The sequence below is a fragment of the Salvia hispanica genome, chromosome 5 (assembly GCF_023119035.1).
Source record: "Salvia hispanica cultivar TCC Black 2014 chromosome 5, UniMelb_Shisp_WGS_1.0, whole genome shotgun sequence".
Lineage (NCBI taxonomy): Eukaryota > Viridiplantae > Streptophyta > Magnoliopsida > Lamiales > Lamiaceae > Salvia > Salvia hispanica.
The window spans coordinates 39,091,614-39,160,925 of record NC_062969.1 but is presented as its reverse complement, the minus strand read 5'-3'; the positions used below and the strand labels follow the sequence as shown (position 1 = coordinate 39,160,925).

At 37.0% G+C, this 69,312-nt stretch overlaps 11 protein-coding genes across 11 annotated transcripts in view; 4 read left to right on the top strand and 7 right to left on the bottom strand.

Annotated features, from left to right (window-relative positions):
* LOC125188276 (serine/threonine-protein phosphatase BSL3-like) overlaps positions 1–2,075 on the bottom strand; it is a 7,233-nt gene extending 5,158 nt beyond the window's left edge. The window contains exons 1-6 of the mRNA XM_048085050.1: positions 1,429–2,075; positions 872–932; positions 699–777; positions 530–609; positions 311–405; positions 132–231 (exon numbers count right to left, since the gene is read on the bottom strand). Of these exons, the coding sequence (XP_047941007.1) occupies positions 132–231; positions 311–405; positions 530–609; positions 699–777; positions 872–932; positions 1,429–1,828 (815 nt within the window). The 5' untranslated portion in view covers positions 1,829–2,075. The remainder of the gene's footprint in view (positions 1–131; positions 232–310; positions 406–529; positions 610–698; positions 778–871; positions 933–1,428) is intronic.
* Positions 2,076–5,219: 3,144 nt separating this feature from the next.
* On the top strand, positions 5,220–7,240 carry LOC125186200 (methyl-CpG-binding domain-containing protein 10-like). Its single transcript, XM_048082546.1, has 3 exons — positions 5,220–5,369; positions 6,194–6,344; positions 6,478–7,240. The coding sequence occupies exons 1-3, from the start codon at positions 5,292–5,294 to the stop codon at positions 7,002–7,004; spliced, it is 756 nt and encodes a 251-aa protein (XP_047938503.1). The 5' UTR covers positions 5,220–5,291; the 3' UTR covers positions 7,005–7,240.
* A 397-nt stretch (positions 7,241–7,637) lies between these two features.
* On the top strand, positions 7,638–9,881 carry LOC125187699 (probable receptor-like protein kinase At1g49730). Its single transcript, XM_048084328.1, has 6 exons — positions 7,638–7,874; positions 8,579–8,834; positions 8,983–9,035; positions 9,102–9,169; positions 9,257–9,401; positions 9,465–9,881. Exons 1-6 carry the CDS (start codon positions 7,802–7,804, stop codon positions 9,743–9,745), a joined length of 876 nt encoding a protein of 291 aa, XP_047940285.1. The 5' UTR covers positions 7,638–7,801; the 3' UTR covers positions 9,746–9,881.
* A 1,893-nt stretch (positions 9,882–11,774) lies between these two features.
* Positions 11,775–14,026, bottom strand: LOC125190202 (glycosyltransferase BC10). Its single transcript, XM_048087427.1, has 2 exons — positions 12,722–14,026; positions 11,775–12,114 (listed from the first exon to the last, which is right to left on the bottom strand). The coding sequence occupies exon 1, from the start codon at positions 13,807–13,809 to the stop codon at positions 12,736–12,738; it is 1,074 nt and encodes a 357-aa protein (XP_047943384.1). The 5' UTR covers positions 13,810–14,026; the 3' UTR covers positions 11,775–12,114; positions 12,722–12,735.
* A 317-nt stretch (positions 14,027–14,343) lies between these two features.
* Positions 14,344–17,519, bottom strand: LOC125190905 (protein IQ-DOMAIN 2-like). The gene is made up of 8 exons (XM_048088326.1): positions 17,391–17,519; positions 16,856–16,946; positions 16,125–16,673; positions 15,935–16,018; positions 15,624–15,851; positions 15,417–15,548; positions 14,817–15,327; positions 14,344–14,734 (listed from the first exon to the last, which is right to left on the bottom strand). The coding sequence occupies exons 2-8, from the start codon at positions 16,934–16,936 to the stop codon at positions 14,604–14,606; spliced, it is 1,716 nt and encodes a 571-aa protein (XP_047944283.1). The 5' UTR covers positions 16,937–16,946; positions 17,391–17,519; the 3' UTR covers positions 14,344–14,603.
* Positions 17,520–18,554: 1,035 nt separating this feature from the next.
* On the top strand, positions 18,555–21,175 carry LOC125187930 (dnaJ protein homolog). The gene is made up of 6 exons (XM_048084605.1): positions 18,555–18,831; positions 19,568–19,733; positions 19,812–19,953; positions 20,057–20,333; positions 20,424–20,622; positions 20,718–21,175. The coding sequence occupies exons 1-6, from the start codon at positions 18,679–18,681 to the stop codon at positions 21,041–21,043; spliced, it is 1,263 nt and encodes a 420-aa protein (XP_047940562.1). The 5' UTR covers positions 18,555–18,678; the 3' UTR covers positions 21,044–21,175.
* Positions 21,176–30,539: 9,364 nt separating this feature from the next.
* Positions 30,540–31,755, top strand: LOC125190032. The gene is made up of 3 exons (XM_048087233.1): positions 30,540–30,964; positions 31,023–31,144; positions 31,457–31,755. The coding sequence occupies exons 1-3, from the start codon at positions 30,540–30,542 to the stop codon at positions 31,753–31,755; spliced, it is 846 nt and encodes a 281-aa protein (XP_047943190.1).
* A 3,511-nt stretch (positions 31,756–35,266) lies between these two features.
* Positions 35,267–39,131, bottom strand: LOC125190031. The gene is made up of 4 exons (XM_048087232.1): positions 38,966–39,131; positions 37,777–38,681; positions 35,854–37,689; positions 35,267–35,758 (listed from the first exon to the last, which is right to left on the bottom strand). The coding sequence occupies exons 1-4, from the start codon at positions 39,129–39,131 to the stop codon at positions 35,267–35,269; spliced, it is 3,399 nt and encodes a 1,132-aa protein (XP_047943189.1).
* A 12,089-nt stretch (positions 39,132–51,220) lies between these two features.
* On the bottom strand, positions 51,221–52,273 carry LOC125190030 (putative F-box protein At3g16210). Its single transcript, XM_048087231.1, has 2 exons — positions 51,804–52,273; positions 51,221–51,740 (listed from the first exon to the last, which is right to left on the bottom strand). The coding sequence occupies exons 1-2, from the start codon at positions 52,271–52,273 to the stop codon at positions 51,221–51,223; spliced, it is 990 nt and encodes a 329-aa protein (XP_047943188.1).
* A 3,256-nt stretch (positions 52,274–55,529) lies between these two features.
* On the bottom strand, positions 55,530–56,559 carry LOC125190029 (F-box/kelch-repeat protein At3g06240-like). Its single transcript, XM_048087230.1, has 2 exons — positions 56,323–56,559; positions 55,530–56,249 (listed from the first exon to the last, which is right to left on the bottom strand). The coding sequence occupies exons 1-2, from the start codon at positions 56,557–56,559 to the stop codon at positions 55,530–55,532; spliced, it is 957 nt and encodes a 318-aa protein (XP_047943187.1).
* Positions 56,560–66,307: 9,748 nt separating this feature from the next.
* On the bottom strand, positions 66,308–66,952 carry LOC125190028 (F-box protein At1g11270-like). Its single transcript, XM_048087229.1, has one exon. It carries the CDS (start codon positions 66,950–66,952, stop codon positions 66,308–66,310), a length of 645 nt encoding a protein of 214 aa, XP_047943186.1.
* Between the last annotated feature and the right edge of the window lie 2,360 nt (positions 66,953–69,312).

Here is a 69,312-nt window from a genome sequence, read left to right as displayed (position 1 = left end):
AAATATTGAATACGAAAGTAAACTCCAAAATAAATTATGGTTTCTCAGTTGAAGAGAACAAAGTAAATATTTTTGGCCAAAGTGAGTCATCCAAAAATAATAAGATTATGAAGAAAGTTTCACAAACTCACATGCATGGAGGGGGACCTTCACCCTCCGGCTCTAGTTTCCTCCATTCATATGGCTTTGCAGCAGTGTCCAATGCCCATACATCAGCTAAAGGCCGTTTCCCTAGAAAAAAGAATGATCAATTTGTTTACCAACAGCCATCACATAATATAAAGAGGGATGCATAATTTAAGAAACAAACCATCATTTCCTCCAATTGCCATCAAATACCGCTGTCCCACCAAAGCCATTACATGCCCATACCGTGGGCCGGGGCCAGGACCATGCACCACAACCCTAATGAAATTCAGATGCTAGCTCAGTGATTATATACAATGAAGTAAATGGGTTGTATAGAGCATGATCACTACAGATGTTATGGAGCAAACAATACAAAGATGCATTTAACATAAAAACTTACCTATGCCATCTTGGCCGTTGCTGTGTAAGGTCCAGAACATGAAGATCTTCAGCCGATAAACCAGCCGGACCAATCCCACCCTATGACAGATAAGAGCCACAACTTGTTATCCAAACTTAAAAGGATAGATATGTAACTTCTATAGCGATAATTCCATCTGTCAACAAACCTGAATAACAACCATGGTGCCTACAGCAGTTGCAACATGAGCCGCCCTAGGTGTGGGTGGTTCCCCAATCGGGGTTACACTGAAAATATATAAAAGTCCCCAGCTTGATTAACAAAAGTACAAACTGAATGAACCAACAACCAGACCAGAACAAAGAGATCATCTTAGCTTACCATGACCACTTATTTGCCAATACATCATAGCAATGCACATCTGCAGTAGCCCCAGCCAACCCTGCAATAACATGTTTCCGAAATTAGAATCTTTGATATGATCAGCTAGTGATATAAATCCCATTTTCAGTATGACTATCTATCATTAACAGAAACAAGCAGTTAAGCACTGAATACAAACGTTATAAATTTCCTTGAACGACTCCATGTCACCTTATACTATCGAACACTTGTTTTAAATCTTAATTACCAAATTCTTCTAGAATCTCTAACAAAATTCATCACAGCTGCACAAGATAAATCAGTCTCCACAGAACCCTCTTAATCACCAAGCAGGTTAGTGTAACCTCATCTTTTGAGTATTTCAGATTCCAATATTAATAGCACCAAAAATCATTCTCATTTCAATCTATACCACAAATTTACTCAAGAAAATCAAGACATAGTTCCCATGCTTCAAATCATTATTGTAATCAACTTAAGGTGACTAAATCATCAAGAGAGGAGAAATCAACTTTTGACGCATTACAAGCATCTAGAGATGTATGAGAACATACGGATTCCTGCGCTTCCCGCAGAAGAAGGAGTTCCCGATGCAGCGGAATTGCCCTCGAGCGCCGTCGCCCCTCCAAACAGAATCAATCTCGGCCCAATGTATCCAGGACTCCCCTCCTCCCCAACCGCCGGCACCGCAGTCAGCGTGTGGCCACATCGCGGACCAGGACCATCCTCCTTCTTCTCAATTATCGCGTTCACCACAGTATACATCGGCGCGCAGCGTGGCCCGCCCACCGCCCCTCCGCTATTACTATTATTGATATTGCTCTGCTCCTGCTGCAGCTGCGGCGACGAGGATTGAGATTCGCCGGACAGCAGCGCGACCGAATTCGCGGCCGCGGCGGAGTCCGGGGACGGATCTCGATCGGTCTCGGCGGCCATAGCGGAATCAACGTCCATTAATTCGAAAAAGCCCTAATTTCGCAATAGCACCGGAGCTGGAATCCTCAAAAATGGGCATTTCGCATCTTCATTTTGGAGAAAGCCCTAGCTCCGATCGATTGAGATACCTTTTGACAAACACAAACAGCAACGAATTCCCCTTTTTGTTCAAAGCTTCGCTTTATTTTCGTCGCTTTATCTTTGAAGAGGTGACGAGGAATACAAACGGGACGGCTAATCCAAACACGCTCTCTCTCTCTCTCTTTCTCTCTCTACAAATAAACAGAGAGATTGAAGAATTAACGCTTTTTAAGATTCCGTTAATTACCGCAGTAAATATTTGGGAAAAGGAAATCTTCGAATTTTGGAAAGGTGACGGCTGTTCCCATTTTAACGGAGGTGAAATGTTGGGGATTGCGTGACAGGGACGTGACAGTGAGGCGCGTGCGGACGAGCGAACTGACGTGGCCTGACATAGCCACAAGGGAGGGAGCTGGCTTCACCTTTTATTGTCTCTCTCTTAATATTATTACCAACTTTCTAATTATATTATGAAACTAAAACATTCAAATACAAGTATACTATACTCTCCACCAATTCCTCAAATAATATATGGGGTGTGATTGCCATGAATATTAGATTAATCTTGACTCAATTATACTCTTTCAGTCTCTTAAAAGAATGAAAACCCTTATCTTTCCGATGACATGTGATTATTATTTGCTATCTTTCTCTTACTTTATCAATTATGCATTAAAATTCATATTAAACTAATTATTCATACTTTTTATAGACGAACTGACGAAGGAAGTGTAGGATGGGTACTAGATTAGATTGGTATATGGTGATTTGCGTTTACTTGCTCGTTCAGGTTTGACGTGTGTCTATAGTAGTCATATTTATTGTTACGTTGTGCTTATTAATCTCACAAGATATGTCTATTATTGGTGCTCTTCTTAGCAAACAACAATAGAACTCCCTCTCCCCCTTTCGGCCAACGAGCTGCAACAAAGCCATTAGCACCCTTCACCACCTTAGTATCCCGACCGCCTGCTCCGACCCACTCTCTTGTCCTCCCATCTCTCTACCTTCGATGGCCGATGCTCAAGCATGTTTGATTTTATTGTTGTTGGATTTTGTTTTTTTGGGGGATTAGAGTTGTGTTTGAGACTTTGGTGAAATAGAAGGCGAATAAACTCTGTTTGGTTTACTGAGAAGTCATGTGATCTCCAATCAGGAGAACAAGAACTTTTGTTACTCCAATTTTCATTCATATTCGCCTATTAAGATAGTAAGGACATGTTTGATAAGATGGTAATACCAAGATAGAGAATTATATGTAGACATTTTTAATTGTTTAATATCATATTTAGGCTTAACTCTAAGCCCAATATAAGACAAGGGTCCTATAACTTTAACCATGTTTATGTAACCCACCAATTTTTGTCAAGTTAAGCCACTATTATTTAATAGTACTATACAAATTTAGATAATTTCGTTTCTATTAAACAATTACAAAAAAAAAAATTATCTCTACATATCTTGACATGAACCTCATATTTTTTATCTTGTTTTATATATCTTCTCATATCACACATTTCTTATTAAACAGGTTCTAAGAGTGTGATCTCCAATTAGGGGAACAAGTACTTTTGTTACTCAAATCATCATTCGTATTAAGCCTATTAAGATAGTATGAGCTCATTCGCGTTTGAAATGGAGTAGGAAGTTTTGAAAAATCTTAGGTGAAGAATGCTACACAGATTAAAAAGTTAACTTATCACAGAAAGGAAAAAAGGTATCTTGGCGTGCTTATGAACGTTTAAGTAGGAGTACTATATCATTCCCTAACAAGGCTATACTTTATAAATAAACAATTTTCCAAAAATTAATACTTCTAAAAATAGAGTATCCAACAACTGAACAGTTTAATAGAGTAAAAGAAAACGGTCCAAACAAACATCACCTAATAATAGATCACATACAGACAAAACTAGCAACAGCAGCAGTCTTCATTGAAGGAATAATGTGTTGCATTTATGATTGAAAGTATGGTTTCACAACAAAAAAAAAAGGCAGTAAGTGACCTTCATAACCCAAACAACATCTCTTGTTTGAGGCCCGCCGTGCATGTCCTCTTCATACTCGTCGTACGCCTCCTGGTGCTGGGCCACGGCCCTCCTCCGGGCTTCGTCCTCGATGTTGACATCGTGGAGAGTCGTCTCCTCGCACTCATCAACCTCCATGTCGGTCAGCTGGGACTGCAGTCTTGCAGGGAGGAGCTGTATAAACTGAAACCATATTGGGCTTATGTGGGGAAAGATAGATTGGGTTTAATAAATTGATCATTTGTTGGGCTAATAAATCTATGGAAGGGCCCAAATAGTTTACTTACTTACTAAATAGAAAGTATAAGTAATTTATTAAATTGGAGACACTTTTCTAACATATATTATGTTAATAAAGAATATGGAATGTACATTTTTTTTCTAATTATATTTTAATTGGATATACTATATTTAGAAAAGTATACTCAATTATACATAGATTTATTAAAAATGAATAGTAATGCTCAGATGGGGTGTGATCAATTGCTAACTTTTTTAAGTTGTTAACTTACTAACTCATCAACGCAGTATATTAAAAATATCACCACAATGACATTAAAATGTCAACATATTATTTTGTTGAACTTCAATATAATGTGTTGATATTATGTGTTGACATTTTTAATACACTATATTGATGAGTTAACATAGTTAGCAATTTAAATAGTTAGCGCACCCCTACCTCAGATTATATCTTCAATCCAATTGTACTGAACATATTACTTACTCATATCTTTTATTAATATCTTAACTATATATTTTTTTTATTAATTTTTTAAATATACTTTGGCCTTTGATATTCATAGTATAATTTTGTGACATCAAGAAAAGTTTATTCTTCAAATATTTATAATAAAAGAATTTTAAAATATTTTTAAGATATGGGTACTCGTAGAAATTAATTTAGTGGAGTGATACTTGAATATTAATATACTCTCTCCATCCAATAAATATGAAATATTTGAATTTCGTGATTTTATGTAGTGCTTTTTTAGTTAATGAATAGAGAGTAAAGTAAAAGAAATGACGTTTCATTTTTCACGAGAACAGAAAGTATTATTTTTCTATTAAAATATATATTAAACTTTTATATATTATTAATAAATTCCGCTGAAGTTTTTTTAAGAGTTTTTTTGAGTGTTGATTTATGCATGAACTTGGAAGAAATAAGAAAAATGAAAATAAAAAATGGAACATGGCGCGAAAGAAGGCGGATGCGAAAGGGGTTAGTTAATGGCAGTTAATAGCGGGCGTGAAGTCCAGACCCACACCTGTCACGCTCTTCACCTCACCTATCAATTAATCTTTTAAATGCCCAAATTGAATTTCTTGCCCCAATTTTGCCGAATTTTATTTTCGACGACCAAGGAGAAATGGCGACTGAAGAAGCTAATCACCACAACGACGTCGTTCCTGCCGACCTCCCCGCTCCCTCCGGCTGGTCAAAGAAGGTCCTCTCTTGCTCAATTTCGTTATCCATTTATTTATTTATTTTGTTTCGTCTGTAAATTTCTTAGCTGCGTTTCTAATTTGTGTGAATTTGTGGAGCTGTCGAGGGTTTGTTTCCGTGATTAGTTCGAGAAACGGATTCTTCGGTTTTTCTCGTTGAATTTGCGTTGAATTTATTTATGGAAGGTTTCTAGGTTTTTGTTTGTTAATAGTAATTTGTTTTGATTGAATTTCGGAATGCCGTTTCGAGTTTTCTGTAATTAAGTGCTGATTTGCGAATTTACGGCGGATTAGGTTTTCGATTGTTTGAAATTAGTAATCTTTAGATGAGTGAGTAATTAATTGACTTCTTATTGCTTGGATTTCAGAGCTTCTGCATTATTGTGAGCATTTTAAGGTGAATTATTATGCGTATTCATTTTCTGCTATTGTTCTTTTCCATCTGGTTTTGGTGTTGGGCTGAATATTCCTTTTGCAATTCAATTCGTTAGACTGAGATTCGATCTTAATTAGCTGATTGGTATGAGTTATCTATACATTTAGCTAATGTTTCAACAATCATAAAAAATAAAATAAATCTACGTTAATGGCCTTCATTCAGGGCTTGCTGTTTTTTTGTGTGTGTTTTCAGTGTTTTGGTGTGTCAATTTCCCATCCCTCTTTGTTGGTTATGAACCTTGATTACCATTTCGTTGTGTTTATTCCGTGTTTTGGTTTGTCATTTACCTATTCAGTGCTGGCTGTTTTTTGTGTTTTCTGTGTTTTCTTTGTTGGTTATGAACTTTGATTTTCTACTGTTCTCATTATTGTTATGGAAAATTATCAGTTTGCTCCAAAGAAAAGCGGCACCCCTCAAAGGAATGACGTTGTTTTTGTATCCCCGACTGGTGAGGAGATCAAGAGTAAGAGACAGCTGGAGCAGTACCTCAAGTCTCATCCAGGAGGACCGTCTGCCTCTGAATTCGTCTGGAGTAAAGGTATACTTTCTCTCTCTCAAACAATCGATTGGAAATGTCTGACGTTGATGGTTGTGCTAGAACCGATACATAATCTCCTGTATGTCTATTTGGTGACAAATGTGATGAACCATCTTTGTTATGTGTTGCACAGGTGATACTCCTAGGCGTTCTGCGAGATTGAGTGAGAAATCTAAGGAAGTCGCTGCCGCCCCAACAAGTCAATCTCCCAAGAAAAAGCAAAAGAGATCCGCCACAAAGGCGGCCGTGGAGAAGAGCAATGCTGACGCAGAAGAGGACGAAGCCACTGGCGAGAAAGATGCTACTGCTGAAGAAGCTAAAGACCCTCTAGAGGAAGACACCATTCCAGGAAGCGAAGATGCACAGAAGAAACCAGACACGGAGGAATCTCCAGCCGGTGTTGAGGATCCCAACAACACATCTAATACCGTCGTGCAGGAGCCAAAGGCAGACGAATCTAAGGAGGCGCCCGATGCTAAGAACAACGGAGCTGAAGACGCAGCAAGTGGTGGAAAGGACACTCTGGATGCCGTTCTGGATACAGCGCCTGATGCTGAAGTGGCAAAGGTGGATACGGAGGTGGGTCTTTCGGATACGAAGGAGAAAGAAGCAGACGAGAAGGAGGAGGTGGTGTTGAAAGAGCCCACAACAGGTAGCTGAGGCATGGGGTTGAAATACTTTTTTTGGGGTTTAGAGGTGTTGATTCTGTGCCTGAGCTAGAGAATGCTAACCGGTGTAGACCTGCTCTAGGAAATAACTCTTAGGAATTCTTGTACCAAATGACTATTATGAATGCTTTTGTAACATCATCTTCATATACCTTTGGATGATGGTCTGTGACTGTGTGGGTATTAATGATTATGAGATTCTTAATTCAGGTTCAGATTTTATCTTAATTGTTTTGAACACAAAAATGAAATTGTTTGGTGAATGAAAATTGTGTCCTAAATTTTAGTGTTTGGACAAAATATTTATCCCGGCTATTAAAAATCACATTTGTCTTTTTCCATACTGAAAAGTCGATTGATTACACACATTTTAATTAAATTTTTATGCTAAGATTTATGAGGCACTGACTTGGATTGTCCATTGTGGGGGAGTGGACAGTGAACTGGCTCTATGAAGTGGTTTAATATTAATTTTTTTTCCCTTTTCGATTTCTATTTAAAATTTGGTAGTAGTAAATAACTTTTCCACATTTTATCCCACTTTATACACAAAAATAGGGTGAAGGGACACAATAGTAACAACGTGAAATTCCCTCTTTTTTAACCGAAGAAACGGAAAAGATGGCTACTAACGACAAAGTGGAAACTTCCATCACTTATTTCACCGCAGCTCCAATTCTCAAAGCTCTGGATCCAATGATCCACTGTCGCAGCACTTAATTACTATTCTTGATTCTTCCCACCTCTCTCACTCCATCGTTCTCCAATTACACGAAATTGAGAAACAAAATGGGCACCGACAATATGATTCTCAAGATCAAGCTGCTGCTTCTTGCTCTGTTTCACCTCCGATCCCAACCCAGTGAGTCCACGTTTACTGCATTTCAATTCTTGGGAATTTCTTGTGTTGCTTCATTTGTGTTCTTTTCATACCGTTTTCGACGGAATTTGGAATTGAGCTTATAAAAAATTTGGAATTTAGCTAGTTTAGGGTCGGAATTAGGAATTGGGCTTATAAAAATTCAATCTTGAAAAGTGTATTGAGCTTAATTCTTGAATTCACTCCACTTTGTGTTCTTTACACAACATTTTCGAAGAAATTGATGTTGATGATTAGTTATGAGTTCAATCTGTCCGGATCAGCAGCAATTTAGCTAGTTTAGGATGGATATTTGGATTTGAGCTAATAAAAATTCAATCTTGAAAAGTGTATTCAGCTTGATTCTTGAATTTACTCCTTTTTTTTGTTGCTTAATGTTGTGTTCTTTACAGACAACTTTTAAGAAATGGATGTTGATGATTAGTTACGAGTTCAACCAGTCCAAATCAGTAGCACTTTGGAATTGAGCTAATAAAAATTCAATCTTGAAAAGTTTATTGAGCTAAGAATGAAGAAGAGCTAGAATCAAAGTTTTAGTTATTATTTGTTAGTTTAGGTGCAAAAATGGTGATTTTAAGGTGGTTTTTTAAGAATGCTTCATTATAGTAAAGAAACGTGTAGCAAGATATGATTTTTTTATCACTGATTTGAGCAATGAGTGATGAATTCATGTAATTTTGTCTAAGGTCCGCCTTTCCTGCTGAAACGCTACTCGTATAGAGATATAAAGAAGGCCACAGATGGATTTAGGAGAGTTTTCGGTAACTCGCCTCATGAGGCGTCTTACAAGGCCAAGTTTCAGAATGGCCGTGTCGGGGTAGTGAGAGAGGTCAAGTTGTTGGATGAAGACGACGATTCTTTCTCAAAGGAAGTCCGCCTCTTGGGGCGTCTGCACCACCGCCACATTGTGGCGCTTTATGGCTTCTCGACTGGACCTAAGCGGTATTGATCTCCGTTACATAATTGCCTTGCATCTTAAGCTCTTATCTGTGTGTGGATGGAATGAGGTCTAGATTGTGAAGGTCTGTATAGCTAAACGCTGGTTTAAACAAAATTCCGAGTCTTTTAGCATTGTCTCGTGTCGTTTCAGGTTCCTAGTGTTCGAAAACATGGAAAGAGGAAGCTTAAAGGAGCATCTTTCTGGTAATTATTTTGCAGCAAATTGTATTAATTGAACAACTCTTCTATTTCATTATGTCAACTCTTCAGATCCATTGAAGACTCCCTTGAACTGGCGAACGAGGCTCAAGATAGCCGTTGGCATCGCTGCTGCACTGGTTAGTCAGCTCTCAAAATCACACACCTCTTTAACCATGGTTAATATCATCAAGAAACTCGTTCAAAATTATGTCGTCGCAATGCAGGAATATCTGCAGTTTTTCTGCGATCCACCAGTTTATCACGTCTCTATAAGCTCAAGCACGATAATGTTGGATGAAAACTTCACCCCAAAGATCTCGGACATTAGCCTCTCTGCTGAAAATCCAACCTCGGCCCATTGTCAAGAAGGTACGAAACCTAGTCGCCCTACACGTTCAAAATCATCGTTTCTTGACATCCTTTCGACTGCAGAGTGCATCTTCCAGCTGGGACTGGTGATCTTGGAGCTGATCACAGGGCAGTCTTCGGACAAGGGTGGTGTCGACTTGGCGCAGTGGGTTCAAGAGCCGCGTTTCTTGAGATCGATACACAAGATGATAGATCCTGATCTTGGCAATAGCTATGATCCAAGAGAGCTCAATGGCCTTCTCAATGTTGCAAGGTTGTGCATAAGATCTGTAGATAAGACTAGAGTATACACACCTCAAATTTTGTGGTATTTGCAGAAAAAAATAGGGATCACAAGAAAATGAAACAAAGTGATTTTAGAATAATATATATATATTTTTTAAAATTGTTAAATTTTTCTTTTCGTCTTTGATTATTGTAGTTATGGAGAATCCCCTTTCTGCCCGACTCTTTGGTCTTAAGAACATCGGTTTTATGTTATTCATTCGCAACGTGCTTTAGAGGGAAGAGATACTGTTTCTTTGATAAAATCACATGTTTTAACATATGATAATTTTTCACACAGTCGTGACGAAATGTATAACTTGTGCAAATCTTCTCATTTTTCACAAGTTGATATGTCACTTGAATACTTGTTGAAGGAGAAACGTCTTACCAATTAAGTTGTGTTTCATCGTCAAAGTTGTTTCATCTAGTAGAGTTTGTGGTCAAAATCCAACTGCCATCTATCTCTACACATTCCTCTTTGATACTCTAATTTTGACTTAGATTTTGCACATGTGAATCACATCTTGATCTAATCAAAGACTCTACTAGGTTGATCATCAATCAAATGGACACATGTTTTGTATCTTGTGATCATCATTTTAATACTACTAGTATTTAAATGATTGTTGTGAGTATGGACTTTTTAAAAATATGGACTTTTTAAAAATAACTTGTTCTATATATATATATATATGTGTAGTATACTCACGAAATGTGTTTTTTATTTGAGGGATGAGATTTGATTCATAGTGCTGTCTTATACAAATAGGAAACCTTATTGATTATCTCCGAATAAATAAATGTATATAGAAGAAAAGTATATTTAAGGGACAATTTGGTAGAAAAACAAATAAACATAAAAACAATTATATTAAATCAGAATCTATACTGTAGCACAAAGCTGATCAACCAAAACGCAATATAAAAATGTTGAAGGATAGTTTTGTAATTAAATCAAACATAAACGGAAAAGGATTAGGTGTTAATTAGTATTCAATTGGGCATTAGCTCACATTCATATAACTTCAAGAATTGGTCTACCAAAATTGATGCAATTTGACTCATTTTTTGGCGTATTAGTTAAATCATTAAATATAATAGTCGTTACCTCACAAATTTAAGAATATTTAAAGATTAGCATAATTGCTGAGGTGATTGACCACCAAATTTAGTTCATCCTTCTAGTATTAAATTATAAATACGTCATCGTTTTCGGTTCGTTATCCATTTAATTCATATACTTTGCTTGTTGTCTTTAAATTGGTTGCCCCAACTTCCCACCCAAAATTAAATAATTTATTTTTGTGATTTCATGGTGATGTATTCGTAATTTTGGCATTTTCTTTTTCTTGGTTTATACGAAATAGTAATGAAAAAGGACGAATTAGTGGATTATATTTTTTCGAATAAATAAATACTTGCAACCCATAATCTTGATTACAAAGATGCTCGTGACATTTAAATTTGTCATCTTCTCCTTATCAGAATGATATAAATTGAGAATCGTTATCTTCGATAAAAAAAAATGAAAAATGTGAAATGTTACTTCCATATCTAGCAATATTTTATTGGAGTATTTTATTTCAACTGCTAAAGTTTGACCAAAAGCAAATGAAACTTAACAAGAAACCAAACCCTCACCGACAGTCTACTCTACGAATATGTTAGGCTATTGGTCTTCATTTCATTCTATAAAATTATCAATATTATCTATCAAGAGATAAATATTCGAGTAACTCCCATTGATTATCAATATTTCTCTATTAAATTCACTTTCAAAGATATCCTTGAAATTAAATTCTCAAGAATGAAGGATGAAAAATAAGACCAAACACCATCCCTTTCAATCACCTACATAGTTATTCATTTTCCATCTTTTTCTTATTTTTTATATTAATTGCAAATCAAGAAATAGGAAATGATGTAAGCTTCAAGAATGCATATGTTAAACATATGCATCCCAATTTCCAAGTAGTTGCACTTTCATACCTGCTTTTTTACAATCTTTATGAGTGTTCATTCAAATCCACATTTCAAATCAAGAATTTGGTAGATGAGATGTCAAAGAAAAACAGTGCAAGATCACTTTTTTTGTAATCAGAGAGGGAAAAGAAATAGGCATTCATATAAGTAATTCATAGTAGTACATATTTACAATATAAACAAAAGGGGCCAAAAATCACAATTCCACCCACTCCATCTTTTGCTGGATGTTTACAAAGCCATATTCAACCACCATTGATAAAAGCATCACACCACCAAATTACACCACAATAAACATAGTTTGCTTTCCTAGACATTAAAATGACACTTAAATCTGCTTGAGATGGAAACCATGGGGTTACTTAGGTTTAGGGCATTTATTTTATCAGCCACTTAAAGAACCTAATCCCACTCCGGTTTCAACGTCCTTCCTTCGAAAAGACTTCCTTCGATGTTCCTTCTTCTGCAACAAGCCAACAACAAACAAAAGAGGTCTGATCAGATTGTGGATTCACATTTCTATCAAGACCAAGCTTAAGAGAACACATCTAACTGTTTCAACAATGGGGTATCTTTTGACAGCTCCAAGTTAAGTATAGTTCAAAAAGCTTGATAGAGCATATCAAAATGGATGAAGGAATCATATAAAGTTCTCCGAAATACTATCAACTAAAGTTTCTATAAACCTCCTCTACATGGAACCGTTCCACGAAAAGAATCTAAATTCCATTCAGTTCAGTTCAGTTCTAAACTTTGGAATGAAACCAAACACATACTTACATTGCATCCTACTTAAAACAAGATCAATATCACCTAATTCAGACTACTTCAATCTGAACTATCACCACATTACATCAAAAACCAACAACGATCGACTAAATAAGGCCGATAAACTATCACAATTCTCAACAATCAACACCAAAAACGACAATCAGAGACAGCTATATACATCAGACCATATTATCAAAATACAGAGTTAAACCATCCAAGAACTAGCCAAATCAAACATGTTGAGATACTAACTCAAAGCAGAAAACGATTTCAGCAAATAGAGAAAGCATCTAACTCACCGAAGGCAAAGTGATTAGTCCTTGAAGAGAACCTCATCCGCCATATCCATCAGAGGCTCCAAGCAATCCGGCGAGAATTTCCTCGCGAACATATGTGAATAGCTCAAATTCGACTCCCTGAGAGTGTGAATTAGATCAGCCGACAACTCGGGAGGGTGATAAGTGTGGGGATGGCCATTGTGGCTATCCGTCCAATTAACCCTCGTCAGTGTATAGTGGCTGCAGCCATTTGGATCCTGCATTGACAAAAGCGTGGGAAAATAATGCTCTTCTGGATAACAACACTCCACATTCAAGCAAGGGAGCTTGAACTTCCGCCACAGCTCCCTGTCCTTGATCACCATCAGCGCGTGCTTTCGCGTGAGCACGAAAAACTGCGATCCGACGCGGAATTGATCGAAATTGACCTCGGGGAGCATCACACTCCGTCCCCTAGCGTTGTACCGATCCCATAGATTCGATTCGTTGTCGAGAATCTCAATGTAGCTCGAGAACTCCAAGTTCCGCGACAACCTGCCCAAATCGAAGAGGAAATTGTAGAGGTAGTTGAACGAGTGGAGCGGGACGCAGTGCTGCGAGATCAGGGCGAAGTAGGCGTTGGACGGATCGTCGAGCATCGCCGTGGCGAGGAGGCGGCGCGCGGCGGAGATGAGAGTCGGCGAGGATCGCTGGGTTCGCTTGGAGGGGATGAGCCTGTCCTTGAATACGCCTTCGAAGGGGGCGATTTTGACCAAGGGGTCGGCGTGGATGTAGATGTTGTAGTGCTTGCGAGTGGCATTGGAGAAGAATCGCTCCCAGAGTAGGGCGAAATGGAGGTCGGAGTTGGTGAGGAAGAGGAAGGCGATTTTAGGGCGGCGGAGGCCGGCGGAGAGGTGCGATCTGGCGGCGGGGAGGCGGCGGGAGAAATTGGCGGAGTCCATGGCGATGGCCTTGTGGAAGAGGGAGAGGTCGTCGAGCTCGTCCGGGGCGGAGATGGAGATTTGGCGCGGCGGCAGGATTCGAGGAGCGAGGAAGAAGAAGAGGACTGGTAGAGAGAGGAGGAGGATTAGGGCGGGGACCAGCGGCGATGAAGTTGTGGAAATCGCCATTTGCTGCCGATGAATTTCCTCTCCTCTTCAGTTTGAGTGTGTGTTTTGGAGGTTTGATTTGAGATTTATGAGGTTTATCGGAGAGATAAGTGAGATTTCATGGCGATGGAGGTGGCGCGCTAGGGTTCCGATGCGGTGGTTTTGGGTGGTTTTGAGATTTGTGAAGCGAACTCAAAGTTTTAGAGAGAGAGAGAAAGAGAGAGAGTGTGAAGGGCTGCGGAAGTCGGATATGACGGAGAGAGTTAACGCCGTTATGTAGATATCGCTTTTTCTTTTACGATTTTCTTTTTCTTTATCGATCACTTTCACTTAATTTATTCCTTTGTTTATATTTGACTAATTGAAGTGGATTCAGAAATGTAGTGGTGTAGATTGAATAATCTTTTGTTTTTTTTCACAACTTTCAAGTGTCAACATTCCATTGTTGCATCTCAACAATTTATATACATATTTACATTTATTTACCTAAACATATTTTTTTATCGAACAATATTCAATACAAGTGACATGCATAAAATCACTTTATATTAATAATTTAGGATCAAGTAAAATCACTTTATATATTGTACAATACAAATAGTGTTGAAATGAAGCATTGGTTACAAATCATGTACTGTACAAAATAGGTGTTGAGTTCAGGCATTTCATTCTTAGCCCTCGCAACTTCAACCATTGGAGGCTTTAGCAGTTTAGCTACGAACGAACCTTTTTCGTGGCGGCTTGCGTTCCAATAATGTGTGTTTTTGTGCCTGATGAAAGTGGATGTAGGAGTTAGGCTGGTTAGTCGACACGGGCTAGTGGCTGAGCTTTGAGGACTTGACATCGTTGCTTCTGGAGCCCCCGGGTTTCTGAGGAGTACGAGGACTTTGAATCCGGGGGCTGTTGACAGCAGTTTGCGCGAGAAGCCTAGCTCCATGCACTGGCCCTGTTTCAGTAGATTGTGGATAAGCAAGTGTGTGACAAGTTCCTATCTCAAATTGGGAAACCAATATGAAGAAGACCTTTACCAGGCAGAGACAATCGCTTCTTGTCTTGAAAATCCGAAAGGCTGGAACGCTCTCTAGGAGTACTGAAAGATCTAGAACCAAGACCTGGTCTCGAGGGAGCTGAGTTTTTTACAGGTGTTCTGGGACTCCTACTTGAAACAAGTGAGATGGGAGTGTCCAGCCCAGCAGCTAACCTCCTCGCTGAAGGACTTTTCGCAATGGTGATGTTGAAACGAGGCATGGATTTTCCGTTGCCAGTACTTGACAATGGCTTTCTCTCTGTCAATGGAGATGTTGGTGCATCCACTAGAGCAAACCGTTCGCTTGTAGGACTCTTCATTCCATTTCTAAGACTAGTGTCATCTAAGAAGTTTGTTTCCCATGGGCGAACAGACATCCACCTCTCCAACCATTTCCAGACCCACTCAGTTTTCACTGTGGGGACACCAGTAGGTGTTGCCTCTTGCTCCTCCTTGTGCTGCTGTTGTTGCTGTTGCTGCGGCTGCGGCTGCTGCCTTATCCCGGCCTGCCACTGCACAATAAAGATTTTTTCCATGTGAAACATATTCATCATCACAAAATTGTTAAGCTGTTTCTCATTCGAGGTAAATAGGCGTTTACCTGACGAGCCAAAGCATATGCTCTTGCTTTTTCGCGCTTAGCAGCAGCCTCCTGCCTTTTCCGCCACCTTGCTCGGATTTCAGCAGGAGAGCCAGCCTTGTCACACCACCCATTCTGGGTGCACGGTAAAGACTAGAGCAGGCGAAAGCACATCATGTAAGATATTGTGTAACTCAGAAGATACAACAACGAAGTAGTAAGGCTTACTCCAGGTTTTTTAGCTGGAGCCTCGACTTCAAGCTGTTGCATTAGCTTCTTTTGTACTGATTGATTCTCTAATGTAGAGCCGGCATGCTTTGCTCGGGAATGGGCCTGAACCTTTACTAAAGCTTGAATACAGCGTAGGGCAATGGAAGTTTGCCTTTTCAGAGTATGACCATTCACTAGAGCTTGAAGCCTCGTCAGTCCTTTTACAGCACGAAAGGCTCGCCTAGTCTGATGTATGACATGGCATGAAAGCATAGTTTATTTTGCCCATTCTTAGTAAACAAACATCAGAAAATGCATCAGTTGTATACCCTGAATCCTCTATAAACAGCTTGGATGCATACGGCAGCCCATTCTTCTTTCATACGCAGTCGAGTTTTAGTTTCGTTTTGCCCCTGAAACGAAGAAGAAAGCAGAACATGTATAACTAAGGATATCTCTCCAAAGGCCTTATGCTGCAATGTACAAAACAGTTTAACAAATTCAATGAAAACTATATACCACATAACCTCTAACGGCGTTTTGGAAACATATGTTTGCCCAGTCCTCCTGCATATTCTGGTCCTCCTCGAAATTAGATGCATCGAGATCTGACATGAAGTTTGCATCTTCCACTTCTGATGAGCTGGAATGTGGACTAACTGGATCAGTATCTGGCTCGAACATGTCTCTCACATCCGGTGTTGCCCATCCTTCTGTTCCATCATCTTCAAGCTGATCAGCTGCAGTTTGGTCCTCGGGTGAGTTTGGTGAATCCGGAGCTGATGTGAAGTTTCCTTCCTTGGCATATGCACCCATCCATTCCTCTCTCCAATCCTCCCGAGGTTGCTGCTGAGCTGCATCTTGCTGCACGCGCCGATCCTCTGAGAGTCGAGCTGCATTTTTCTCCTGATGTGAAGTGGAAGGCCGACCGGAATGCTCCATCTCCCACTGCCAGTTTGCATCTTCAAAATCTGTTTCCACATTCTCTTTCAACTCACTCCCAAATCTGCCTTTCTCAGGCTCAACAGAGGGCTTGCGTTTGTTGATCTTGCTAGCATTTCCAGAAATCTACACACATTGAAATGATTATAAGATCTGTGATCTTCATCTATATTTGGATCAACAACAAATCGAAGACAGTTCATAAGGAAACCTGATCTGAGTATCAAACTTCCAAAGAAAAATAAGAATTGCAATACACAATACACGATACAACACAAGGAGATTAGAAATCAGAAAATGTCACCAACATTTTCCTCCTCGGAAGATGCTATTTTCTCTGATTTCTTCAAACCAAGCAATTTATTGATCCATCTCCTCGGAGCACCCATCTTGCCAGAGCTGCAGCAGAAAAATTAGAAAAAAATAAATCATAATTTGGCACAATATTTCAACAATTCCTCTTCACATATCATTGTAGCAGATTAAATTGAAAGCATTCTATCGATTAAGCATATGCCTCAACACGAAATGAAGGTTTATTCGTGCATAATCACCATCAAATTCGCAGAATTCAACCGCATAATGTGATCGTCGCAGTGAATTTCAGCTCAAATACTCGATCAACGAGACGATTTATGCAATAGTTATGAACACACTACATTAAATACCTATTTTTACCAATGCAGCATGCAATTCCGCAACCAATAACAAAAATTACTGGCGATTCGAGTGTGGATTTCAGCTCAAGTTCAAATTGAAATTACTGATGACATATTTTATTTTTAAATTTCCTTCATACGCGTAAAAACAATGAAATATTACACGATTAAATAATAAAATTACCTGCAGTGAAAATACGTGATTTAATCCATGCAACATCAACTTCGTCAGAAGAATTTCTGGAGATATTGAAAATTTTATGAATTTGATGACAAACGCACACGTTAATTTCCCAGAAACAATGTGAAAAAGGGGAAAGATTGCATGCGTCTGCGATATGAAGAGTGTAAAAGCATAATTCAGCAGTAAAAAAATCCAATATAAAAATGTGGTCAAGAGCATGTGTAGGTGTTTGTACTTTATAAATACCACCAATTTAAATTAGGTTGAAAATTGCCTTGTATTTTCAATATATTAATTCAGATTTATTGCATTAAATTACTTAAAAATTGAGGCTTGGTTTCTTTTTTAGTTCATCTATTTTATGTTATTAAGATATAAAAACTGTTTTTAATAGTTAAATGTGTAAATAAAAAAAAAACATGAACTAAACAATAAAGATCATGAACTTTAACCACCATAACAGATTATGCTATCTACGGACTCCACCTGTTTGTACTGCAAAGGTTTACTAAGTATTGACAACGATGAGGTAAAGGGTGAAGACGATTATTCTAGAAGTTCAAGACGTTTTTTGATTTGGACGTGGAGGACCTTTCCACTAACGAAAAAACTCATTTGAGGATGAGGATTCGTGGTTGAAACTCTCTTACAATACATAGAAGTCGAAACCGATGAAGGAGGAGCTAAAACAAATATTAGACAATATTTTTTTTTTAAAATTTTTTTTGAGTTTTATATATTTAAAATTCGACTAATCTAAACGACGGCGTCTAAGATACATCAATTGAATTAATATTCACAAATCAAAAATTAAAATACCGTCATATAGTATATATCATCGAAAGATAGTCATCTTTTAAATCTTTACATATGTTTCGAATTTTATATTACACGAACACGTTTTTATTGTTAGAAGTTAATATAAAAAGCGCGTTTTCATCAATATGCAGAGAACAATCTAGAAGAGAAATCTGGACCCTCCTTCCATAATCAACGGCCAATAATTAATCCAACAAAAATTGAAAAAAGAAAAGAACAAGGTAGAGAATTCGAGATTCTTCACCCATCGAAGGAAACTAACTTTGCCTAGTCCAACGGCCAGGATCGCTCGATCGCTCCATCGCCACCGTCAGTGAATTCCCTATTAAATTCGGCCATTGTTTCCCCCACAATCGCAAGACTGCTGTTTCTCTCGCTTCCTCTCTCTCTCAAAGCTCTCGATCGCTTGTGAAAGTTTGTAAATTAGTGATCGACTCTCGATTGAGGAGTTAATTCCGAGTAATTGAATATGTTTGGGAGAGGCGCGCCGAAAAAGAGCGACAATTCGAGGTATTATGAGGTTCTCGGGGTGCCTAAGACGGTGTCGCCGGAGGATTTGAAGAAGGCGTATAAGAAAGCTGCGATTAAGAACCATCCTGATAAGGGCGGTGATCCTGAGAAGGTATTGTTGATTGATTGTTTGTGTTTTTGGAGTGTGCGAGGATTTACACCCAGTGTTGTTTAGCTCGATCTGTGCTGATTCCTTTGTCTGAGTGATTTATGTTATTGGCAATTATTGATTGATATGGTTTATTGGTGATCATGAGAAAGTATTGTTGATTTATTTTGTGTGTTTTGGAGTGGGCGGTGAGTTCACCGAGTGGTTTTTTTAGCTCGATCTGTGGTTAATTCTTTCGTTAATTGGTTTATTAATTGGTTTTTATGTTGTTGGGCATCAATTTAGGGTTTTTGGATTATAATCGATGGATAATTGAATATGTTGTTGGATTTTTCTGGTGAATTGAATTGAAGGCTGATGTTTTGGCCTTTTGTTGCAATGGTTTCTGGATTTTATGAAATCATTCAGAAGTTTCTCCTTCTTTGACTAAAATGTTGAACGTGAATTAGGTATTTTGATGACAAATATTCGGTTTTTAGAAGTTTGATCGACTTATTGATAGCTAAATGTAGTGAAACAAGCTATTTGCTGAATTGTGTGCATTGCTTGAGTGATCATGTATGAGATAACATCATTAATTGCTCTAATTACCCGTTCATTGATGTGTATGTTAATTGTTAATTGTTGTGAGTATGAAATTGCTGCATTAATAGGATGATAAATTTTAAGAATGGGAAGTTTTCTAGCCTTGTTGATGCTTAGTTTGATTGGAGGACTGAAATTATGGTATGTGATGCAGTTCAAGGAGCTTGCTCATGCTTATGAGGTGTTAAGTGATCCCGAGAAACGTGAAATCTATGACCAGTACGGTGAGGATGCACTCAAAGAAGGAATGGGTGGAGGAGGCGGCATGCACGATCCATTTGATATATTCTCCTCATTCTTTGGCGGGAGCCCATTTGGAGGTGAGCAATGTGGGCCGAGTGCTTGTTTTCAAGCTTCCTATTGTATTCTTGACTGATTTGTTATGTCTCTTTAACCAGGTGGTGGTAGCAGTAGAGGAAGAAGGCAAAGAAGGGGAGAAGATGTAGTGCATCCATTGAAGGTGTCTCTTGAGGAGCTCTATCTCGGGACAACGAAGAAGCTCTCTCTGTCACGCAATGTTATTTGTTCCAAGTGTAGTGGGTATGTTTTTGCGTGCTTTGATGGTGTTAATTTCAGGGTGACCTGCTTTGCTTTATACATGAATATTGTGGCTAACATGGTTTGATGGGACCTTGTATGACAGTAAGGGATCGAAATCAGGAGCTTCCATGAAATGCTCAGGCTGTCAAGGAAGTGGTATGAAGGTCTCCATCAGGCAACTTGGCCCTGGCATGATTCAGCAGATGCAGCACCCGTGCAACGACTGCAAAGGTACGGGAGAAACCATCAGTGATAAAGATCGGTGCAGCCAGTGCAAGGGTGAGAAGGTTGTCCAGGAGAAGAAAGTCTTGGAAGTCCATGTTGAGAAGGGAATGCAGAACGGACAGAAGATCACTTTCCCAGGAGAAGCTGATGAGGCGGTATGTATGATGGTTATATCTTGATTGTGATCTCGTGTTGTGTTGGCATTGAGACGTTCCTGACATGATATGATGTGTTTACTTATGCAGCCTGATACTGTGACCGGAGATATAGTCTTCGTGCTCCAACAGAAGGAGCATCCCAAGTTCAAGAGAAAGAGTGATGACCTCTTCACCGAGCACTCACTATCCCTTACTGAGGCCCTCTGTGGGTTTCAGTTTATCCTGTCTCACCTAGATGGCAGACAGCTCCTCATCAAGTCCCACCCAGGAGAAGTTGTGAAGCCTAGTAAGTGTTTACATCCGTTTTCTCGGTTTATAGTTTAGTTTCGCGATGATTATATCCAACGTGTCAGGATTTACTAATACACTGACTTGTTACAGATTCATACAAGGCGATCAACGACGAAGGAATGCCAATGTACCAGAGGCCCTTCATGAAGGGCAAGCTCTACATCCATTTCAACGTCGATTTCCCAGAATCCCTCGCGCCAGACCAGGTAGCTGCCTTGGAGAAGATCCTCCCTGCAAGGCCGCAGTCCCAGCTGACTGACATGGAGATTGATGAGTGCGAGGAGACAACTCTCCACGATGTCAACATTGAGGAGGAAGCCCGGAGGAGGGCTGCAGCCCAGCACCAGGAGGCGTATGATGAGGATGATGAGGACATGCACGGTGGGGGCCAGAGGGTTCAATGCGCCCAGCAGTGATGGGAGGGCCTGAAACATGAGAAGTTGTTTGGGTTGTGAAAGTTACTGCCTTTTTTTTGTTGAACCATACTTTCTGTCATAATGCAACAAATTATTCCTTCAATGAAGACTTTGCTGCTAGTTTTGTTTGTATTTCATCTATTGTTTGTTTAAACCGTTTTCTTCTACTCTATTAATCTGTTAAGTTGTCAGATATTCTATTTTTAGATATATATTCATCAAATGTGCAGAATCCATCATATATATTCATCAAATGTGCAGAATCCATCAAACCAAAAGTCACAACGACAAATCAAATCCATCAAATGTGCAGAATCTAACAACAAAACTAGACACGCTCAAGCAACAAAACTAAACTTCGCTCAATGCCGAGTCCACTGGATCGACGCTTTGGGCGTTCGGCTGGTCTCCTGGACTGACGCTTTGGGCGTCCGGCCTCGTCCTTGAGCTAGCATCTTCGCCGGTCTCTTCTGGAACCGGCGGCACCTCCACATCTTCTTCTTCAACAGCGATCTCTACCTCCGCATCCTCTGGTGGCGTGTCACTGATGAGATGTGGAGGCATAGCGTCCGGCTGGTCTCCTGGACTGACGCTTTGGGCGTCCGGCTTCGTCCCTGAGTTAGCATCTTCGCCGGTCTCTTCTAGAACCGGCGGCACCTCCACATCTTCCTCTTCAAGTGTGATCTCTACCTCCACATCTTCTTCAATCGTAATCTCTACCTCCACATCCTCTGGTGGCGTGTCACTGATGAGATGTGGAGGCATAGAGACCGACTGATGGGACGTGGAGGCATCCGCAGGCCCCTCACACCGTATTTCAACTATCTCATCACTATGTACAACCTCGGTACAAGTGGGCGGTGTGGGTGACCCTTGGGACGTGGAGGCGCCCGTTGACCTCTCTGCCATGGCCGTGGGGATGTCCACTGGAGGCTCTTCAGGCATTGTTGTCTTGTATTTTGATCCCACTGTTGTCTTGTATTTTGATCCCACCTGCAGATTAATTAACAACCCCATTAGTTAAAGATATGCAGTAGTAGCATTAGTTACAAAAAGAAAGGTGATCACAAAACCTGAGTAACAAGGGCAGAGTGTTGTAACTGCCTAGGACTTGTACTATCACCCTGCATCAAATTCATTGAACATGTTATTTAAATTCATAGCAGGGAAGAGTGTTAATAATATTTTGGATAATGGGTAAATTCTAATAACCAGTGTACACTTACGCTACTACAAGCCTGATTATAAACAAGTGTCATACGGTACAAGAGCACAGTTATGGATTCCATATTGCCACTACAAAAATATGAAATGTTATTATTTCAATTAAATAATTTGCTGTGAGAAAATTAAAAAATATAATTAATTATGAGAAGATTACTTACTAGGACCCATACAGAGAAGGATATATTAAAGGTGTTCTGTCATGGAAACAAGAAATTAAAGTTAATTATAGATAACTAATTCAATTAAGTGTTAATCAACCTCTAATAATTATGTATTAATTAAGAAACTTGAAGCTATATTTACCGTAAACAGGATTAAATGGAGAAATCTCAGCACTGAGCTGGGGACGATTGAACCAGAAGAGATGGTTGATTGTAGAAGAGTCAAGATGGCCTGGAGCCATTTTTGCCACTATGGTTTCTACTTTTGCTCCCACGATCAGCATTCCCTACATTATTATAAACATAATACTAATATTAGTACTTGTCATCATTTCTATTCCTAAAATAGAAAATTGTTTTTGAGAAAATTAATAAGATACTCACAATTAGAGGTAGAAATGGGAAACTCGGCCATATGAAGAAACGCCCTCCTATAACAATTAGTAACTAGATTAGCTAATGATATAGTACTACTCAATTAAGTCATAAATCATCATTAAACTTACCAAGTAGATTACCAAACATGAACATGACCACCAGCATATACATGATTGGGCTGTTTACGAATGAATAAAATATTATTAGTGAAAAATTCAATTGAAAATTGATTATGTATTTTTTAATGGTGAGTAATTAGATTTACTTAGACTTACTTTATACCGATGAGAGCTTTGAAATCATTTTCAAGTGCTTGTTGAACATGCTTTCGATAATTAGCCGAGTCATCTGTTGCCTGCCACAATCATATTTAAGTAAACTATATGCATTTATTGATTGTTATATAATCATGAAAAGGAGCAAATATGTAAAAAACTAACCTGGCGCAGAGCGAGGTAGTGATCTCTTGTCATAGAAGGGAAGAATTGACGGAAAAAACATCTCTGCCACAACAAAAGAAAATGTGGATCATAATTAATTAAAACTCTACATAGATTGAAATTCAAAATCTTGAATATACTTACAATCCATAGGAAAGTATTCTCCGTAGCATATCTGCTCGTAAGTCTCTCTGGATCTACATTCCGAGCTTCCCTTTCCCAACTAGCCCATCTCTTCATCTTTACATGTTAGGCAAAAAATAAGTTATTTAATGTTTAATTAAGTAATTAAAAAAGCTAGGTTAAATTAGTTACCTTAAGCATTCCTAAGCCCATGTGGGTCAGACTAAGGACAATTTGCATGACAGCTAGCACAAATATGAATATATGCAGCTCATGCATAGCCTCCACAGATATAAAGGAAGTCTTCCCCTATTATTCCATCAAAAATATAACTATTAGGAAAAAAAAAAAAGAGTAAAGGGCCAAATGTGATCCTAAACATATGACATTTTTACGATTTTGATCATGAACATTACGTTTTGAATTATTTCGTCCCACACATTTGAAAATGGACCGGAGTCAGTCCATTTTGGACGGTGTGTGGGACGGAATAATTCAAAACATAATCCTCAACACCAAAATCATAAAAACGTCATATATTTGGTACCACATTTAGCCATTACTCAAAAAAAAATTCAAGAAAACAATGACTTTAAGGAATTAATAATTAAACCTTTGAACTGCAATAATCAGATGAAGGTGGTAGTTCTTCAGTGGCTGTGCATGTATGCATACCATGTGCAGCTGCATTGGTTATGCATATTTTGGATATAGGATTTTGTGCCACTGATAATACCAGTGACATAAATCCTAACTCCATCAGCACTGCACCAAATTTGAATATCAGAGGCATATTTTGGATAGTTTATCAACATAGCATGATGTGTTATAGACGAATGTTGTTTTCAGATATGATTCACAGCAAGATGGGTGAAGGCAAGTTAGTTCAGTTCCTTAGTTATTGAGTTTCTGTTCTCATGTTTGCATTTTTTGCCTTTTTCTTATAAAGAATACTACTCCCCTTATGGACAAATGTTGTTTTCCAGATATGTTTTCCATATAGCTTAAAACTGAATTACGTGTGATAAATTGAAATTCATAAAATAAAATATAACTAAAAATATTATACTACTAATCATGAAAATAATTCATTAGAATTTATTACCATAACAATAAATGAATTTAAAGAAGTAGTTCATGCTAATTGCCCTGCCAAATGTGTAAAAAGAACATTCTTCCCAAATACTAGTAGTCTAGTATACCCTTTGCAGGAAACTAATTACGAAATTGACCAATAGACATGTTTGATATTTTCTCTGGAAACTGTTTCTCAAGAAAAGATTTTAGAATATATTCTTAATTCTTCGGAAAAGCTTTTCTTTTCTCTGCGTTTGATAAGCTCAATTTTGCACCATGATAGATAGTAAACTTTCACTTTTATCCCTCACTAGATGTTTGTTTTATAGTTTAGCACTACTTTTGTTTTATAGTTTAGCACTACTTTAAATTATCAAAATTACTACTAATATATTTGCAACTACTAATTATTATCTAATTAATTAAAGATTATCCAAAAAACATGAGTGGAAAGTTTGAACAGAGGATTGGGGATTTAGGAAATATATCCATGCATATTATCAAGAACATAGAGGATTGAATGACATTTTAACAAGAACAAAATTCGACCTATAAAAACCAACGAGATGCCCACATCTAAATATTTTTTTTCATCAGTGCCTTAATTTAAAACCTAAGAACAAGTCTCAAAAAAGTAAATAAAAAAAAAAAATTGAAGAACAAGGAGGGCAACAATTCTAGAAAGCGGTCATCCACTTTCTTCAGGGCCTCAAGAAATATTTCTATGTTATCAAACAAAGGAAAAAAAAAAAAAACTTGAAAAAAGCCCTTTTCTTGGCTTTTCTATGGCATCAAACATCATATTACTACAAAAGTCTAACTCAATTAATACAGCTAGTTAATTGATACATCTGTCGCAATGTTAACCCCTAAATTAATACAGCTAGACTCACATTTTAACCCCTAAATTAATACATCACCAAAATCCAACTCTATATTCTTATTTATATAGAGAAAGAGACAGATGATTTACCAGTCTTGAGCTCTTCCATAGCGTCGTAGAGAGCGTTTTTGTTGTGCTCCTTGAGAAGCTAATATTCCAAAGTAGTAGTATGTGTTAAGATTGAAATCTATCTTTGTCACGAGTTTTAAAAAATGTAAAGAAAAATTGATTGGAAAAGTTAGTGGAATGTGAGACTCATTTTTTATATTGGTTTTATAATAAAATGAGAGTGAATTGAGTTAGTGGAATGTGAGGCCGAATCTACTCACTATTTATGGTAAAAAATGAAGTGTGACTCTTAATGAAGGACGAACGGAGTAATTAATTGCTTTAGTATATAAATTGACTCTCAATTTCAGTTTTTCTAAATTACAGGAGTAGTAATAAAAACTTAAATATAAAATAAAATACACAATTTTAGAATTAGTTTTGAATTGTTTTAGTTAATTGATACTACATTGTTTAGCTTAAAATTGAATTATGTGTGACAAATTGAAATTCATAGAATAAAGTATAACTAAAAATATTATACTTCCTCCGTTCCACAGTAATGGATGCGTTTCTTTTTGACACGGAGATTAAGAAAAATTGTGTTATGTGGGTTAAGTAAATGGAGAATAAAGTGGAAAATGAAAAAGATAGAGAGATAAAGAGAGAAAGAATTAAAAGAGAGTAAAATAGGTGTGAAAAAATGCGTTGACTTTTACTAAAAAGAGAAATAGCTTTATTACTATAGAATGTACCAAAATTATAAAGTAACTCTATTATTATGAAATGGAGGGAGTACTAGTCATGAAAAGAATTCAATAGAACTTTCGTACCAAAACAATAAATTAATTTAAATGCCAAGTTGCTCTAAAAAGATCTCTTTGCAGGAATCTATTGACCATAAACTCATGGAAAAGGTTAGCCTTTTTGTGTTTGATAGGGAAACTTTGCTTGTGGCAGTGGTTTTTACTGTTTTTATATTTGAAAATTGATCTGCAATAAATTTCATTGTGCCTCTCTACCCTTTCCTATGCAACGTGTACTGAAATGGAAAAAAAATGTTGCAACTAGCTACTACTAGTAAATATACTACTCCTCCCTATCTACGTTTTTTGATAAACATCTTTAAAAAGTACTATATGTATTTAAATTGTTCCGTAAATTAAAAGCAGAGCATACAAAAAGTTAAAAAAAGTAAGTATTATGTATTTAAATCATTCTGTAAATTTTAAAAGCAGAGCATATATACAAGTACTCATTAACTAATTACTCTCTCCGTCCCGGATAATTCGGGTCACTTTGACCGGACACGAATTTTAAGAATTATAGTAAAAAGTGGATTGAAAAAGTTAGTGAAACGTGGGTCCTATCTTTATATATTAGTTTTATAATAAAATGTGAGTAGGAATGAGTTAGTGGAATATGAGGTCCACTACCAAAAATAATAAAAGTTAATTGAGACAAATTATGTGGAACGGACCGAAATGGAAAATTGGAATGAATTATCTGGGACAGAAGGAGTAACCCACGTCTTATAAGAAAAGATTAGCATGTAGAGAATTGTGTAACGGGTTGAGATTAAAGCAAATATCGTATAAGAAAATGTCTCAGTGTCACCAAACACCTAAATAAATTTAGTTGATTCCAAATCACGTACTGTATGTCACAATTTTCAGTTCCATCCAATCTTGCTAAATACTCCCTGTCCCATTGAATATGACCGACTTTCCTTTTTAGTTTGTCCCAACCAAGATGACCCATTATTTAAAATGGAAATACTTTTATCTCTACTTTCCATCTTTCTTACTTTACTCTCTCTTCTCAACACACAAAATAAAGTCGCATAAAATCTCGTGCCGCCCAAGAAAGGGGTCATCTTCCTTGGAACGGAGGGAGTAATTTCTGGATCAATATTATTAACAATAATATTAAATATAATGAATATATAAGTGTCATTCAACTCTAGTTTACATAAATCAAATCATGAGATGTAAGAATCCATTAATTATCTAGGAAACATGTCTTCTCGTCATCGATCGAAGAAACCTTTTTCTTCGCATCAGGCCTAATTCAAAGTTTCCGTCGACGCCCATGAGGCTTGAGATCAGGCCTAGGGATGAAGGAATGATGTGTGGAAGATGGTATTGACCTGTGATAAAATTAAGTCTCAATCAAAAAAATATAACCATTTAAGCAATTTCGCTTTTCACCTGTTACTTCATTTACTTCACCATCAAATCCCTTCACCTATAATTCAGCTTCTATCCATCTAATTTAAACTCTATGCATTATCAATTTTACTGTTCTAATTCAGATAAGTTGTTTAATTATCATATTTGTTTTTACTTTTTCTTGCAATAGGTGTATGTTAGAGATGTCGCTTTGGAGATAAAACATGGGGAGTGATCAATTGCTAACTAATCATTTAATTATTAACTACAACTAATTTAAGGGCATAGGATTTTAGAAAACGTGTGGTCTACAATTTACCACGTGTAATTTTCGTTTTTATTAATTAAATCAAAAAAGATAAAAGAAAAACTCCAAATTAGGGTTTTGGATGAAAATGTCAATATAATGTTTCGAAAATATCAACACAATGTTTTGAGAATGTCAACATAATGCTTTAAGAATGTTAACTCATGGCTTATATTGACATTCTACATGTATTATATTGACATATTTTATATAGTATGTTGACATTTTCTGCTATACGAAAAAATTAAAAATTTTCGAATTTTTTTTCAAATTTTCATGTCAGAATATATGCATGTAGGATATCGTTGGAATCCTTATAAAATTAACTTTAATTGATATATGTTATATGAATTTAAGTTTTGGAATTTCTTTTAAAAGTTAGTTATAACTAATTTTGTAGTTAATTGACATTAATACCCCTATTGATATTTTTTGGAATTAATCCTATGACCTTATTGACGCTTTTTGTTGATCGTATTGACATTTCGGGGTTGCTGATCTAGACCCTTAATTTGAACATCTAATAGCTACTCCTATTATTTAGTTATAGTTAGCAATTAAGTGTTGAGTTAGCAATATAACACTCCCCGAACATGTCCACTAATCCCAAATATAACCAAAAAAGCACAATAGTTGAAGGCAATCTTTCTTTATAGCAGTATTTTTTGAATTCTCAGATTATAACCTATGTTGCCCTATTTCAATCATGCTTATCCCTCCTTTATTCATCCCTTTATTTCTCCTTAATTATAAGTATCCCACTCCCTCTCTTTCCCTCTTTTTTTTCACGCATAAAACAAACACTTCTATTTCTTCTTCTTGAACTTTTTTTAATTTGTGGAAAAAAAGAAAAAAATTGTGTGATTAATTGGTTTGGAGTGTTATTGGGGAAGAGAAAATAGTTCTACCACCGGGGTTTCAGTTCGATCCAACCGATGAAGAGTTGATCGTTAGCTTCCTATATCGAAGGGCTGGGAATTTACCATGCTACCCTAATATCATCCCTGATCTTGATATCTACTCAGCTCACCCTTGGGGGCTTCATGGTAAAATCATACTCTTTTCTCTTTTATTTATATATGTTCTCTCTCTCTTTTTTTTACCTTATTTGTTTGGAATTTGGACTTGATTTTAGGGAAGGCTTTTTGGAGTAAAAATGGGTGGTATTTCTTTAGTGGGTTGAAACAACGAGCTACGGAAAAAGGGTTTTGGAAGGAGGGGATTGAGTGAACCTATCTTCACTAGCAAAGGAGATGAAGTTGGCATCAAGAATTATCTTGTTTTTTGTGTGGATGGAGTTCATGATAGTGATTGGATCATGGAGGAATACCAGTATACCACCTCCTCAACAACTACTCTACTACTTCCCAAAATCAACCACGAGTAAGAATTAATTGATTAAATAATTATTTATATTGTATAGTACTATTAATTTGTTATATTAATTGACCACATACAGATATATACATACGTGTGTGTTGTGTTATGTTATGCTATGACTAATCTTCTTACACTTATAATCAAAGCTTGCTACTTTATATGATCATGTAAATAGAGAAATTAAGGTGCTCCAATACTTGTAAAATACTACACATATATATGTGCCAACTCACAATTTTCACTTTAGAAACTCCTAATTAGTTCTGAAAAAGGTTTGATTTAAACCCGGCAGTATAGAATTTGGTGTAGGAATTCTTAGGTGGACTATATAAGGAGTTTTCATGCATATATGGGAAAACTCTCCCGCTCTCTCTATGTATCTCTTTCTTCTACGTGCACGCGCGTGTCTGTCTTCATCTCTCTCAATGACGGGAGCACCAACGTTGGTTTCGGGGTTGTGGACCAAGGGTTCGGCAGAGACCAATTTTGGGTCTAGCTCCATGCCCGGTACTAACAAATTACTTGTCATAAAAATATACCTCCATTTCCAAAAATAAGATATCGATACATCGAAAATTATATGTTTTATTTAGTGATAGTGTTATTATATAGTACCATATGATTAATAACTTACACTACAAAAAATCGTTATTTATTAGATTTCTCGGGCCTAAAACTGATTGGCGTGTCACAGTCTCACAGACACTAGTGATTATTAGTGCACCATTATACTTAGAAATGGATTGAGATTTATCACGTGTTTAGCTCAGGCTTACTAAAATATCTAGTAACTTAAATATAGTAGAATAAGATCACCATACTTAATTAGCTCCAAATTTTATTTGGGCTTAGCAGTACAAAATGACAATTTGCTATTTGGACCTCAAACTTATGCTCATTCGGGCGTAAGCATTGCTGGGCCACACGAATGCTTAAGGGAAAATATCAGTTCTAGAATAAATAATAATAATAAAAAGATAGTGATCAATAAATAATCAAAAAGTTGACGTTTGGACCTCAAACTTTTGCTTACATCGTCCGCCCCATATGGATGACCTAATATAGATCATCCGTCGCATCGTCCGCCACTGTGGCATCGCGGACGATGCCAGATCTACGCGTCCTCCTTCCCTTTGTCCGTCGCATCGTCCGCCACTGTGGGCGACTCGGACGATGCGACGGATGATAGAACACATTTTCGTTTTTTTTTTCAATTTTTTTTTATTTAAACACCCCAATTCCCATACCATTTCCCATCTCCCAATTTTTCTCTCTCATCTCTCTCATCCCTCACTACAAAAATGAATCCCGACGGTAACAAATGGAGTACATCAGAAGGCATTACACGGGCCTTGACTCGGGTCTTGTTCGATAGCGTTAATGATGCCACGACGGAATGCTTGACACAAATGGAGCGCGAGCGTGCAGCGGCGGCGCGGATCCGTCGGCCGATTCGACGTCGGACATTTGTCCCCCGCGAGCACGGCGTAGCTCACCAACGTCTATTCGCAGACTATTTTGCTGAGCAACCACGGTGGGGCCCGAGGGTTTTTCACCGCCGTTTTAGAATGCGGCGAGATCTTTTTCTCCGCATTGTCCGGACGTTGGAGGAACGTGATGGATACTTCCAGTATTGGGAAGACGCCATCGACAGACCCGGACTTACGCCGTTGCAGAAGTGCACGGTTGTGATCCGGCAGTTGGCCAACGGCCCCACAACGGATATGTGAGTACCTTGACGTCGGGGAGACAACTAGCTGCGATTGTCTGAAGAATTTTTGTAGGGGAGTTGTGGAGGCTTTTGGGGTCACATATTTGCGACGACCGACTGCTGAGGATTGCCAGAGCCTGATGAGGATGCACGAGGCGGTGCACGGCTTCCCTGGAATGCTAGGGAGCATCGATTGTATGCACTGGCAGTGGAAGAATTGCTCGACGGCGTGGAGAGGCCAATTTACTAGTGGCTACAAGGGCAGCCACCCGACGATGATCCTCGAAGCCGTCGCTGACTACCGGCTCTGGATCTGGCATGCATACTTTGGTGTAGCCGGGTCAAACAAAGACATCAATGTCCTCAACTCGTCCACCCTCTTCGCCGATCAATGCAGGGGTCGCGGCCCGGCCATCGGGTTCACTGCCAACGGACGCAATATCATATGGGGTACTACTTGGCTGATGGCATATACCCAAGGTGGTCTGTTTTTGTGAAGATGATCAGCTGGTGACATGAGAGTGTTGTTTGCGGCAAAGCAGGAGGGTGCGCGAAAGGATGTGGAGCTGGCTTTTGGTGTCCTCCAATCGCGTTGGGCAATAGTGAAAGGTCCGACGCGTTTGTGGTTCAAGGAAGTCACCGCTGATGTCATGTATGCATGCATCATCTTGCATAACATGATAGTCGAACAAAAAGTTGGACATGTCACCGATTGGGTCGATGATGAAGGTGGATCTAGCTCCAGCACGGCGATCCCGCCTGTCGCTCGAGGATTACCGATGGGCTTCAGTGAGGTTCTAGAGTGACAGACCTCAATGCGCAGCCAACAAGACAATGCTCAGCTCATGAATGACATGATTGAAGAAGTTTGGAAGCGTAATGGCCATTGAGAATTTATAGTTTTTTTATTTTATTTCGTAATGTAATTTCAATTTTTAATGAAATGATTTTTTTCCCCCATTTTTTGTAGTATTTAAATATTCAAAAAATAAATAAAATGCTTAGGGGGGCTATAGGCCGCCCCATTGCAGGTGAAAGAGGCGGGGGACTTAGGGCTTCGCATCCTCCGCCTCATTGTGGATGCCCTTACGTATTACTACTAACTAAATAGATCAAAAAATTACCTAATTGGTATTTAAATATGATCTCTATGTTTGTTTATTTAATTATATATTAAAATTTGATTATTCTTTTAACACTACCCACATGTGTTAGAAATTAAATCGTAGCCGAATGGGTTGGCTAATACATATACTAATGTTTTATAGTACTCCCTCCGTCCCGTTTAAGATGACACGTTTTTCTTTTTAGTTTGTCCCAACTAAGATGGCACATTTCCTTTTTTGGTAAGTTTCTCTCTCCAATTAATACACTCAACCACTTTTTCCCACTCTTATTAAAATATCCATCTTTCTTTATCTCTGTACTTTAATACTTACATCCACTTTCTCTCTCTCCAATTAAACACTTTAACCAATAACTCCTAAAATCTCGTGCCGGCTAAGCAATGTGTCATCTTAGCCGGGACGGAGGGAGTAGTACTTTATTGTTATTTTTGTTGAGAGGCTGAACAAGTATAGACTTAGAGCATCTCCATCCGTGCTCTTATTTAAGAGCATGGAGGTGAGTCCGGACCCATTTTTACTAATTGTCCTTAGGCAAGAGCACAACATCCACATCCATGCTCTTCCGCAAGGACAAGCTCAAGGGTCCCACCATTCTATTATTCAATTTAAATTCTTCAATTACTAAAAACATTTCTACAATATAAAAATACATTAAAATATAAAAATTACATAATTAAATCCTAAAAAATAAAAATTACATAATTAAATCCTAAAAAATAAAAATTACATAATTATAAAAAATAAAAATTACATAATTAAAATCCTTAAAAATAAAAATACATAATTAAAATCCTAGAAAATAAAAAAATACATAATTAAAATCTTACAAATTAAAAATTACATAATTAAAGACTAAAAAATACCCCCGTGGAAGACTAGTCCTCTATCCCCAATGTTCTTCGGAGACCCCGTATAATTGAGAAAATTGATAAATAAATTAAAAGTGTGTAGAAAACGGATATAATTTATTGGAAAGTGGAAAAATACTTTTTTTTATTTAAAACCGATTTTTTAAATTAATTTTGAATTTTTTTTAAAAAAAAACAAAAAAACAAAATCTATGCCGTTGGCCAATCGCAGCCCGCCACGTAAGCCTACTCAGCGGCAAGGACGGACAACCTTACCGATGTGGATGCTCATACCCCTTTTCTATAAATTATTTATATATATATGTGGGGCAATTGGATGGAGGCAATATGCTAGATCAGCCCATGCTATCTGGTACGGAGTTGCTGCACCGATTCCAGCAACGAGAGGTTGCCGGAGGATAGATAGGTTCGTTCGCGGGATCTTCCCGTCGAGCAGCCTAGGTTTTTTCGTCCAAGTAGGGTTTGGACGAGAGAAAACTTGCAGAAAAATAAAACTGAAATTAGGAAAATTCTTGTGAATTGATTTCTTGAGATTTCAGTGCACAATATCCCTATTTATACTATGGACCATAGGTTTGGTTCGACTCGATCATTCCGAGAAAGAACCAACAAGAAAACCCGAAAAGGAGCTTATAATATGCTCGACCCAATAGTTCTCAAAATTAAATTAAGCAACAATAATCCAAAATAATTAAAAGGCTAAAATAACAATAATTAACTAGAAACATAATCTTTGAACCACGCCGGCTTCTGAGCTTGTCTCACAGAGCGTCTGGGTTCCTCCCTTATACTGCCTTCCTCGTCGCTGCTGGTCTCCGCTGTCTCCTCCGTCACCGGCGCGTCCGACGACGGTTGGGACATTGCATCCGTATCAACCCCCTCCCCGATAAGAACCTCCTTGCCCTCAAGGAGCGCCGGAAATGATGGTTGATGACCGCGAGAGGCTCCCATGTTGCTCCAGATTCCTCCTCCCCTGACCACTGAATGAGAACCTGTTCCACAGCCTGCCCATCCCGCAACGCAACACGACGATCCAGAATCTTAAATGGATACACCACCGAACGGCCCCCCACAAACTCCTTAGGGAGATCGACCGTCGCCCCCGACGAAGCACCATCAATATAGGGACGAAGTAAACTCACATGAAAAACATTGTGGATCTGAGAAACCTGCGGCAGCTCCAGACGGTAAGCCACCTGGCCAATCTTTTCCGTAATCGTGAACGGTCCATAGTAGCGATGTGCTAATTTAACAGACAACGGCCTAGCCACCGAGTGCTGTCTATACTGCTGCAACTTAAGAAGGACTCTGTCACCAACCTGATACTGCACGTCCCGACGATGCTTGTTCACGCTAGCACGCATACGTTGCTGAGCACGTTCTAAATTTTTCCTCAAATCCACCAACAGCGCTGCACGCTGCTCAATCAGCTCCGCGACCGCCGGCCTGTGGCGAATCCTGCCCGCTAAGGCTGAACCGCAACCAGACGGAAGGGCGATGTACCAATGCTGTCGTTGTGAAAGCAATTAAGGTCCAACTCCGCCCAAGGAATAAAATTAGCCCACTTAGTTGGGCGATCCACCGCAAAGGAACGCAAATATTGTTCCAAGCCACGATTGCGGACCTCCGTTTAACCGTTGGATTGGGGGTGGTACGCTGTAGAAAAATGGAGCTTAGTTCCGCTGAGGGGCAACATGTCCTGCCAGACGTCACCCAAGAAAATTGGATCGCGGTCAGACACCAATGTCTTAGGAAATCCGTGGTGTTTCACTACTGTCTCGATGAATAAACGTGCAACCCGCAAAGCATCGAATTAGGCTGGAAGTGGGGCAAAATGAGCATATTTCGATAATCGATCTACCACCACCATAATCGACGTATAACCCTTGGAAAGCGGTAAGCCCACAATAAAATCCATCGAGACATCCTCCCATACCTGCGTTGGGATCGAGAGAGGTTGCAGCAATCCCGCTGGCTTTTGCGTGGAATATTTTGTGGTCTGGCAAACGACGCACGACGCAACAAAGGCTTTCACATCACGGCGCATATTTGGCCAAATGAAAAATGCGTTCACGCGACGGAGTGTTTTATCAAATCCCGGGTGACCTGCCTGCGGTGTACTGTGATGCTCAATTAACAATGCCTCACGCAAAGGGGAATCCCACCGCACCATAATCCGGCGCCCGCAATAGATCGAGCCATCCACCACAGAGAACTTGGGATCGGCTGTTCCTCCTCAATTTGATGCCGCAACTCACACAGATCAGTCGCCACCGCCGTTTCCTCTCGGAGTAGCTGCACCAAATCTGGAACGGGATGGGCTAGCGCGTGAAAAGCGCTGCATCGGCATCCACCTCCTCATCTCTGCACGAGAGCGCATCTGCCACCTTATTGGCCGCTCCAGATTTATACTCGATTGAGAATTTATAACCCATCAATTTACGGACATAGAAGTGTTGTTCCAGTGTCTGTATGACCTGCTGCAGGAGTTCCCGAAGACTCTGCTGATCGCTTCTTATAATAAACTCCCTACCCAAGAGATACTGACGCCACTTCTGTACGGCCTCAACAATAGCATATAGTTCTTTATGATAAGTGGAGGCGCTTCTGCGACGGGGCCCCAATTTCTTGCTGAAGAAGGCAATATGATGCCCATTTTGCATAAGAACAACTCCAATGCCAAAGTCCGAAGCGTCTGTCTCCAAGAAGAAAGTCCGAGTAAAATCCGGTAGGTGGAGAACCAGAGCAGCCGTAATAGCGCGTTTCAGCGCCTCAAAACTCTCTGTTGCCGACGATGTCCAAGAGAAGGAATCCTTCTTGAGCAAATCCGTGAGTGGATGACCGCATAATGGGCAATAAAGCGGCGGCAGTATCAGGTTAGCCCCCAAAATCCTCTGAGTTGTTTAACTGTTGCCGGGGTAGGCCAGGCGACCATCGCTTCAATTTTGGCGGGGTCGGCCTTGAGGACGCCTTCGGTAATAATGTGCCCCAAATAATCCACAGTGGTGCTACAGAACGTGCACTTGGAAAGCTTCACAAAGAAACGATGAGCCTCCAAAATCGATAAAACCCGATCTATGTGAACACTGTGCGACTCCATCGTTGGGCTGTACACCAATATGTCGTCGAAGAATACAATGACCGACTTCCGCAAAAGGGGCTGGAAGATGCAGTTCATAGCGGACTGAAAAGTCGACGGGGCGTTGGTCAAGCCAAAAGGCATAACCAAAAACTCAAAGTGACCATCATGCTTACGGAACGTGGTCTTGTAAGTGTCAGACTCGTGCATCCGAATCTGATGATACCCCGAACAGAGATCCAACTTGGTGAAAAAACGAGCCGCTCCTAATTCATCAAAAAGCTCGTCCGCCGTCGGGATGGGGAAATGATCAGGAACTGTGGCCTTGTTCAATGTGCGGTAATCGATGCAAAACCAAAATGTGCCATCCTTCTTCCGTACCAAGAGAACCGGGGAAGAGAAAGAGCTCTGACTGTGTTGTATGATGCCCTGGCTCAACATATCCTTAACCTGCTTCTCAATTTCGTTCTTCTGAAAATAAGGATACCTGTAAGGACGTACATTCACCGGTTTGGAGTTGGGGAGGAGATGAATCCGATGATCGAATTGGCGCACTGGCGGCAGCCCGCTTGGCAGCTTGAAGGCAGCCGTGTGTTTAGTGAGCACGGCGATGATAGCGGCTGGCAGATCCGCGGGGAATTCAGGTTCCAAATCAGGCTGATCCTGCGCCGCGAGAGGCGGTGCTTCGACCAACTCATATAACTCGAACAGTGAGGCATGTGCAACCAGGGAGCCGAAGGAAGATAATGAAAGCTGGGTGGGTGAGGGCGCAACACTGGAGAGAACGATCAACTCATCACCACGAACGAACTCCATAGACTTTGCAATAAAATCGGTAGTTACCCGACTCAGAGACTCAAGCCATTCCATTCCCAAGATTACATCGGGACCGTGAACGGGTAAAACATGTCGGTCGATGGAAAACGGCGTCCCTTGCATCGTCAGATTGGTCGCTTTGCACATGTGGGAGCATACCAAAGACTCGCCATTGCCGACATAGACTAGGAATGGTCGTACCGCAGTGAGTGGCAGGTGGAGTTTCTCCGCGATCCGCGGGTGGAGAAAATCATGAGAACTCCCGGTATCCACCAAGACCGCTACGGGCTCAGACTCAATGACACCCGAAAGTGTGAGGGATTTAGAGCGACGGCGGCCATCCATCGCCATCAAGTGAGACAGGTCAGCAGTTATCACCTCTTCTGGAGAGGGATCCCCCTGAAAATCCACCGGATCATCCTCGTCCTCATTAACACCCATATAGGCCAAAATTCGATGTTTACAAACATGGCCGGTCACCCATTTCTCTGGGCAGTAGAAGCAGAGATTCAAGCGCCGCTTCTCAGCCTTCTCCGCAGCGGAGAGCCGAATAACTGGAGTGGTGGAGGGCTGGGCGGTCGCTACTGGTTTTCCCACCAGTGCCGGCGATGCCTGGCTGGCTGGTGCCGTCGATGTAGAGGACAGGCGGTTGTCCCGCGGCTGCCATTGTCGCCGAGAGAAAGAGGTCGGGTGCGGGGAGAGATCAGGCCTGCAAGCCGCAATCTGGACAGCCAGAGCAAAGGCAGCGGCCAGGGTGGTGGGCCGGTGAAGGAGGACCTCGTCTTGGATGGGTTGTTTCAGCCTGACGACATACAAATCAAGCAAAATACGGTCAAGAACACCCACAGCCTTGGTTTGTAATTTTTCAAAGGGCTAACTGATAATCAGAACAGTACCTATTTGCTGCAGTTGCTTGAGAAGCCCCACGTGGCTTACATAACACTGGGGGTCGAAGCGGCGACGAACATCATCCAGAAATTCGGGCCATGTCACAAACTCGTTGCTACCGCAGTAATTCCAAATCCAATCCGCGACAGCCGGCTCAAAAAGCATTATCACATAGTGCAATCGATGCGCCTGTGGGGTGCCCACATGATCGAAGTAGAACTGGATTCCCCGAAGGGGAATCCAATTAGTAACCTCTGTTCCGTCAAACCTGGGGGACTCCATCTTGATCCTATGCGGTGTTTGATCACCGAGACCTATTCCCCCTTGGCTGAGAGGTCGTGGCGGGCCCCAACAGGAGGAGGCGCTCACCGTTGGAGGGCGAGATAGTGGCACTCTGTCCAGCGGTCTCTGCTCGGGCATGCTGAACTGCCAAGGTTGGCACCGTGTAGACGTTGGGACTGCACTCCCAGCATCCGAAAACACATGACTCGGAAAAGAGGTCGGTTGAGAGAGGCCCAGGGTATGGGGTATCCCTGAAGAAAACGGCGGTCTGGTAGACCCCATGGACGGAATACCGATCGAGGCAGTGGGCAGGGAGAAAGGCGGCGCTGGAGGCGGCCGACCCACGAATGACGTATCGCCTCGGCGAAAATCGTAGCCATCCATTCTTGCAGTCAATTCGCTAATGACCGTAGTGAGTTGCAACAACTGTGACGACAAAACGTCGATCGGCGATGCCGATGCCACAGTCGATGATGGCGGCGGTAAAGAAGTGCCGCTGCTCTCAGTTTTGGCGGCGCTGGATGTGTTGTTTGCCATGACAGATGAAGGAACTCGGGAGGAAGAGAACTCGGGAAAGCACCAGATGGTACGGAGTTGCCGCACTGATTCCAGCAACGAGAGGTCGCCGGAGGATAGATAGATTCGTTCGCGGGATCTTCCCGTCGAGCAACCTAGGTTTTTTCGTCCAAGTAAGGTTTGGACGAGAGAAAACTTGCAGAAAAATAAAACTGAAATTAGGAAAATTCTTGTGTTTTGATTTCTTGAGATTTCAATGCACAATATCCCTATTTTTGTACTATGGACCTTAGGTTTGGTTCAACTCGATCATTCCGGGAAAGAACCAACAAGAAAACCCGAAAAGGAGCTTATAATATGCTCGACCCAATAGTTCTCAAAATTAAATTAAGCAACAATAATCCAAAATAATTAAAAGGCTAACATAACAATAATTAACTAGAAACATAATCTTTGAACCACACCGGCTTCTGAGCTTGTCTCACGGAGCGTCTGGGTTCCTCCCTTATACTGCCTTCCTCGTCGTTGCTGGCCTCCACTGTCTCCTCCGTCAACACCGGCGCGTCCGACGACTGTTGGGACATTGCATCCGTATCACTATCCATAAATTCTAAATGGTCCACTCCTTAAAATATACAAGTTCACAAATATAGCACAAGATATAAAACCTAATATATTTAAAAGAATGCGCGTAGACAACGCAATGGTCATATCATATGCCTAATTTTTTACCCTTTTTGGTAGATAAGATCGATCTAATCCTCAAATCTAATAAGTACCCCTTGTTATCTCTATTCCACGTGCACGATACAATCTTTATCCTATTTTTACTCCGCTAGTGACATCTAACAGACTTAAATTAGTTTAGTCATTATTTTATTTTGAAAAATCTCTCTAAATATTTTTTTGTAATTTATTCACTTCATAACCAAGTGTGAAAAGTTAACACGTATATAGAAACTCCTATCCCATGTCGAGAGTACGTGAGAAGTTGGAAAGTGTATATAATTCCTGTACAACCTCAATCAGTTTGAGGCCTTTTAGGGAGTGATCCAAAAATAAATTCGTGCGAACTTGACTCAAAGTTGCAACATTTTCCTAAATTTCTCTGAGTCTTTAGTTTTTGATAGCACACGGTTGAGGATAGTCATTAATTAAGAGTGGTAAATTTAATACTACTACTTTGTACTCTCTCCGTCCGCTATTAGAAGTCCCATTTATGGACGGTGCGAATTTTAAGAAATGTTAAGAAAAGTGGATGGAAAAAAGTTAGTGTAATAGAGATCTCACTTCTATATATTAATTTTAAATGAAATGTGAGTGAAATGATTTAGTGGAAAGTGAGACCTTATTACTCCCTCCGTTCCAAAGTAGTGGAGGCATTTCTTTTCGGCACGGAGATTAAGAAAAAGTTGTGTTAGGTGAGTTAAGTAAATGAAGAATAAAGTAGGAAATGAACAAGGTAGAGAGATGTAGAGAGAATAAAGTAAGAGAGTAAAGTGGCTGAGAAGAAATGTGTTACTTTTACCAAAAAAAAGGAAATGACTCTACTACTATGCAACTTACCAAAATGGCAAAATGACTCTACTACTATGGAACGAAGTGAGTACTATTTATGTTAAAAGTGAATCGAGACTCCTATTCACGAACGGACTGAATTGGAAAAACAGAACTCCTATTCACGAACATGTTCGTGGATAGAGGGAGTATGTTCTTTGATTGATAATGGAATAGTGTGTTCTGCTAAAGTAATGATTGTGTACCATTACTTCTCATCTCACCTTCTTATTTTCCCTTTTAGCTTCTCAGAGTGGGTCCTTTATGTTGTAGAGTGTAGAGTTGAAAGGTTTAGTTAGGCTTTTATTTCACTAGATATTCCACCTATATATATGAATAAGACAAAAGGGCCTCAGTTATAAGCTTTTAACCTTATCAAATTAAATGGACCAAACTTTAATGAAGTCATACTCTTTTTCCTATTCTATATCTATATTATTTCATAAATGAGTGATTCATATTTAAAAATGTTTTATATAATTATATTCAGCCCAATAATATTAAATAATCTTGGCGCTGATTTGATTGCCTATATAGAGTTTGATAGAAACACTCCATTATTTATTTATTTATGATTAGATATGGAGTAGCTATAGTGGTATGTTGTTTGGTTGCTCCGATATTTTTTATATATTTTGTTAACTTTCTGTTTGATATGGAAAGTACAATCACTATTATAGATAAATAGTAACATAATTGTTCTCATTAATTTTCGTGCCATTTAGTTGGTAATATCAATTCGCCTTTCCTAATAGAATATATGTTTAAACTTTAACTACTCATTTGTTTATGTTAATTTCATAAAATAGGTGAATATAACCTTATATTCAACTACTCATTTGTTTATTTATTTTTATTTTTTTTTTAATCCATTTTCATTGATAGCTTCAAATACAAAGATAGCCATACAAATTTTCAAACTTGTTTCTAGCCATCTCAAAGATAGTTAAACAAAAATTTTCAACATGCTTCTAGTCTTGTCTTTTTAAGAAGGGACATTTAAAAGGTGAATCTCTTCAATACCCTTCCACCATCATTTGCCATCACCATCACCTCTCTTCCTCAGCTCCATTGCAAACTCATTTGTTATGTTAATTTCATATAGTGGCCAACATAATTGATTACCAAAAACTTGGTATATGTGGTTATGAAGAAAATAGCACATGTATTTATTTTCAATTAGTTAATAGACCGACAAATTTGCTATTTGATAAACACAAATGTGGTCTTATGTACACCCACTCATTTTTTTTTCAATTCATGTGTTGATCGACTGAATTAGTAGTTGAAAATATTAACTTTTGTCCAATATCTAAATAATAAATAATGCTAGATTCAAAAATTGTCCGACATAATTTTTTACTATTTAATTGGTAAATGTGCTTATAAATTTTTTTAAAAAAACCTTCTTTTATTGTAATTGCGTTTATTGACCGACAAACTTTATAATTTATTTTTTGCAAATGGTCTCGTTTGTACTTACACTCATTTTATACAGTTCACTTCATATCCTGTCCGATTGAAATCATACAAATATTTGGTAAATTTGTCCATAAGTTAATTTTCCTACTTTATTGAACTAATAAAGTATTTATGGTAAACTTATAATGCACTATATTCGGTAAATTTGATGCTGCCATTACGTAAAATATGTTAAAGATTCACTTAACCTATATTTTTTACTTTATTAGGCAATAATTGCAGAGGTAATTTAGTATGTACAAGTGGAAATGTATATCATGAATTTAGAAATATTAGACAATCGGTGGCTTTTTGGGGGTTAGTCATATGCGACTTTTTTGGGTTAAACAATGTGAATAGTTCCGGGTTTGCTTGTTCATACCGGGTCATATATAGTGCTAGACTCTCATGGCAAACAAACACTCAACAACCTAAGGATAGGATGGGATATCTAGGACTATATAGGCAATCAAACTCGGAGAAACCGAGCACAGGATTAGGAGGTATAGGGCGCAAGTGAATGAAGAAAAAATCCATTTATATGCTTATAAGAAATGTTAATTATTCCTAATGTTTAATTAATCATAGTATATGATTTATTTTAATAAGTGTAATTTATTTATGTGGAGCGGAGTATCAGTTAGTGAATCCTTCAGTGAATAAGTTTAATTATTAATTGGTTGGGTGTTGATTTCTTTGTATTTGGTCTCAGGATAATTTATGTGGCTCAATGCAGGATAATCTAATTGGGTCATTTCGTATTAATTTAATTGGGCTGTTGTATTAGTTCTATAAATTATGTCCAAATTTGTATTTTTTCTGTAGCCCATTAATGTTAAAAATGAAAAATTATACTAAATTTTTTTATACATTCTAATTTAAATTTATGGCTGTATTTGAAGTTCTAATCTTTTTATATATAATTGTGTTGAATTATTTTATTTATACTACTAATAAATTTTATTTATGTAGCTGATGTTGGTGAATCTGTTTACAGTCCCATAATTATAAGTGATGCTGTTAGTGAACAACAAAGTTTGTATAATTTGAATGAGAGTAACTTCGATTCGTCGAGATTTGATCAAGATGGAGGTATTTATACACTTTCCCCCTTATTATGCTATTTTAATTTCTAAAATATTTAATTTTATATTTGTAGTTCTTTAATGAGGTGTTGTTATCTACTGCATATTTTATGGTGCATTTACTTGTACTACATTTTTAGTTACTAAGGTTGAAAATTTATTGATAATTGTTTTGTGAAGGGATTTACTAGACATTAAATGTTTTGATTGTTTATTATTTGGGTTGAAGCTCCAAGGGTTCACAAACATTGCATAGAAGTTATTGATCGAAGTTTAAAGGATAGTATGCGTGTATGTAATGCGTTGAGCATGGAGAAGTCATTTGGTGAAAAAACTAGTTTTTTTGTGGTGACTTAGTTAGTTGTTCCTAAAGTTAGTCAATAAAATGTTGTATATGCTATCATTAAGTCTTCTTACTTTGGAGATATTGCAAACTTTTGAAGTTAACTAAAAACATGAGACTTTTTAGAGTTCAATCTGACGATGAAGCTTCAAAATTGAATCAATTTTCTTCTTGGATTGCATCTATTGGTGATGGTGTCATTAGTAGTCCAAATGATGGTGAAGTGAATGTTCATCTTCCTTCTGACATTGTTTTACCTAATGGTGGTGATCCTCTTAAAACCATTGTTTTTGCATTTATCTGTCTTATATGAATCACGAAAAGTTCACTAATTGTTTGCGAGATCGTGCAATTCTTGCTCCCACTTTATAGGTTGTTGATGAGGTTAATCAATTCATTATTTCTATGGATCACTCTTGTGACAACCCGAGTTTTTGTACGACTTCTAAAGCTAAAAATCTTATGTTGCAAATATTTAAGAGTAAAGGCCAAAACTAAACTAGTCCTGAACATATGACCATTTTACGATTTTGGTCCTGAACTTTATCTTTTGGATTTTTTGGTCCTGCACATTTCAAATCGGATCACAATTGGTCCTCCGTCAATAGTTCCGTTAATTTTATAACAGTCAACGAATTTAACCCAATTTTGATCAAATTAGACTTTTAATTCTAATTTTTAAGTCACCAAGTAATTATTTCTAGAATATTTCACACAACTCCCACTTCATATTAGTATAAATATAATGCCTAATTTTTTATTACTATAAATTTTTAAAATATATTTTATTAATATAATAAATTTTCTTATCTCATTATTTTCTTATAAAGCATAAATTCTTTTAATAGAAATATTCATATTCTTCACATGTTATTTTGGAATTGCCCCAAAAAAATTAGGGATTGGAAACTAATTTACAATAAAATATACTATTATGTTTCAGTGTTTTGGCACAATAATTCATTCCGATAACTAACAGCTGAATTGGTAGGAAAGCATTTCCAATGGAGGCTAGCGGATAGGCTAGCCGATCGCAGGCGCTAGTCGATCCGCTAGCCTCCATTGCGGCAATTTAGGCTAGTCGATCGGCGAGCTCTAGCCGATTCGCGGGCGCTAGCCGATCCACTGGCCGATGCGCTAGCCGCCATAGCAGGCTCAATTTCCGCTAGTCGATTGTATTTTTTTATGCATTTTTTTTTATTTATTGCATTTTTTTAATGTACTCCCTACGTCCCTGATTAAGAGCACACTTTTCCATTTCGGTTCGTCTCTAATTAAGAGTCACACTTCACTTTTACCATATATAGTAAGTAGGTCCCACATTCCACTAACTCAATTCACTCACATTTTATTATAAAACCAATATAAAAAATGGGTCCCACATTCCACTAACTTTTTCAACCAACTTTTCTTTACATTTCTTAAAACCCGTGCCCGGTCAAAGCGTGACTCCTTATCGGGGACGGAGGGAGTATTTTTTATGTATTTTTATGCATTATTTTATTGCATTTTTTAATGTATTTTTTTATGAATTTTTTTTAATTATGTACTCCCTTCGTCCCGCTTTAGCAGTTCCATTGATTTTTCTGTCCTCTTTTTGTAAAAATGATAAAAAATAGTTAAAGAGGAGAAATGGTAAATTAAAAGAGAAAATAATATAGAGAAGAGTCTTATCTACATTATTGTCTCTCTTACTTTACCATTTCTTCACTTTAACTATTTTTTATCATTTTTACAAAAAGAGGGCAGAAATGTCAATGGGACTGCTAAAGCGGGACGAAGGGAGTAATTTTTTTAGGATGTAGTTTTTTTTTAATTTATATAAAATTATTGCATTTTTCCGTATCTGTGTCGTAAATTTAATTCCGTATTTTGTGTGATTGTAATTTATTTATTTTTTATAATATTGCTGGCCTATGACTAGGCTATTTGTTTGTCCAGTTTCTTGTCCTGATTGTGACAGAAGGAGTTTTTGGCTAGGCTATTGCTCGCCTATAGTTGGCCTAAAGCCATTAGAGATGCTCTGAGTACTAGTAAGGCTGACACAAAATAAAAGCAAGCCCGACCTAAAATTTTATCCACATATAACATTTTCATGTTGGGCCACGTCGGCTAATTATTCTTATTGGGCTGGACCATAACTTATTCATGTAAAGCCCATTTATCAGGATCAAGGCGCACTACCAAATTCAAATTTTCTTAAAATTTTCATGTATTAAATAAAAAAGAAAAATAATAAATTACTGAAAAAAAAATTGTGGAACATGTGTATTTATAGATGAAAATATAAAATAAATAAAATTAGTCAAGCAAGTCGGTCAGTCTCTGTTGGGCCAAATCCAAAATTTGCGAACAACAAATTTTGATCGACCAAAAAAAGTAACTAAATATGTTAGCTTAATTAATTGAGAAAAATATCAATAATATTAATCATACAATCAAAATGTAATAGTTAACAAAACAAGCAAACTAAATTTATGGAGTTGGGAAATTTGATGGTAGATGATGTGAGTAATATAGTATCCAAATTTGTATTTGTATTAATGTGAGATGCGATTTTTCACCATCTAAATATTTAAAAATGTGATGATTTTTAATCAAATAACTTATTTTCGCCTATTTAACAAAGCCAATAGGGCAAATTATTGAATCATATCACCCTATCTTAATTCTAAATATGTTTAAGATTTATTTGGTTGTGTTTGTAATAGCAAACATTTTGCAGTCATTTGTTGTTCATGGCTGCGCCTTCAATACTACGAAGCGCCACGTTCATATCATAAATCTTCTCCCGCAAAATTCCTTGCCTCTGACGGTGAATTGTAAATCTCGCGATGACGATTTTTGGTATCATAATATTACTGAAGGTCAAGACTATCACTGGAGTTTCTGCCCTAATATTTGGGGTACTACTTTCTTTTTTTGTGATTTTTGGTGGGCTCCGAAGCAACTTTCTCTCTATGTTTTTAAAGGTGATCAGTATAATCTTCAAAAATCATTAAATGTGTGGGTAGCAAAGAGTGATGGTATTTACTTTGCAAATGATCCCTCAGAGTCGTCTTTGAAGCAATATGTTTCGTGGTAGCTTTACTGGTGATTAAATTGTATTCCAATTTATTTTAAATGCAGTACTTTTATTAATCGTGATTTTTTTTTGCTTATTTGAATACTCATTAATAAGAATATATATACTCCAATTTATCTTATTTCTAGCTCTTGCACATTTAAATTTAAATTCTACGAACTTTATTTTGGTTTTTTCGAGCTCAAACAAGCTAACATTTAGGAGTCGATGTTGGTACTTCAAATTACAGATGAGATGATGCTCGGAATATAGTTTTAGCCAAGAAACAACATAACTATCTTGGCATGAACTACTTAAATATCTTGGCAAAAGAGGTACAATCTCTCATGTTCCTCGTCACACATTTAACTACAAAGTCACAACTCAAAATAAGGTCACATAGTGTGACTAAAATCATCGAAAAAGAAGGTTCTAGCAGGATCATAAGATAATTAATAAAGGAGATAATAATCATTAGTATATTATTTAGAATCTAGAAATATGATAATTTGATGCTATTTTATAAGGAAGTGGGCTGTGTGTGTGTCATCGTATGTATACGTATGTGGGGGATAATTTATTACTACTTCTTTCAGTAACTCAGAATAATACCTTATAAACTTATTTAGGTCATTTTCAATTATTTGTGTACTTAGACTTTACACTTTGAAAAATATATGAAATATATTCGTATCTGATAGAAATAAATACACGAATATGCTGAAAGCCTAAAATGCACCAATGAGATATACTCATATTTCTATTGCTGATTTATTATATGTCATTATAGTTATGGTATTTAATTCGATGACATTATGATTCAGTGAGCTATGTTAGGGAGATACAACAAAGAGAACAGAAAACGGATTTCTGAAAGTCGTGCAAATACACTTTCAGATCAAATCAATTTCGATGGTTCTACCAAAGTTATTTGATCGGATAAAATTCAGAGAATTCAGAATATTCAGATGTGTATATATTCGAGATCATGAACCAGAAGAGTTGATCAGAATAAGAAAAAGATGAACCAATGCAGCTGTTGCCGAAACAGTGCATCTGTTGGGAAATCAACTGAAAATAACCGACCCCAGCTCGACCCCAGCCAGGGGCTGCCGCCCCTTGGACCCCGCTACCCGGGGGCGCTGCCCCCGGACCCCCGTTCATCTGTTTAGGGGCTTCGCCCCTAACATTATAATGTATTCAAATAAGCGTGCACTCCGCACCTCCATACTTAAATGATGTATCATTATAACAACACTGATCAATCAAGTTAATCCAATTACACTAAAATATCCAACAAGCTATGCACTCGAACTTTTAAGAAGGAAATTACAATGCCACTAAGGAATAAATAATATATATTTTAGGAAAATAATTATTGTAGTAGACTAGTAGTAGTATTTAAGGTTATTTTCCATTTAAGTGGAATTTAGTTTTTAATAGCCTTGTTAATGTCATACGCATAATATAATTATTGAAGTTAGTGGATGGAGTAGTATAGGGCTAGGTAGAAGTATATAATGACATAGTTATAATCATAAAACAAGCGTCTAAAATTTATAACAAAAATTCATTCAAGAAACGCAGAGAATTATCAACGATGAGGGTTAAGAGATCTCCGAAGAAGAATAAATTAAGTTTCATATCTTCAAATTATTCCTTGTGAATTGATGATGGATATTCTGTCTCGAGTTGCAGCATCATCCGAAACCGACCTTCTAGCATTAAGTTAAGGTATGTCCCAATTTTCACGGTTCATTTGTTTACTTGTTTCTCAAAGTTGGCTAATTTTATTTTACTAAACTTATAGTATCTTTTATGAAAACTGCAACATTATTTAATATACTCCATCCTTCCTAAAACAATGAAAAATTTGAAAATGGCATGGGTTTTAATGTGTGATGTGTCTATGCTTTAAGCACTTGCCTTCCATTTTTTAAGGAGCAAGCTGTATTATTACTACTCTCCACAAGTTACAGAGCAATCTCCCTCTCTCTCAAGCATTTCATCCCTCTCTCTCTCTTAGGCATTTCTCCCACAGTTGAAGAACAATCCCTCTCGCTTTCTCTAAAGACCAAAGGCCAAAAAAACTAGGTGACCGTTGATTTTTACTACTCATTTTTCTCTTCACTCCACTCTCATTCCCTACAACGATACAAATTTGTTTTTCATATTTTCATCGGAAAAAATGATTTTTTTTAAATTCATCGTGCGAATTTCAAGTCACCGTGCGAATATCAAGTCACTGTACTGTGCAAATTTCAAGTCACCTTGGTTAAGCACCCCTACCTATGGTATCGTGCAAATTTCAAGTTACCTTGGTTAAGCACCCCTACCTATGGTATCGTGCGAATTTCAAGTTATTCTCTCACAGACGCAGTGCGTATTAAATACACATAAATTATTTAATTATTACGTACTACTAACACGGAGGGCTTGTTCCCCGTGACGGGGTTAACAAGAGGGCTTGTTCTCCGTGATCGCCGGCCATGCTTTGGTGGAAGGCTAGTGACGGAGGAGGGACAGCCGCCGATTTAGTGAGAGAGAGGGACTGTAGTGAGAGAAATGGGAGAGAGAGAGAGAGAGTGGAGGGGAATGTAGAGGGAGGGGGGATTATAGCGACGGAGGAGGGACAGCGGCAGATCGGCCGGAGGCGGCGATGACGGGGCTGGGCGACCGGCGGGAGAGAGGGAGAGGGAAGAGGGTTCGGTAGAGAAAGATTCAGGCAATAGAGAGAGAAAGCAAGTTAGTGAGAGAAATGCATGCTGAAAATTGCAATATGGAATCTATACATATACGTGTTTGCCCATTGGACTACAAATTAACGCTGTTGAAATAATTAATTGCATTTAGTGTATAAAATTGACTCTAAATCACATACACACGGGCTTTCAGTTTTTCTAAATTATAATAAAAACTTAAATATAAAATAAAATACACAATTTTAGAACTAATTTTGAATTGCTTAGCCTGCAGGTAGGGTAACTTTTTCTGATTTACAGTAATTTTGGGTTTCAAAAATAAGAACCAATAAATTTAATTACTAAAACTAGTTCAGAGAATTTGATCATTTTCCAATAAAGTGCTTCTCAAATGGAATTTTAATTCAGCGAGTGATATCAACCATGCAGTATAGTACATGCTTATGTATTAAGATTCTCTTTTTCCTCCTCTTTCTTTGCACTTGTATAAATGTTATTAACTGAATATTACAAAGGTTCTCAAAATCTTTCACATCTACCTACTAGACTGCCCACTAAGGTTCGCACTAGTGAGGGCCAGGGTGCTGTGTGAACCACAAGCAATTAGCCGAATGAAATCACACCCATGGATTCAAACACTTTACAAGGATGCTTTAGCAATTAGCCAAATGAACATCAATATTGCTCTTCTCTCGTGTAAATTTCAAGTCATCGTGCAAATTTCAAGTCATCGTGCGAATTTCAAGTTATTATTTCATAAACGTTGTTGAAATAATTAATTGCGTTAGTATATAAAATTGACTCTAAATCACATAGAGACGGGCATTTCAGTTTTTCTAAATTATGGAGTAATAAAAACTTAAATCTAAAATAAAATACACATTTGTAGAATTAATTTTGAATTGCTTAGCCTGCATTGTGGGGTAACTTTTTTCTAAAACTAGTTCACTGGAGAATTTGATCAATTTCCAATAAAGTCTTTCTCAATTTCACTTTAAATCAACTTGTGATATCACGCACTATAAGATTCTGCTTTTTTTCCTCTTTCTTTTCGCTTGTATTAATGTTATTAGCTGAATATTACAAAATCTATAAGTCTAATTAGATCAATTTCCTCTTTCTTTTCCCTTGTATTAATGCAGGAATGCATCAACTCCAATTATATTTTGTATACAAATATTAAGAGTATCAGCAAACCAAAATATTTGTTAAAAATATAAAAGATGTTCTGTTAAAAACTGCTTGTTGTGGTTAAGTGGTTAAATCATCTTTTCAATGCATTTTAATTCATAAGTATAATCTTTGCCGGTGAGGCATAACAGCCTTTTTTTTTTATCATATTTTTTAGTTTTAAGTGTGAGAATTCATATTCGTTAGGATTTGTACTTTGTTGGATGGATAAAGCCAAGGTCCAATTCATATAGCCAAATTGGAGTGGACAAGGTCCAATTCATACAGCCAAATTCGAAGTTGAAGGCTACATTCGCACGATGCTCATCATCAAAGTTGAGGCTAAGTTCATCCACAAATTCAATTATGTTGAAATAATGAAGCACATCCACTTTTTTGAAGGTGACAATGTCAAGAATTTCAAGGAACATCAAATAGAAAGTGAGTTGACTCAATAAAATTGTGTATGAAATAATTAGACATGGTTCCAGGAATACTACGTTGTTTATTTTTGAAACAAAAACAAGAATTATTTTAGTGAATCAGAAGAATGGGATTTAGGTTAACGTCCAATGAAGATTTCCATTAAAGAGTACACCCCCTTTAAGGTCGTCGAAAAACCTTAGTAGGCCAAGAGGCAACTTTTCTCCACGCGTCAATCCCAACAGTGCATACTTGGCACTAATATTGGCACGATGGTAATGCATTCTTTTTGTACTCGTCAACGAAGTGGTTTTTTGACGAAAACCCTAGCCACCTTATACAGACAGTCGTTCCGCTCACACTAAATCCAAAATTCTCAACTGCAAGTTGATCTTATAAGGTAGTTTGTCGACGAGAAGGGAGCTTAATATGGTTACGTGTGAATGGATTGCACAAGATAAGATCATCATGATTGACGCCACGTTGAAAGATCAAACCATTAATTGAACGAAGGATTGACTCATCAAAGGGGAGTTCAATGTCCAACACTACATCCACATCAGAATTGCAGCATCCGCATTTGAACATGAAGGGTTAAATTTAAAGATTATACCATGATAAACTCGATCATAAGAAATTCGATATTCAACATTAATCACCATATAGCTAGACAACACACAATAGTGAAACTAATTTAATAAACTTACTAATAATATATTCATCAATCTGTTTTTCATCAGAATGTATATAGCAAGAAAAGCTACACCAGATCATAAATAAAACCCAAGAAGCTACAAATAGTATCTTAGCAAAAGAGGTACACTCTCTCAAGTTCCTCACCGTTTATGCATTTCACAATCAGACATGAAAGAAACTACAGAATCACAACTCAAAATGAGCATGCATTCTCCATAGCAAAACTCTTGAGAGAGACAAAGCTCGGGGCATACACGAATGTAGAGGGGAACGGTGCACGATCCTCTTGAGACACAATGTCGTAGTCAAAATTTTTCGTTTCATTGGAATAGCAGAATAGCGTGCCATCCTCGCATCCCATCAAGACGTCGCCATTTTCGAAAATTCTAATCGGCCAAACATCAACATCAGGAAGCCTATCAACATCAGGGATGACAAATATCTTTGTCCAACTGTGCTCGCATTCCTCCATCAACCAGATTATAATGCTTCCATCAGTGGTTGAAATATCGGTTACACAAAGGCAATCCCGCAAAACACAGAGTGACCTACTAGAGTAAACACCTGTACTACTAGGAAGAGGAGGAGCAGGGAAGGTGCTAAATAGTTCCGTTTCAAGATCAAAGCAACAAATCCATTCACCAGAGCCTCTTCTGGTTTCCTCGACGGCCCAATGAAGATACCCATTCACGAGTATCCCTCCAACATCTAACCTGAGCGAGTCACCAAAGGGAACTTTTCTCCACGATCTAGTTCCAACAGTGTATACTTCTCACTCATAATTGCACTCCTCCTCCCATGATTTTTCAACGAAAATCCTGACCACCGTATATTGGCCGGTCATTCTGCTCACTCCAAATCCAAAATTCTCCATGATATAGGCACATGTGATCGGATTGCACAGGATAAGAACACCATAAGCAAAGTCTTTTAGAAAGAACAAACCATTGCCTGAACTATGAATCATTTCATTGAAAGGGAGTTTGAAGCTGAAGGTCACGTCCAAACGATGCTCCTCATCAAGCTCTTCCACAATTTCAACCATTTTAAATGACTGTGGGCGTGTTTCAACTGCAAACCCTAGAACTGATCTCGATATGTGTGCATTCACAAATTCAGGAGTAGCGAGCAGACCGAGCCATGGCTTACAAACACACTTGCACGCCATAACTTCTCGAGTGGGGACTCTTGAGAGGATATCTAATACGGTTTCAGATGGAAGATATTTGAAGAAATTTTCGCCCATTTTGGAATTACCCGCAATTTTCTTCATCTCAAAGCTTAATAACACCTTCATCATTAAAATTGAATTTAGTAAATTTGGTTTGGCTTATAACAAATTTGAAACAGAATTGCAAATCGGTTTCAAGTTATAATTATATATACACAAAAATTTGAGTGTGTGTGTATGTGCAGGGGTGTGTGTGTGTGTGTGTGTGCAGGGGTGTGGGGTGTGTGTGTGTGTATGTGCACGGGTGTGTGTGTGTAGCAGTGTGAAAGTGCAATTTTATTACTACTTGAAATTCCAATTATCTACTACTCATTTGGAATTCAAATTGTGGATTTGAGCGGAATTGAAATTGTAATTCAATTCCAAATCCAAATATTTTGTGGTACCGAACATTGGATTTGGAATTGGAAGCTCCAATTCCAATTCCGCATGTTCAATTCCGTGATACCGAATCGAGCCTAACACATTCCAAAAGATTGAATTAATCAAAATCATTATGGCCTAAAACAAGATATACAAGAAGCAAAATGGATGGATACTATAATCTTACAACAATGCGAGAAAAATGATAAAATAAGCATCGATTTACTGCGCATTAAGTTGGCTCAATATTTTATTCCGAGTATTGGTCGGGAGCCCAATCCGGAATTTTTTTCACACAGTCGATTTCATGTTTGGCCATGGCGGCTCAATTATACTCATTGGGCCGGACCAACACTTGTTCATGTAAAGCCCATTTATTAGGATGAATTATACTCATAGACGCTGGTGTAGTCTCCTCAAGTTGGAGGTACATCAAGCCACCTGTCACATATTATGTACTCGTAATAATGATGACTATTCACCGGTATTTTAACTGCAATATTAAATTTAAAGATTGTATTATGATGACAGACTCGATCATATAACTTAGATATCATATTAACTACCATATCGCGCGATACACCAACACACGTAATTCTTTTCAATTGATGATGTTCATACCTCTACTACAAGCTATTATATGTTAGCAAAGGGTAATGCCCAAAGAGCGTAGCTCAGTCGGTTCCAGGAAGGTTAGATTTGCCCCAATGTAAACAAAGGATAAAATATTAATAGTAACATTCCATATATGATAATTTCTTTGCATCACATATGGATAAGTCCTAATCCCCAATCCATTCCACAAAATATAATTTGATAAATTTGGTATGGCTAATAACAATTTTTGCAGAATGCTAAATCATTTTAGGTTTATACATATACAAAATTTTGCAGCAATAAAATATATACTACATTATACTTTCAAAATATAGAAACACAAATCCTAATGACACTATTAAAAAATCGAATATAAGCCTAAAACCCTAACACATTCCACAAGATTGAATTCATCAAAATCATTAAAGCAATTGTTATCTTCAACATCAAAATATAAGTCTCCATTCTCCCAATCCTAATATTACAAAATTGAACTTAGGCATAATCCCTAATGCACAAAAAAATCTTGTAAGGCTAATAACAAATTTTGTAGAAACCAAAGTTATGCAATACTATTAAATCGGTTTTAGGTTAATATATAGCAAAAGTTGTAGCAACAAAATATAGAATTACACATCCTAATGATACGATTACAATATTGCCTAACAAATTCCACAAGATTGAGTTCATCAGATTAATTATGGCCTAAAAACATGATCAAAATACATGGATGCTATATTCTTACAAGAACGCCAAAAAAATGAGTAAAATAAGCCTCAATTTATTGGGAAAATAAAAAAACTAAGGCATAGTTAGCTAGGAATGGGCTAAAACTGTGGCGAGTAAAAAAGAAAGCTGACTGCATTGATTCACCTTTTGGGGGAATGCGGTGGAGACGGTGATCTCGAGAGCGGCGCCGTCGCAATAGTAGTCTCTATGTGCTTCGGATATTTAATATACTATGTTATTACGTCATTTCGTTTTTTTTTTATATAAAAAAAATACATTCATATATTATGTTCTCTTTTTACTTTTCAGTATAACCCGTCACAGGGGTCGTCGTCGTCAAAGCATGAAACGATCCCAAGACAACGAAGGATATAGATGATCAGGTGTTTTATTTAAGGCATTATTGATGAAATATCGTTGTTGGAATAAGACCGGAGGCATCCGAAGCTTGATGCCCGCATAGAACAAGTTCAAAACAACGTTGAATTCTTTCATCAAGAGCTGAATCCAAAGAGCAGACCATGAGCCGTAAGCTTAGCCACTGCCTTCTCCAAACTATCGACACGCAAGAGTATGACACGAAGGAACGTGCTCCAACCATCATTCACACCACAACAAATGTGATTGAGTAAAGACAATTGAACTCAAAACTAACAAGAACCAAGCGAAATTTAACCTCAAGACAATCCTACAAAAGAGGCCTATAGTCATAACTTAAAATGAGCTAACATTCTCCTTCACAAAACTCTTCAGTGAGAGAAAGCTTGAGGCATACATGGTCGTAGGGGTGTAAGTATCACGATCCTCTCGACCCACAACGTCATAGTCAAAAGTTTTCGACTTGTTGGAGTAGTAGAGTAGTTTTCCAACGTTTCGTTGAAAAACCTTAGTGCGCTCAGAGGGAACTTTTTTCCACGTGTCGGTCCCAACGGTGCATACTTTGCACTCATATTGGCATGATGGTAATGGATTCTTAATTATGTACTCGTCAACGAAGTGGTTTTTTGACGCAAACCCTAACCACCTTATATAGGTCGGTCGTTCCACTCACACTAAATCCAAAATTCTCAACTGCAAGATGATCTTTGAAGGTAGTTTGTACAACGGAGCATGATATAGTTACGTGTGACTGGATTGCACAAGATAAGATCATCATGATTGACGCCACATAGAATTGCAGCACCCATATTCGAACTTGAACGGTCAAATTTAAAGATTGTACCATGATATACTTTATCATAATAACTTAGATATCCGATATTAATCACCATATCACTAGACAAGACACATTAGTGAAACTAATTTAATAAACATACTAATAATTTATTCATCAGAATGTATATAGCAAGAAAATTAAAGCTACACCAGATCATAAACAAAACCCAAGAAGCTACAAATAATATCTTAACAAAAGAGGTACACTCTCTCATGTTCCTTACCATTTATGCATTTCACAATCAGACATGAAAGAAACTACAAAGTCACAACTCAAAACGAGCTTACATTCTCCACCGCAAAACTCTTGAGGAGAGACAAAGGTCGGGGCATACACGATTGTAGAGGGGAACATTAGAAGATCCTCTCAAGACACAATGTCGTAGTCAAAAGTTTTCGTCTTATTTGAATAGCAGAATAGCGTGCCATCCTCCCATTCCATCAAGGCGTCACCATTTTTGAAAATTCTAATAGGCCAAACATCAACAAAACCAAAAAGCCATTCATCTTTGCCGCTCTCACAAAGTCTATCAACACCAGGGATGACAAATATCTTTGTCCAACTGTGCTCGTATTCCTCCATCAACCAGATTATAATGCACCCATCGGTGGTTGAAATATCGCTTACACAAAGGCAATCCCGCAAAACACAGAGTGACCTACTCGAGTAAAAACCTGTACTACTAGGAAGAGGAGGTGCAGGGAAGGTGCTAAAAAGTTCCGTTTCAAGATCAAAGCAACAAATCCATTCACCAGAGCCTCTTCTTGTTTCCTTGACGGTCCAATGAAGATTCCCATTCACAAGCACCCCTCCAACATCGTCACATAACCTGAGGGAGTCACTAAAGGGAACTTTTCTCCACGATCCAGTTCCAACAGTGTATACTTGGCACTCATATTCGTACTCCTCTGCTGGTTTTTCACCGAAAATCCTAACCACCTTATATTGGCCGGTCATTCTGCTCACCCCGAATCCAAAATTCTCCATGTCAAACTCAACTTTTGGGGTGGTTTGTCGCGGAGAAGGGAGCTTGATATAGTCACAGTGTGATCGGATTGCACAAGATAAGATCACCACGAGCAAAGTCTTTTAGAAAAATCAAACCATTAGTTGAACTATGAATTATTTCATCAAAAGGGAGCTTGAAGTTGAAGCTCACGTCCCAACGATGCTCCTCATCCACAAATTCATCCATTTTGTACGATTGTGCACGTGTTTCAACTGCAATCCCCAGGACTGATCTCGACAGGTGTGAATTCACAAATTCAGGAATAGCGAGCAGACCGAGCCATGGCTTACAAACACACTTGCACGCCATAGCTTCTCGAGTCGGGACTCTTGAGAGGATATCTAATACGATTTCCGACGATAGATATTTGAAGAAATCTTTCCCCATTTGGGAATTATCAGTAGTTTTCATCATCTCTCAGCTTAATTACACCTTCATCATTAAAATTGAATTTATAAAAGTTGGTTTGGCTTATAACAAATTTGAAACAGATAGAATTACAAATCTGCAGCAACAGAATCTTAAAATCATAGCATCAAAAATGCCGGATTACAACAAAATTGAATATAAGCCTAAAGCCCTAATTTAACAAGACAGAATTCATCAAAATCAATAAGGCCTAAAAAAGCAAAACAATTTACGGCGAAATCTCAAAAACAAGGGCATGTAGCTAGAAAACGAGCTAAAATAGAGAGATTGAAAAATGTTGAGTGATGAATAAGAAAGTTCATTTACCTTCCTATGGAAATGCGGTGGAGACGGCGGATCTTCAGAGTGGCGCCACTGAGGTCGAAATGTGTTTTAAGATTTGAAATAATAAATGTGTCTGACCATGACCATGTTAAGAAAGTGATTGTATTTAAGTGGTTTTTTTTTTTTTTTAAGAGAATCCATAGTGGACCCACTCAAACCCTGATATGTTTGGTCGGAAGGAAATGCCTAATTTCATTAAACTGAATTGAATATTAAGAAGAAAGAGAGATTGTAGAAACAAAAGTAAACATGACTTAATGATGGAAGAAATACCATATTCAAGTTAGATATCTGCAGGAATTAGTAATATAACATGAATACATGATCTAAAAATGGTAAGTTAACTTGAACAAGATATATACACTCCTTCGAATTCCAAAGCAGGAAGAAAGAAAAGAGCCAAGTAAATGAAAAGATGATGACGTTGTAAATAACATGAGAAATGAAATAGGGAACAGACATCCAACAATGGAGTGAACAAATTTGTAAAGAAACAGAGACTATCTATCTAGGATTAAGTTGTAGGGTTCAATTTTATAAACCAAACATAATACATATTTAATTATTAGATTTAATCTTGCCAATCGAACATCCCCTAAGTTACTCCAATTAAGTATTAGTTCGAATGTGTAATTGCAACAACTTATCTATTTATAACTAATTGTGAACTTTTTTTTTGCAGGCAAAGGTGCTTTGGATATGCTTTGGAAAATGGAAGCTATATAGTAATTGTCATAGGATAGGATTTAATGCTATCCTGGATGTCTATTTTCTATGCTATAAAATATTTTTAAATTATACAGCACAGGTTTCCATATATATCTTGTAAAGCTTAGTTACGATGTTAGCATATGAGAGAACACATAAAATAACGTTTCCCTCCAATAACACCTCCAATGGCATTTCTAAACTATTTCACACAACTCCCACTTATAAGAGTGATGCTAAATGGCCACATTATGACCAGCCATAATCTTAAAATATTATTAAAATTCTGTGTAATTAATGCTCTATTGTTAAAATTTATGCATCTAGAGAGTAACAATTTTTTTAAGACTAATTTATCCTTAAATATTAAATACTTATGTAGTACTCCCTCCGTCCCATAAAAGTTGAGTCGTATTCCTTTTTAGTCCGTTCCAACAAAGTTGAGTCATTTCCTTTTTTAACTAAAGACAAAACATCTAATCACTTTTACTTTATTCCATCATTTACTTTACTCTCTCTTATCTTTCCTACTTTTTTCATCTCTCCTATTTATTTAATATAAATTCTTAATCTCCGTGCCCAAAAGTTTTGTCTCAACTTTTATGGGACGGAGGGAGTAGAATATATTTACTTATGTAGAATCCAACTAATAAATTTTAGTTACTGAATAAAATTTTAATTTTAAATAATCTTGATTTAAAATACGTTTAATCAGAATATTCAAGTAACTTATAAATATTAATAATAATAAAAATATTATTTTAATATTTTTTTCGAGGAAGAGTATTTCAATGTTAAAATATAATGTCATATTTTGATATTATCAATTAATTAATTATATATATTCCCTCCGTCCCAACTAAGTTAGTCGTATTTATTTTTGAATATTCCAACTAAGTCGAGTCATTTTCTTTTTTAACAAAAAAAAAAATATTCAATCACTCTTACTTTATTCTAATCCACCATCTACGTTACTATCTCTTTTTATCTCTCTTATTTTATTCATCTATCCTATTTTTTAACACAATTTTTTAATCTCTGTGCCCAAAAGTTTTGACACAACTTAATTGGGACGGAGAAAATATAATATCATAATATACTTTTATATATAAAATATTATTATTGATTTTGTAACATTTCATGATATAGTGGTGTTATACATTGTAGTATTATGTCACAGTATACTTACTAGTCAAGAAATATATACTACTATAAATATTCGATGAAATTGAATATTTTAATGGATCTTGGATTAATTCCTATTTTTTTTAGGTTATTATGAATAAATTATTGAATATTATTTGATAGTAATATATTGTTGAATTAGTAGCATTGAATTTTTAAGTATTGGTTATTGGATATTTTGATTCTTACATTCATTAGTCAGTTATCAACCGAGAACTTAGCGTAGGAATCGAATATAATTTGGTTTTTATGTTGATTACAAGATTGACGAAAAATCTATAATCAATTAATTAGTAGAATATGCGGACCTCGTTACAATATAATATAATATATATATATATATATATATATATATATATATAAAATATCTACAAACATCACTATAATGTACATTGAGACATATTACGGCTCAAATTCAATTATTTATAAAAAAAAAATCAATTATTTATAAAAAAAAATGTAATGATCTTTATAATAATTTGCAAATCTAAGTTGTGCCATTTATGGGTTTTTATATTAGCACTATTAGATTATTCAACTTATTTGTGGTCTCAATTTATATCGATTCAAATGAGAATTTTAATATTAAGTAGTTATTCTCGAATTTAATCACAAATTTTAATTAATATATGATTCGTTTAAATAAATATAACTAATAAATCAAAATATTAACACTCCATTGTACTATAATTTTTATACCTATATAAAGAATACTAATATAGGAATATGTTAATATTATAATATACATATTTAAAATAATTGATAATACTGAAATATAACTTAATTTATAAGTTCTGTGATTTTAAACAGTATGATGAAAGTGTCTAAAAATACATAAATTAGGCTAAACTAAAGATTAAGTTAAAATTGATTTTTATGCCTCCAACTCCACTTCTCAGACGCCATTTTCCATAATCAGTTAGATTCTTCAGTAGTACATTAATTATATTGAGAAAAGGGTTATTTTGTAAAAATACACAAGACATTAAAGAGAGTTAGTAATTTATTGACCATTATATCCTATTATGGCCAGCCATAATGTGGCTACATAGCATTTCCCTAAATATAATGCCTCTAATTTTTAATAGAAATATTCATATTCTTCACATGTTAAATTCCTGTGTTTGTTTTGGTTTTAAATCAAACTGAGAAAGTAATCAGAATCCGAGAACAAGGAAAGTTAGTACAACTTTCCAGGATTCTGAATCCTAACTTTTCTTAGATATTCTTTTTCCCAGTTTTAAGATTCTTACATATTTAAGCAATATGATATAGTTTTATTATTATTATTATTATTATTATTATTATTATTATTATTATTATTATAATAACTTAGATATCTGATATTAACTACCATATCGCGCGATAGACCAACACGCGTAATTCTTTTCAATTGATGATGTTCATACTTCTACTACACGGTACTATTATATGTTAGCAAAGGATAATATGCCTGGGCGTAGCTCAGTTCGTTCCGAAAGGTTAGATTTGCCCCAATTTAAACAAGGGTAATGCTACGTGGCCACATCATGGCTGGCCATAAAATGGCATTTTAGTAAATTTAGATGGTATGGCTATTAATGTTTCAAATAAGTCATTTACTGCTCAAATAATTTTACACTATTACCCTTCTATTTTTATTTCATTTCTCTAATCCAAATTTTACACTTTTATACGTATTTCTTTTATTAGATTCATTCATTCTTTAATTTTCTGTTTTCAATAATTTATTTTTACACTATTTTTTAATTTAAGATTAAGTTTTTGTCCTTTTAAAATTGTTTTCCTATTATACCAAGTTGGAATCAATATTAACTAAGTTGTAACACGATTAGATTGTCTATAATATTTTATTATGTTATATTGTAAAAACAATTAATTATACTAAAAATATAGTGTATTACAATATAATTTCATATATCAATATACTAATAATTGTTTTATACTAGATCCAATTGACCAAAAGTTCAGTAATTTAATTTAAATATATAGAAGAGATTATGGAGAATTTAATTTCCATTTAAAATAAAGTAATTGAGAAATTTAAATAAAAACATTAAATGAAATGAAATATAAAGTTTAGTAATCCTTATGAAATAAATTGATTTAGGAACTAATTTGATAGTAGTTTATTTATCATTTATAATATTAACCCATGATTATTAATATAAATAAGTATATTGATCAAAGATCAATTTTACTTATTTGTAAATATACAAACATTTAGAGTATTTTAAGTAAATATGAAAAATAAAAGTATTACCACGATGCGTTGGTATTATAAATATAGGGTAGTGATAAAATGAAACTTATATATTGTACAAACTCAAAACTCCTCAACACAGCTTCAACACAGTTTCAATACAATATCAACACAGTGTAAAATTTCAAGATTTTAATGTCAACACAATATCAACACAGCATCAATCATTGACTACCGTTGAAATTCTGTTGACATTTTCCTGTTGATGTTTTTTGTGATCTGTTGATATTTTTCAATTATCCAAATCATAGTTTTAGGTTTGTACAATATTTAGAGTTTCATTTGATCACATCCCTATAAATATAAGAAAGAATTAAATTAATTATCATGTAACCTTAATAAATATTGATTTTTGTTTATATAAATTTCATGCAATAACGAATGATCGAATTGTATAAATTCTAGTCTCTTCATATTTATATTTCATAACTAAGGGTACAATTGTACAAATAAAATTGATACTTTTTAGAAGTATTAATTTCAACGAAATGACATTAAATACACTATCTTTTATTAATTTTTTTATTTTTATGGTGGGCCATAATATGGTCATTTAGCACTACTCTTTAAATAAATGATAAAATATTAATAGCAACATTCCATATATGATATTTCTTTGCATCACATATGGTTGCAATTAATTTAGTCCTAATCCCCAATCCATTCCACAAAATATAATTTGGTAAATTAGGTATGGCTAATAAAATTTTTTGCAAAGTACTAAATCATTAGGTTATACATATACAAATTTTTGCAGCAATAAAATATTTACTACATTATACTATCAAAATATAGAAACACAAATCCTAAAGATACTAGTACAAAATCGAATATAAGCCTAAAATCCTAACGCATTCCACAAGATGGAATTCATCAAAATCATCATGGCCTAAAACAAGTTCTACAAGAAGCAAAATGCATGGATACTATAGTCTTACAACAATGCGAAAAAATGATAAAATAAGGATCAATTTACTGCGCAATAAATTAGCACAATATTTTATTATGAAGTATCGGTCGGGCTGACCCGAGAAAAAAGCAAAGCTCGTTCCGGAATTTTGTTCACACATTCAATTTAATGTTGGGCCATGACAGCTCAATTATACTCATTGGGCCGGACCAACACTTCTTCATGTAAAGCCCATTTATTAGAGTGTCCACAGTGGGAGGGCCACGGCCCCCCACTACTAGAGGCGCATGGAGGCGCGGGGGGGGGGGTGGAGGTTGACCAACTTAGGGGCAGGGGGCGAGGCGCGACCCTCCAGTGCAGGTGGCCGAGAGTCGCGGCCCTTGGGCATTCCGATTTTATTTTGAAATTTGTTTATATATATCTTCTCCATCCATTTTTCACTTCACACTCATTTTTACACTCTAAATTTCCTTTTATACAATTTTCATACTATCAAAAATGCAAGGTGGAGTTCGGCAACTTTCCACCCTCCCTCGAAATCAGATGTGGAGTTCGCAATCGCCGCCGCCGTGGCAACATACACCCCAATACCGGGGTCAATCCTCCTCTCATCAATTCCAATCCTCCCAATTCCAATACACCCAATCTCCTCTATCTGAATCTGATAGATTCGCATGGGAACAGTTGATGGGGACACTAGGGACCCCGACATCCGGTAGCGTGGATATGGAGAGAGGGGGCGATGGAAGAGGCGGCGGTGGTGCGGGGCGAAGCCAAGGCCGTGGGAGAGGCGCCGGCAGCGATGGGGAGCAGGGGGCGGCGGAAGTTGCGGGCGAGGCGGTGGAGGTATTCTAAAGCCCGGAGGAATCCATTGCTGTAGCCGGGGCCTGGGAGGCGGTCATGACGAATGCCCTCATTGGTACGGATCAGACCAACATTTGCTTCTGGAAGCGCGTCCTAGGGGTGTACAACAGATTCAAACCACCAGGCACCGTCGAGCGTACACATGGCCAGATCTGGAAGAAGTTTAGCACGATAGTAGAGACGTGAAGAGGTTCAGTGGCATATACGAAACCCAACTCCGCATTGCTGAGAGCAGCCGCATCGAAGCCGACGTACGGGCGTTGTCGCATCAGTTGTCTAATACTGTAAAGTGGCCCAAGTTCACCTACTGGGATGAATACTTCGTTCCCGAAATTCAAGGCCATCATTGAGGAAGAGGAGCGTGCTCCTGATGCGAAGCAGACAAGATTTGGCGTAGCCGGCATCTACAGCAGTAGTAGCGAGACGATGCTTTGGAAGAGGCCCCCTCGTCACTCTCCAGGCGACCACGTCTGCAGGGCCAGCGTGCTGCAATCCGGGAAGCTTGATCCGCCTCCTAAGTCTCTGCTACGAGCACGTCTGCAATCGGCCCAACACCGAGGGCGACGTTGGCTCATACCCTAGAGGTGCAGATGATGAAGCAACTTCAGGATAACTTGTCCTTGTACGAGAAGTCGACTGACCCGGAGACTAAGAGGATGTACTACGACCTCATACTGAGGCTGAGGTCGAAGTTGGGGTGGGGCAAAGGGTCGGAGACGGGACACGCAAGCGGCAGTGGTGGCGGCAACGAAGGTGTTGAAGAAGATGTGCCAGATTCTGATGACGCCACTCCGTAGGCGGCGGTGGCGTCATTTTTTTAGTGTTTTTATAAAATTTTCGTTTTATAATTTTCCCTATATATAATACGACGAAAATTTGGTTTCAATTCACGCATGATTAAATTATGCAATTTTTTTTAATTATTATATTCCCTTAATTTTTATTCTAGTTAAATTAAAACATATAACAAAAAATTCAAAAAATTAATTTTAATTTGGAGCTAGGGGGCCATCATTGTGGTGGCCAAGTTTTTAAGGGAGGGCCAAGTTTATTGGGCATGCCCAAGTTTTGGTGGCTTGGGCATGCCAAGGGGGTCACCATTGTGGACACCTTAGGATCAAGTCATATCACTAAATTCAAATTTTCATAAAATTTATACTATATATTAATTAAAATATAAAAATAATTGAAAAACAAAATTTAGAATATGTGTAGTTATAGATGAAAATATAAAAAATAAATAAAATTGATCGAGCACGTCGGTTGGTCTCAGTTGGGCCAAATCGAAAATTTGCGGATAACAAATTTTGATCGACTAGCTTAATTGTGAAAACTATCAATATTATTAATTGTACAATCAAAATTTAAATAATTAACTAAACAAGCAAACTAAATTTATCTCAAGTTTCCTTTTTTCTCATCTGATACCTTATGTTGAGTTGCGACATTTAATGATAGATGATGGGATAATACAGTATCCAAATTTGTATTGAATTAATGTAAATAAGATTTTTTAGCATCTAAATATTTCAAATTGTGATAAATTTTAGTAATAAATTAATAACTCATTTTCGCCTATATAATGAATCCAATAGGGTGAATTATTATTGAATCATCTCACCCTATCTGAATTTGAACATGTTGAAGATTTATTTAGTTGTGTTTGTAATAGCAAACATTTTGCGGCCATTTGATGTTCATGGTTGCATCTTCCGTACTAAGAAGCGCAACGTTCATGTCTTAAATCGTCTCCCGAAAAATTCCCTACCTCTGACGGTGCATTGTGCATCTCACGATGACGATTTTTGTGATTCAAATTAAATTACTCCACAATTAGATAATCCATCTTCATAATTTCTCACTCTTTTATCTTCTTTCTCATCTATAACCGTCCAAAGGAAAAATGCGGTTGTATGAAATATCTCATTAACGCCATGAAGATTTCCATTAAAGAGTACACCCCCTTTAAGGTCATCGAAAAACCTTAGTGGGCCCAGAGGGAACTTTTCTCCACGTGTCAATCCCAACGGTGCATACTTGGCACTCATATTGGCACGATGGTAATGGATTCATTTTGTACTCGTCAACGAAGTGGTTTTTTATGAAAACCCTAACCACCTTTAATAGGCTGTCGTTCCGCTCACACTAAATCCAAAATTCTCAACTGCAAGTTGATCTTTTAAGGTAGTTTGCCGAGGAGAAGGGAGCATGATATAGTTATGTGTGACTGGATTGCACAAGATAAGATCATCATGATTGATGCCACGTAGAAAGATCAAACCATTAGTTGAATGATGGATTGACTCATCAAAGGGGAGTTCGAAGTTGAACACTACGTCCTCATCAGAATTGCAGCATCCGCATTCAAACATGATCGGTTAAATTTAAAGATAGTACCATGATAAACTCGATCATTATAACTTAGATTAGGACTGGCAATTTTTGATCCGACACTAATCCGCACGAAGACGAAGTTAACCCGACACGAACCGCACATTTAGGATTTGGGTCCTTATAAGGTCGACCCAATAAGAACCCGAAAATTTTGGGTTGGGTTAGGTCGGATTTGGGTCGGGTTGGATTATCCGTTAAGAAAAAAAAATTATTTTTATTAATTAAAATAATATATTAAATTTTAATTTTAATTATTTTTATTAATTAAAAAATATTATATTTTAATTTTATTAATAAAAATATGATTAATACTATTATTAATTTTTTTTATGATAAAAAAATATTACTGCATACTTAAATTTTATTAAAAAATAATTATTTAAATTATTTTAACTTTATTATTTAGATTCAATTTTAATATACTTCAATTTTATTATTTGGATTCAAAAATTATTTAAATTAATTATTTTAATTTTGTAATATCTTATTTTACCGTGTAATATCAAATTTTAATTATATAATATCATATGTCGGTTGTTATCGTATAGCGTTGAACTATATTGTAACTTACTATCATTAAAAGATGACCGATATTTTTTTGGATGACACGAAATCCGCACGAATCCGACATGACTGATATTTTTTTGGATGACACGAAATCCGCAAGAATCCAACACGAATCTGTTGGGTTGTACCTGATAAGAACCAGGATGATTTCGGGTTAGGTTGGGTTGGGACCCGATATGGTTGGGTCGATATTGAGTTGACCCGATAGCGACCCAATCTGCACGATTTGCTAGCCCTAACTTAGATGTACAACATTAATTACCATATCGCTAGACAACACACATTAGCGCAACTAATTTAATAAACATACTAATAATTTATTCATCAATTTGTTTTTCATCAGAATATAGCAAGAACATTAAAGCGACACCAGAACATAAATAAAACCAAGAAGCTACAAATAATATATTAGCATAAGAGGTACACTCTCTCAAGTTCCTCTCCTTTATGCATTTCACAATCAGACATGAAAGAAACTACAAAGTCACAACTCAAAATGACCATGCATTCTCCATAGCAAAACTATTGAGAGAGACAAAGCTCGGGGCATACACGAATGTAGAGGGGAACGGTGCACGATACTCTCGAGACACAATGTCGTAGTCAAAAGTTTTTGTTTTATTGGAATAGCAGAATAGCGTGCCATCCTCGAATTCCATCAAGACGTCGCCATTTTCGAAAATTCTAATCGGCCAAACATCAACATCAGGAAGCCTATCAACGTCAGGGATGACAAATATCTTTGTCCAACCGTGCTCATTTTCCTCCATCAACCAGATTATAATGCACCCATCAGTGGTTGAAATATCGCTTACACAAAGGCAATCACGCAAAACACAGAGTGACCTACCTGTACTACTAGGAAGAGGAGGTGCAGGGAAGGTGCTAAAAAGTTCCGTTTCAAGATCAAAGCAACAAATCCATTCACCAGAGCCTCTTCTTGTTTCCTTGGCGGTCCAATGAAGATTCCCATTCACGAGTACCCCTCCAACATCGTCACATAACCTGAGCGAGTCACCAAAGGGAACTTTTCTCCACGATCCAGTTCCAACTGTGTATACTTGGCACCCATATTTGCACTCCTCCTCCAATGATTTTTCACCGAAAATCCTAACCACCTTATATTTTCTGGTCATTCTACTCACTCCAAATCCAAAATTCTCGATGTTAATCTTGACATTTAGGGTGGTTTGTCGTGGACAAGGGAGCATGATATAGTCATGGAATTCACATTTCTTAACGATCTACAACCTAACAATACTTCGTCAGTGATTTGAATGCGGTGTGTGCATGTTTATTTAAACATGGACAAACCAATGTAATTCCCTTGGAATGTGTGTTCCACAATAGAAGTATTATTTTTAGTTATTTATCTAAAATTAAAAATTTTCATTGTTTGTTTTTCCAGGCAGGGAACAAGGATTTAAGGCTCGGTTCCGAGGAATTCACAAAATACTTTCAACTTTTTGTCTGTAAATACATTTGCTATCTTATTATTCATTCTTCATTGTCTTGTCCCATTGCATCACGAAATTCTCTGCAAAAAGAAGATTTTTTCACGGTATAGTTGTTACTCTTTACCTATAGTAGTACATTTATATGAGATTATTTTATTTCAGTGATGTTAGTTCATTTTTAAGTTTTTTCTTGATGTTAGATTGTTTTATTTTTTATTAGTTTTATTTTAATTTTTCTGTCCAGTCTATAACAGTTCTTTTTTCACGAATATAGAAATCTGGTAGGACAGTAGGAGTCAAGGCAATAAGATCAGTAGACGAAAATTGCCTAAGTTGGAAGGGCGGACTCCAGGCTAAGAAATTTTGACTATCTTTGAAACTAAGCGTTATCACGAGCTAATGTCGAAAACTGACTTCGAGAGTAGGTTTTTTTAGGTACACCTTGTGACTAACATCTACTCTCTCCGTCCCAAGGTATTAGACCAACTTTCCTTTTTGGGATGTCCCAACATATTAGACTCATTTCCTTTTTTAGCAAAAAGCATCTATCTTATTTTATTCTCCACCTACTTTTTTCTCTCTTCTCTCCCCTACTCTTTCCCTCTCTCATACTTTACTCTCTCCACTTTAACTATTTAAATATTAATTCCTTAAATCATGTGCCCAAAAGAAGTGAGTCTAATACTCCGGGACGGAGGGAGTACAATATTTTGGAGCTACAATTTTACACATTTATCGCCAACTTTGTCACTCCATAGTTTTCATGCAAAGAAAATACCTAAAACAACAAAATAACGAAAGGAAACAAAGAAGATGAAGATAATAAACTATTATATTTGTTTCGCGCAAATGCATAATCATTAATTTGTATTTTGTATTTTATTATTAAATTTTTCTTTATTTTGCTAATTGGAGTTTGTATTTTATTATTTATTTTTTCTTTAGTTTGTTATTCTTATTATTTTACAATTAAAGTTGTTGCATATAAGATTTTTCATGTCTTACGAACTACTACCTTCGTCACTTAAAAATAGAAACTATTTTCATTTAGGGTCATCCCTTAAAAATAGAAACTTTCTAATGTTTATATGTGTGTTTTTTATTTATTTTGTACATCATTTTATCTTTTATGACGATATTATTGTTCTCATCATACTTTTTAGTTATATATTAAATATTTTATGCTATCAATTTAATATTGATAGTATTTTAGTTTTGAAGTATGTATGTTTTAATGATGATAATTTTATTCGCTGTAGAGACCTGACCTGTAAGTGTCGTAATTGACAAATATTTTCATGTTAGTTTAATTTTATATCTATAATTATTTAACATATTGTTACTATATAGTACTATATTTTTTTATTTTATTTTATTCAATGATGTTATTTTTTTATTTTGTTTATTCACAATGTTTAATTAATAGAATAAAAATACTATGTGTCGCGCATAGCGCATGGGCTAACACTAGTTATAATACCGTCCAAGATCTTTCTCTCCTATGAAATTCTCTCTCACTATATTCAGTTTACAAACTCGACCCTCTTGGCTAGAGGGAGGAAGGGGCACATACGGCTACCGGAAAACCGATGGACGCGCTGCTTAAGGAGTCGAAGGTGTGGTTCAACGTGAGGTGCGATCACGCTCTTCGCTGCCGGAGCTACTTATCAGAATACTACTTGAGATAATCGCGATGTAATATGGAATATGAATGAAAATTGGTTCTAGATGGGATGACACAAATAGAAATTTGCGAATCATTGATGCAATAAACAAGTGTGAAAATTCGTTTGATAAATTAGACAAATTTCTTAGGAAATTGAAAATTCAAAATAAAATAAAGAAAGATAAAAGTCATAAAACTCAAAAACATTCAAATAAAAGCGTACTAGTACATCATAATGAATGAAACCTAGCTTTGACTACACATAAAATTATAGTACTATAAGACTAAATTTTAAGACTAATTTTTGGGTTCCCATGGGTATTTCTCTTTCCCATTTCGGTATATAGCATCTGTTTTGGCTTCATAAATACAA

What these genes read in the sequence shown, in the direction of transcription:
- LOC125186200 (XM_048082546.1), top strand. Translation starts at nt 5,292, where the DNA reads ATGGCGACTGAAGAAGCTAATCACCACAACGACGTCGTTCCTGCCGAC. An exon ending in CCTCCGGCTGGTCAAAGAAG is followed by an intron (nt 5,370 to 6,193) that starts GTCCTCTCTTGC and finishes GAAAATTATCAG; the next exon opens with TTTGCTCCAAAGAAAAGCGG. An exon ending in TGAATTCGTCTGGAGTAAAG is followed by an intron (nt 6,345 to 6,477) that starts GTATACTTTCTC and finishes TGTGTTGCACAG; the next exon opens with GTGATACTCCTAGGCGTTCT.
- LOC125187699 (XM_048084328.1), top strand. Translation starts at nt 7,802, where the DNA reads ATGGGCACCGACAATATGATTCTCAAGATCAAGCTGCTGCTTCTTGCT. An exon ending in TTCTCGACTGGACCTAAGCG is followed by an intron (nt 8,835 to 8,982) that starts GTATTGATCTCC and finishes GTGTCGTTTCAG; the next exon opens with GTTCCTAGTGTTCGAAAACA. An exon ending in CTCGGCCCATTGTCAAGAAG is followed by an intron (nt 9,402 to 9,464) that starts GTACGAAACCTA and finishes TTTCGACTGCAG; the next exon opens with AGTGCATCTTCCAGCTGGGA.
- LOC125190202 (XM_048087427.1), bottom strand. Translation starts at nt 13,809, where the DNA reads ATGGCGATTTCCACAACTTCATCGCCGCTGGTCCCCGCCCTAATCCTC.
- LOC125190905 (XM_048088326.1), bottom strand. Translation starts at nt 16,936, where the DNA reads ATGGGTGCTCCGAGGAGATGGATCAATAAATTGCTTGGTTTGAAGAAA. An exon ending in CATATGCTTTGGCTCGTCAG is followed by an intron (nt 15,328 to 15,416) that starts GTAAACGCCTAT and finishes TTTATTGTGCAG; the next exon opens with TGGCAGGCCGGGATAAGGCA. An exon ending in GAAGCGATTGTCTCTGCCTG is followed by an intron (nt 14,735 to 14,816) that starts GTAAAGGTCTTC and finishes CTACTGAAACAG; the next exon opens with GGCCAGTGCATGGAGCTAGG.
- LOC125187930 (XM_048084605.1), top strand. Translation starts at nt 18,679, where the DNA reads ATGTTTGGGAGAGGCGCGCCGAAAAAGAGCGACAATTCGAGGTATTAT. An exon ending in CAGGAGAAGCTGATGAGGCG is followed by an intron (nt 20,334 to 20,423) that starts GTATGTATGATG and finishes TTACTTATGCAG; the next exon opens with CCTGATACTGTGACCGGAGA. An exon ending in AGGAGAAGTTGTGAAGCCTA is followed by an intron (nt 20,623 to 20,717) that starts GTAAGTGTTTAC and finishes GACTTGTTACAG; the next exon opens with ATTCATACAAGGCGATCAAC.
- LOC125190032 (XM_048087233.1), top strand. Translation starts at nt 30,540, where the DNA reads ATGAATCCCGACGGTAACAAATGGAGTACATCAGAAGGCATTACACGG. An exon ending in AACGGCCCCACAACGGATAT is followed by an intron (nt 30,965 to 31,022) that starts GTGAGTACCTTG and finishes GAATTTTTGTAG; the next exon opens with GGGAGTTGTGGAGGCTTTTG. An exon ending in AATGCTAGGGAGCATCGATT is followed by an intron (nt 31,145 to 31,456) that starts GTATGCACTGGC and finishes GAAGATGATCAG; the next exon opens with CTGGTGACATGAGAGTGTTG.
- LOC125190031 (XM_048087232.1), bottom strand. Translation starts at nt 39,131, where the DNA reads ATGGATAGTGATACGGATGCAATGTCCCAACAGTCGTCGGACGCGCCG. An exon ending in GTTCAAAGATTATGTTTCTA is followed by an intron (nt 38,682 to 38,965) that starts GTTAATTATTGT and finishes GAAAAAACCTAG; the next exon opens with GTTGCTCGACGGGAAGATCC. An exon ending in CCTGGCCTACCCCGGCAACA is followed by an intron (nt 35,759 to 35,853) that starts GTTAAACAACTC and finishes TTGCTCAAGAAG; the next exon opens with GATTCCTTCTCTTGGACATC.
- LOC125190030 (XM_048087231.1), bottom strand. Translation starts at nt 52,273, where the DNA reads ATGGGCGAAAATTTCTTCAAATATCTTCCATCTGAAACCGTATTAGAT. An exon ending in GAGGAGGAGTGCAATTATGA is followed by an intron (nt 51,741 to 51,803) that starts GTGAGAAGTATA and finishes TGACTCGCTCAG; the next exon opens with GTTAGATGTTGGAGGGATAC.
- LOC125190029 (XM_048087230.1), bottom strand. Translation starts at nt 56,559, where the DNA reads ATGGGGAAAGATTTCTTCAAATATCTATCGTCGGAAATCGTATTAGAT. An exon ending in ATGAGGAGCATCGTTGGGAC is followed by an intron (nt 56,250 to 56,322) that starts GTGAGCTTCAAC and finishes TTTTTCTAAAAG; the next exon opens with ACTTTGCTCGTGGTGATCTT.
- LOC125190028 (XM_048087229.1), bottom strand. Translation starts at nt 66,952, where the DNA reads ATGACCAGAAAATATAAGGTGGTTAGGATTTTCGGTGAAAAATCATTG.